Source organism: Canis lupus, chromosome 5, assembly GCF_048164855.1.
Source record: "Canis lupus baileyi chromosome 5, mCanLup2.hap1, whole genome shotgun sequence".
Taxonomy (NCBI): Eukaryota; Metazoa; Chordata; class Mammalia; order Carnivora; family Canidae; genus Canis; species Canis lupus.
Window position 1 is genome coordinate 58,663,280 of NC_132842.1, and position 60,565 is coordinate 58,723,844.

Genomic DNA, 60,565 nt, shown 5'->3' on the forward strand with positions numbered 1-60,565 from the left:
GCTACACTGGGCCTGGAAGCAGGGCCAGACACATAGCTTAACACATAGGTTAAGGCAAAAGAATGGTTTCAAGTTTGAAGTTCAAGTTTGTTCTTATTTTGTGCCCAAGTTCGTGAATCTGAGAAACCACCAAGGAGCCGACACCGATGCAAATACATGAGGGTTTATTAACAAGCTTGAGCTTGGGTCCAAGTATACCTGACACAGCAGAGCAGGGACTTGGACCCCGAGGTAGGTTATAGCTGAGTTTTTATGGGCTGGTCAAGGGGATTTTCAGAAGGGGTAGAGGAATTTTTTCATTCTGATATGGGGGAAAGGGTAGGGGAGTTTCTTAAGATCTGTTTTCCTTCCTTTCCTTTCCTTTCTGTCTCTGTCAAGGGCGTTTTGAGCTCTGTTTTTCTTTCTGATATGGGACTCTCTTTCAAGGCATTCTGCAGTTTTTCCTGTAAAGTTCAGCTCTTATTCACAGGGACCTGAGATGGCTGTACTTGTGCTAATGCTAAACTTGAGGTGGAATGGCCTTAATTTTCTCGGCCTCCACACTTTTTGCTGTGTGGTTCTGTCCAGGCCTTAGCATGATTAAGCACAGCTCACTTTTGGGGAACTAAATGCTATGAACGTGTACGTTGGCTTCTACTTTCTGAACTGTGTTGCAGAGCTCAAATCCTCTTAACCACTGAGCACAAAGAATATCCCCCCAGTGCAGACTCCAGCCTTGGCTTTGAGGTCACTGACTTCACCCTCTCCCTGCCCTCTCTACTGTGAGCTGCATGAGGCCTGGGGCTTGTCTGAATCCCTTAAGTTGCCCTTGCAGAGAGAGGATCAAGCAAGATCTGGCTGGCTCTGACTTTACTGATCTGTGACCTTGAGCCAGTCATGCAGTCTCTCTGGGCTTCAGACACTTTCTTTCCCTGTAAAATGATAATCTTGCCATGAGAACTTTGTCAAGCTGCTGGTGGGATATTGGATATTTCTTGCCTCTCCCCAACTCATGCTGTGATATCTGGGGGCATCTAGACCTTGTCTATCTACCTCATCCTCTGGTATCTTCCAGGCTTGACAAGTGCTCCTCCATCATCCTGGTAATGTCCTTCTTTTTTTTTTTTTTTTTCCTTAATAAACTTTTCCTCATTCTTCTAGAACCAGGCTAAGTGTTTCCTCCTCCAAGTAATTTTTCTTAACATCCCAGGCTAACTGGCTCTGTTCTGCATTCTTCTGAAGTAGCACCTGTGTTTACATTTGCTACTGTACTTAGAGAACCCGAAATCACAGTTTCCACCTTTAAGATGCTCATGGACAGATGCAACGTATTCTTTTCTATAATTGGGCTTTTTTGCCATGTCCCCTCAGCTAGCTAATATGAGTCTAGGCACATAATGGCTGACTGTTGAGAGTGAAGGCATATGGGGTGCAGGGGCCACCAAGACAGTACAATGACCCAAGGGATGTGGGTGCAGCACTGGCATTGTCTGCGGCATGGAAGGAAGCCTCCCTCCATGGGAGGAAGATCCTGTAAGGCCTCTCAAGGGGGATGTGAAAGCAATTGGACTCTATATCAAGCCTCTGAAGAGTGTTAAGCAAGACAGGGACTATGATTGGCCATATGTTTCAGAAGGATCCCACTGGCTACTGTATGGAGAATGTATAGAAGGAACAAAACTAGAGTCAAGTGAGTAGTTTTTGGTGTGACTCAAGAGAGGGCTTATGGTGCTGGTCATGTGGATGACAAAAGGCAGGCAGCTTCCACTTCCCATAATAAGGAGAAAGCTGGGGTTGAATCTCAGCTCGGCCTTCCTTGGCTATGGACTTTGAGTGCCAACTTCACAGCATCATTGTGAGGAATAAATGTCTTAGTAGTAGTAGGGAATACGGGAGGTGAGGGAAAGCCAGATCAAGGACGTCTCTTGGATTTCTGGCTTAAGAAAATAGGTAGATAAATTTTAAAAATGACTCAACTATGAGCATGTCCGGTCTTGGGATAGAGAGGAGCAGAACATATTTGGGATCTGTGTGTGGAATGTGTTTAGAACCTTATATATCTCAGCCCTGGCTCTGATGCCTAGTCCTCACTCCCATGGGCAGGGCAGAGTAGATCCAGCATAGGCAGCCAGAAAGGGTGGAACTGATTAGAAATAACAACAGGTTAATTATCTGAAAGGCTAGGTCCTGTCACAGGTGCTCTGTATGGGCTTAGGTAAGTCACTTCACTGCCTGGGAACTGAGCTAACACACATATGAGTGGGGGGAGACATGTCCCAGCCCTGGCTTCCCAGACACTGAGAGCTAGAACGCACAGACGATGATGTTGAAACATCTCTTTATTCAAGGTCCCACTCATGGGCCATCTCCTCCCCGTCACCTCTCCTGGTTCCCCAGCCAGCAGTAACCACTCTCCACTCGGGGCTCCTAAAACCTGCACACCCTGAGCACTTATAAGGCTCTGTCTGGCCCACACTTTTGCTCCTTGCTACATGTGCTGGTCTGCCCCCCCTCACAGCAAGCAGCCAGCACCAGCCCAGAGCTAGTCCAGAACCCACAGCTCCAGCTGCCAGGTTCCAAGTAAACAGGGGAACTGTATGATTTTCCTCCTAGTGAAAAGTCTGAGTGTGAAGCAGAACCAAGGGAAATCAAGACATACCTGTACAAAAGGGCTGCACAGCAGGGGAGCCACAGCTGGACACCATTAGTAAAGTATTTTTCAATCATTATTAAAATCCTTAGAGTTATCAGATGGAGAAGGGTGGAGGTACTTCTCCAGAGCAATTTCACATATGCAGAAAAGTGTTTGCAGATACTCTGTGAGCCAGTGGGAGAGGTTTCCAGAGGGTCCACTGATCAGAGAACAGGATGCTCTATGGGAGCTCAGGAGATGCTTTCCCACTCTGAGGAGGGCCACAGTCACCAGAAACTACCTCCTCCTGCTTCCTGCTAGGAGAAAGCTGACCGTGGCAGGGAAGTGTCTTCACGCAGACATCCCCCAAGCTATTCTTCTGAGGCTATGCATTTCTCTTGGGGCAGGCTGGGCATAAGAGTCATGAGGATCCAAAAGACCCTGGTCAGTCCAAAGAAACCGTGGCCCTCTCCACCAGCACTCTTTTTCCACCCGAGGCCACTGAGGCAGCCCATCATCCCCCACCCTGACCCAGATGGCCTCCTCTGTCCTCCTCAGGAACAGGGGGCCACAGAACTTCTTGCCTGATGGATCTGAAAGCTGGCATACAACTACTCCCCACCACTCCCACACACTGAATACCCACATGCAAACGGGCACACACATAAACATCTGCAGAGACACACACCACATACTTCCACATATGCACATAAATGCCAAACACAAGGTCACACTCAAATACAATCACCCCAAGTGCCCACGTATGCCTTCCATAAACACTAAAGACAGTCATGTTCATATACAGTTATACACACACAGACACACAGACACACATACACATTTCAAGTATTCTCTCCTTATTGACTTTATATGCACAGTTATGTATCAGATGCTGTGAGGCGCTGCTCAGATCCCCTGGGCCCTCTTTCCACTGAAAAGAGGTATTAATCCCCCAGGTGTTGATCATAACAGGGCTCCCCAAAAAAGCCATGAGTCTGTGTGGGTCTCTCCCTTTCTTTCAGCATCTTCAGTCTTCTGGACAAGGGAAACCAGCTCTTTTCTCCCTGCAGCCTCAGGGCTGACCCACAGCATCTATCCTATAGCCTGGGCCTGGAGCAGAAGGCCCTAGAGGATTCCTGAACAGGCTACCAAAGGGCTGACTCAGGGCTGGGAACAGGCTGAGGACCCTCCCAAATATCTGTAACTGGTGCTGAAGTCGGTAAAAGGGATCTACCCTTCATCTGTGCTTTGGAGTCCAGTCTGAAACTCCAGCTGGCTATGCAACCTTAGACAATACTTCCCTCTTCTGGCCTCAGATTTTCCATATATGTAGCAGGAAGCCTGCATTGGAGACACAGCTTCCTGTAATATCTACGAAGGGCTGGCGAGAGGGTAGCTCGGGTGGCTCAGCGGTTTAGCACCGCCTTCAGCCCAGGGTATGATCCTGGAGACCCAGGATTGAGTCCCACATTGGGCTCCCTGCATGGAGCCTGCTTCTCCCTCTGCCTGTGTCTCTCATGAATAAATAAAATCTTAAAAGGGCAGGGGGGAGGCTGGTGAGGTATGGTTTAGATGTGCTACTCAAAATGTGGTCCACTGGCAGCAGCACAGAATTGCAGGCCCCTCCCATGGTCTGCTGAATCAGATATTGCATTTTAACAAGATCCCTCTGTGATGCTGATGCACATCACAGAATGAGAAGCACTGTCCCAAATGAGCTCTGAAAACCTTTCAGTTTCTAGAGTTCAATAAGCATCAACTTTAACAGGATTGGAGTAGAGAACATGTGGCTTTTGGTTGAGAGGAATTATTGATTTTCCAGCAAAGCTTTGTCAATCCATGGTGATGAGATGTCTGATTTCCACAGCTAGAGTTGAGCCCTCCCTCCTGGGCCCTCCCTGGCTCCCTCTTCTCCATCTGATCTTTGCCATGTTTGCCTCCTCCTCTTAGCTCCTTTAAAAGGTAGCTAGTGTGAACCCTTTGCACTGTTGTCTTGGTCCCTTCCTTGAGACTCCTGCCCAGAGTAGAGACATGTAGCTGAAGTTGTTGCTATCACCTAGGAAGACTGGGTGATGGCCACACCTAGGGAGAGTGGGTTCACAAGCTGGAAGGACCTGGGTTCCTGAGGACTTTGTGGGCACAAATGTCATGCCAGCCCTGGGCTACCTATCTCCAGATTTTTTTTTTTTAAGTTTCTTTTTTATTTATTCATGAGAGACACAGAAACATAGGCAGAGGGAGAAGCAGACTCCTCACAGGGAGCCCGATGTGGGACTCGATCCTGGATCCCAGGATCATGCCTTGAGCTGAAGGCAGCCCAACTGCTGAGCCACCCAGGCATCCCTATCTCTAGATTTTTATGTCAAAGAAGTAAAGTTTATCTTATTTAAGCCAATTATTTGGGGTCTCTACTACTTAAGACAATCCCAATTTTTTTAGTTTTTTTAAGATTGTATTCATTTATTTGACAGAGAGAGACCACAAGCAGCAGGGGGAGCAGCAGAGGGAAAAGGAGGAGCAGGCTCCCCAGACAACCCCAATTTTAACTGATATACTGGCAGTTACTTTGAACTCCCTTCCACCTCTTCCTGCATGTAATCACTAACCCCCTTTTATCTGCCTCTGTGATATGGCCCAGATCTGTAATCTTTTGTCCAACATTACTACTTCCACTTGAACTTAAACAATCAGAATTTCAAAAAAAAAAAAAAAAAAAAACAATCAGAATTTCTTACCTGGATTACTCAGCCTTCTTTCTACCTAGTCTCCCTATCACATAAGGGTTGTCCCTTTCCATCTATCTTTCCTATCAGTAACCCAAATTAGCTGTCATATGAGAAAGTTAAATATATATATTTATATATATTATTATATTTATTTATTATTATATATATTATATATATTTATTTATATATTTTTTTATTTTTTTATTTACTTATGATAAGCACACAGTGAGAGAGAGAGAGGCAGAGACACAGGCAGAGGGAGAAGCAGGCTCCATGCACCAGGAGCCCGACGTGGGATTCGATTCCGGGTCTCCAGGATCGTGCCCTGGGCCAAAGGCAGGCGCCAAACCGCTGCACCACCCAGGGATCCCTATATTTAAATATATATATAAGAGAACAGTATAACAAATACACCCAAAATGACCATTGTTAATATTACTTGTAACTTTTTTGTGAAGCAAATATGACAAAGTTGTGTCATTCCCTCCATAAGGGCAAACACCTTCCTATACTCTCCTGTACTGAAATGTATCCTTGGTGTATGTTTTTTTCAGACTTTTACATACATTTACAAATGAATACATGAAATGATTTTGCTTATATTAAAATTTTACCTAAATGAGTCTGCAACTTGTTTTTTTTATGTTTTTGAGGCTTGAGCTCACTTACACGTAGCTCTATAGCACTCCATCACATGACTATAAGAGCACATCTATATAACTATTGATGAGCAACTTGGCTGTTTCTTGTGTTTTTCTTTTATGAACATTGCCTCACTAATATCCTATACATGTTTGAGGTCTCGAAGGCTATACCTGGAAGTAAAATTGCTGGATCTTAAGATAGTGATTGTTATGGGTCAAAATGCATTCTCCCAAAATATAAGTTTAAGTTCCAATCCCAGGTACCTGTGATTTGCAAGCTGGGTCTCTGCAGATGTATAAGATGAAACCGTCACTGTAGGCTCTGATCCAATACGATTCATGTCCTTGAGGAGGAGAACAAACTCAGAGATACACACAGGGAGATAATACAATGTGAAAACAAAAACAAAACAAAACAAAATACAATGTGAAAACAGAGGCAGAGATTGAGTGATGTGTCTATAAGCCAAGGACCTGCTTGCTGGCAAGGATTGCCAGCAACTGCGAGAAGCTGGAAGAAGGCAGGGAGCAGATTCCTATCCCAGAGACTCCAGAAGGAACGAACCCTGCTGACATCTGGATTTTGGGCTTCTAGCCTCCCGAACTGTAAAAGAATAAATTTCCATTGTTTTAACCATCCAGTTTGTAGCATTTTGTTAGAGCACCTGTAGGAAGCTAATCTAGTAGTGGAATGGAAAGTTGTGGCCTATGGGAGCACAGGCTGAGGTCAGGGAGAGAGCAGATGAATCTGAGACAGTCGCTTGGGGCTGGGCTGGGAAGGGCCTAGAATATGACCTCAGGCAATGAGATGCCACAGAAGACAAATTAAATTGGCAAGGGACACGGTTCTATTTGGGGTTTAGAGAAGTATCTGAGAAACATCCATTTTTTTTTAATTTTTTTTATTTTATTTATTTATGATAGGCACACAGTGAGAGAGAGAGAGAGGCAGAGACATAGGCAGAGGGAGAAGCAGGCTCCATGCACTGGGAGCCCGACGTGGGATTCGATCCCAGGTCTCCAGGATCGCGCCCTGGGCCAAAGGCAGGCGCTAAACCGCTGTGCCACCCAGGGATCCCCGAGAAACAGCCATTCTTGAGAGCTGACTTGTTTGAATCATTCTAGTTCTGATATCTCAAATTTATTCACTTTTTCCTTTAAAACTGTTTCATTCCATTCCACACACAACTGTAAGGATTTGACTGACAAACACAAGTTTGTCATTAAAAACCATGCATTGGGGATCCCTGGGTGGCGCAGCGGTTTAGCGCCTGCCTTTGGCCCAGGGCGCGATCCTGGAGACCCGGGATCGAATCCCACGTCGGGCTCCCGGTGCATGGGGCCTGCTTCTCCTTCTGCCTATGTGTGTGTGTCTCTCTCTATATATATATCATAAATAAATAAAAATTAAAAAAAAAAAACAAAAAACCATGCATTATCTTGCGCTACTACACCAGGCCGTTCTTAGACATAATCGGCTAATCTCAATCATCACAAATACCCCCACGAGATGGGCCTGTTATCCTCTACAAACCAGGGATAAAGAAAGATTCAGGAAGAAGGTGGGTGATTTGCACTTAGGGAAACAGCTTGCTAAAGTCTGAGGACTGGCCACCTTGGGCACTGGCTGTACGGCAGATGGCAAATTACTCTCACCTACATCGGTATATATTTTCCCAGCTCTCGAGTTGGCATAATAGCTGCTACCTCTACAGTCGGGTCTGTCGTGATTAAGCCAAAGCTTTTCAGGCGCTGCGAACCGCGATACAACGCAGGGTCACAGTTCTCCGGGACCACGTGGCCCTGGGGGAGCCGACTCCCGGGCGAGCCCACGCGGCTCAGAGGCGGCGGCCGCGCCGAGGCGCCCCCGCCGCCAGGGTGCGCTGTGACGACGTTCGCGCCGGCGGACGGCCGCTCTAGCCGCCCGGGTAAGTCGCTGTCCTTACCTCCCGCGGGAGCCCGCGCCTGCGTGTCTGCGCCCGCCGGCCTGCGCTCCGTCGTGCCGCTGCCCACTGCCTTCTCGCCGCCCAGCATGGCCCTGTTGCACTCCGGCCGCGTCCTGTCTGGGGTCGCCGCCGCCTTCCACCCAGGCCTCGCTGGTGCGGCTTCTGCGAGAGCCAGGTAAGCAGGGGAGACGGACACGGAGCTGGGGACGACGGGCCTGCCCATCCGGGCTGCCGGCGCCCCAGGGCATCTAACCCCCCAGCCCCCCAAGCACAGGCACCATACACACACTTTCTCTGACACCCCCTCGGCTTCAGTGGGGGCTGATAATTGAGCGTCGGCGCCTCAAAGTGACCCTCGGGGTCTTACATCCCCATCCCTCCCCTCCCTTGTCCCGGGACCGCAGGACAGCGTGCCAGCGCATTCCCCCGGGTTCCGAGTCTGCGGCCCTCTCCAGCACCCGGACTCCCATTCAGGGTTTGGGGGGTCACGAGACGCGGATTCGGCGCCGTGGGGGCGGGGGGCGGGGGGCGGGGGACGGGGGGGTGGGGTGAGGTGAGGTGGCGAGGGGAAGGCTCTCGCGGCTGCGGTGCCCGGCCGGCCTGGCGCCCATTGGCTGCGCCGCCGAGGCTGCCTTGCGCGGATTGGCTGCGGCGCGCAGGGCCGGGTGCCCTTGGTGCGCTGCCCTGGGGCGCGCGGCGGGGCTCACCTGTCGTGGCCTCCCGCGGGCTTGAGCGGGGTTGCAGGGCCGCGGCGTGCTTCTGGCCGTGGGCCGCGGGAAAGGAAGTACAGGGCAGGGAGGCTCCCGGGGCCCTGGCTTTCAGGCCCAGCTCTCGCTTCTGCATCCCCTGACCTTGGTGCGTGCATCCTCCCTCCTTCCCCCTCCCCCGTGTTACCACCAGAGTCCCCGGTGACCCCTGGACCATGTGGCCTTCACATGGAAAAGGTTCAAGGTGTAGTTCACCTCCTTTTTGTTTGACTATAGGGAAGTCACCGCTCTTCCTCTCCACCTCTCTGTGCTCTCATTTACTAAATATTTCGTCACAGTCTCACAGAGCCAGGTGCTAGGCCAAATGATAGAGGCAGTGGTGAACGAGTGACGGGTGTCACTCAAGACATTTACAAATATGTAACTTCACACTGTGCTAAGTGTTGCAATAAGAAAGTATGGAGTTTAAAACGAATTAGTAATTCCTTCCTAGTGAAGACCCAAGCCAGGCGATTAAGTGACTCAAGAAGGCAGTTTGAGACTGTATGCTTTAAGTACCACCTAAAGAGGAGCCTAGTCTCCAGCCCACCACGGGCCAGATACTGATTACAAGGAGCAAAGCCCTGGCCTGTTCTGTGTGCCTTGATTGTATGCCTGTCATCCTCAACCGGCAGAACAGTTTGTCCTTTACACAGCCTCACACTCTTGGCAGTACAGTTTTGCTTGGGCTTTCACACTTTGTCTATCCCTGATTTAGTTCCTCCTTGGCACTCTTTCAAGGTGTGCTCTCTAAGCCAGCCTACCTAGTGGACCAGAATTAGGGAGAAGAGAAAGGGGTGCCTAAAGTTATGGGCAAGAGAAAGTTTTGCAATATTGTAGTGGTCTTAAAAGTGATTATTGTTTTATAGATTTGGCTGGGTGGCCTAAAGCTTTACTTAAAGTGCTTGGTGCATATCCCTATGGGTGTGACCTTTTAGTCATTCTTTGAGTTTGAGTGGCTGACTCATTGTTCTTTTCAGTCTTTTCACAATGAGAATGTAAGTTCCATAACGACTTTGCTCACTGCTGTAAAGTCTTAAAGTAGTTGAGCATCTACAGCTGAGAAGATGCTGTTCAGATTTAAGCAATGATACATGATTGGGTGATAGAGCCAGCTGCCATATTTGGCCATGACAGGTAACCCTTCCGACAACAAGGAAATGAGAACCTTCACTGCTGCCACTGTAGAAGTGATCTTGACCAAAGTATATTTTTTTAAGATTTTATTCATTTGTGAAAGACACAGAAGGAGAGAGACAGAGACACAGGCAGAGGGAGAAGCAGGCTCCATTCAGGAAGCCCAATGTGGGACTCAATCCCAGGACCCTGGGATCACGCCCTGAACCAAGGGAGACACTCAACTGCTAAGCCACCCAAGCATCCTGATCTTTACCAAAATCTAAAGTTTATTTAAAGTAAACTCCACTAATTGAAATTTCTTTATTTTTTTAAACAGCCCATTTTTATACAATTCAATCTTGGCAGTCAGCATTCTGAAGAACTGAGGGTTAATCCTATAAAATACTTAATTGGTGTTGAGTCTTTTTTTTTTTTTAAGATTTTATTTATTCATGAGAGACATGGAGGGGGGAGGCAGAGACACAGGTAGAAAGAGAAGCAGGCCCCATGCAGGGAGCCCGATGTGGGACTCGATCCCGGGACTCCAGGATCAGGCTCTGGGCTGAAGGCAGCGCTAAACTGCTGAGCCACCCAGGCTGCCTGGTGTTGAGTCATTTTAATGGAACTCTTAAGTTCAAATGTTTCATTTAGCTGTATTATTTGTTGTAAGATTTTATTTATTCATGAGAGACAGAGAGAGAAGCAGGCTCCCTGCAGGGAGCCCAGTATGGGACTCGATCCCCAGACCCTGGGATCACACCCTGAACCAAAAGTAGACACTCAACCACTGAGCCACCCAGGCGCCCCCATTTAGCTGCACATTTTATTTTATTTTATTTTATTAAGATTTATTTATTTATGATAGACATAGAGAGGCAGAGACACAAGAGGAGGGAGAAGCAGGCTCCATGCTGGGAGCCCGACATGGGACTCCATCCCGGGACTCCAGGATCGCGCCCTGAGCCAAAGGCAGGCGCTAAACCGCTGAGCCACCCAGGGATCCCCATAGCTGCACGTTTTAAACAGAAAACACTCAACATTTAACCTTTTCTGGTTGACCGTGCTGTGAAAACATAGTGACATGAAATCAGGCTTAGTCCCAGGTCAGTAAAGAAAGGGAAATATGCTAATATATCTTGATTTATAATGATCTGTTCTTAATTATCCTGATTAGTTTTTAGGGAAATAAGTGAAGGCATATCATGAGACCCTTTAGAAAGGCAGTGTGCAATAGTGGTATAATAGCCAGTAGTTAGAAGATCAAAATTGTAGTATCATCTTTGCCATATTTAGCTCTGTGATCACGAGCAAATTAATTCACTTCTCTTCATATTTTAAAATAAGAATGTGAGGGAAAGCATTTTTTTTTAAACTATAAAGCACCAGACAAGTTCCCAGAAAAAAATGCAAGGAATTAGAAAGGCTTATCTGAATAGTTTGTATCTAACATCTTTTCGTTTGCTAGTCAACATTGCTCAATGACCGGGCTTTGCTCTTAAGTCCAAAGTACATTGGCAGGAATCCATTTGTAGGCCACAGGTTACCAGCATCATTTTTGTCCCATCTTGTGTTCATCTATTACTATTCCATTTATTCATTTATTTATTTATTGTAAGATTTTATTTAGGGACGCCTGGGTGGCTCAGCGGCTTCGCATCTGCCTTCGGCCCAGGGCATGATCCTGGAGTCCTGGGATCGAATCCCACATCGGGCTTCCTGCATGGAGCCTGCTTCTCCTCTGTCTGTGCCTCTGCCTCTCTCTGTGTGTCTCTCATAAATAAATAATTTTTTTAAAGATTTTATTTATTTATTCATGGCAGAGAGAGAGAGAGAGGCAAAGGGAGAAGCAGGCTCCATGCAGGGAACCCGACGTGGGACTCCATCCCGGGTCCCCAGGATCACACCCCAGCCTGAAGGCGGCGCTAAACCGCTGAGCCACCGGGGCTGCCCAATAAATAAAATATTAAAAAAAAAAAAAAAAAAAAGATTAGAAAAAAAAAGAATGGTGCCTTCCGTCCTTGGGACAGCAGTCTTGTCATTGTTTTTCGTTTTGTTTTTGTTTTGTTTTAAATATTTATTTACTTATTTATTCATGAGAGACATACAGAGGGAAGCAGAGACACACTCAGAGGGAAAAGCAGGCACCATGCAGGAAGCCCACTGTGAGACTCGATCCCCGGCCCCAGGATCACCCCTGAGCCAAAGGCAGACGCCCAACCACTAAACCACCCAGGCATTCCAAGTCTTGTCATTGTTGATTAAAGGCCTTAGAAACAGAGATATCTTTTTTTTTTTTTTTTAAGATTTTATTTATTCATGAAAGACTGAGAGAGGGAGGCAGAGACAGAGAAGTAGGTTCCCTGCAGAGCAGGAAGCCCGATATGGGACTTGATCCCAGGACACCGGGATCACATCCTGAGCCAAAGACAGATGCTTAACCAACTGAGCTAACCAGGTGCCCAGAGATATCTTTTTTAAAATGATAATTGCTTACTGGAAGTTTTCTATATGTCCTTGACATTCAGAGTATTCCTTTCACTCATCAGTGGCAAGTGGCTACATGTTTTCAGAGTCTGAATTGTGGGTAGGAAATAAAGGAAGCTTTCTTCAGGCCCAGTTCAGCAATCACTTCAAAGTATCTTTCTTACTTTTGCTTAGAGACTGGAAAAACTAAGCAGCCTACAACAATGAAAAAAGAGGGAGATTTTGAGTCCTGGCAATAGAGCTAGTAAGGGGGAAGAATGGTAATAATGTCTTATAAGATTGTAAAAAAACTAAGTAGAAGTAATTGAAAAGCAAGAAAGACCTGTATTTAGTCATAAAGTTATGACCATATGCTTCTTGAATTATCTACATATTTGCCTCACCAGACACCTTACTAGTGGCACTATAGTTATAAATGAAAACATACAAGTAATAACTTAGGAGTGTTGATACTAACATCAAGCGCTCACTCTGCTCCAGGCCCTGAGTGTTTTAGATTTAATAACTTCTTTCACTCCTAACTCTGGGAAACTCCTAACTCTGGGGAGGAGGGCGGGGGGTGGGGGTGAATGGGTGACGGGCACTGAGGGGGCACTTGACGGGATGAGCACTGGGTGTTATTCTGTATGTTGGCAAATTGAACACCAATAAAAAATAAATTTATTATAAAAAATTAAAAAATAACTCCTTTCATCCTTATAACATCTCTGTAGGAGAGGGACTCTTATGCCCTCATTTTTCAGATCAGGAAAGTTGAGACTTAGAAGTTAACTGGCTTGCCTGTGCTCCCTCCCCCAAGCTGGTATACAGCTGAGCTGTTATTTAAATCCATGCAGTGTGACATTATCTAAGGCAAGCTAATAAAAGAAATAAATGCCTGGGAAATCCAAAAATGGAATAATCTACCCTTCAATAACAGAATTAACTGTGTGTGACAATTACAGCTACTAATGCTGAGGTAGTTTTTAGCATGTCAGAAGAGCATAAATTTAACTCTAATGCTGTGCTGAGCTATCCAGTGTGCCTTATGGAGGAGTGAAGTGTACAAGTGCTGACTGGTCACTGACTAGTTCAACAAGGGAACCATTTTCGAGGAAAAAAATCTAAATAATTCGCTGAGCTTGTCAGCATGATAAGCAGAGAGAACTTTCACTGTGCTGTGCTAAAACGTTTGATTGCTTGAGATTGGATAAATGATTACTAAAAAAACTTGAGCTATTTCACCTGGGTAATTTGGACCCTTGCTTCCCAAGCTTCCACTTGTCACTGTAGAGTGCCCCCCACACACAACACACACGGTCTGTTTCACCTTTAGCCTTTATTCTTATGCCTCTGTTGGGAATGCCTTTTTCCTCCTGTCATCCTTAGCACTCACCTCATATGTCACCTCCTCTAGGAAGCCTCCTGAAGCTTTTCTTTCTTCCCCTCCCCCAGGTTAGTAGGTCCTGTCCTTAGGCTCTGAAAAATAATATTCTGTGCTCTGAGCCTGTCCTTATCACTGTACATCACCCCCCACACACTCTAGCCTGCATTGTTTAGGACTCCCTACGGGTCGTCCCACTGGGCTAATGTGGTAGGGAGGGGTGGTTTTACTCTACATTCCCAGCTTTTAGCAGATAGCACATTCTCAATAATTAATTTAGGAGATCATAAAGACTTTGTTTTCCATAATATTAAACTGTAAAAAGCTTTTTGCTTATTTGCCCTGAAGAAAAGGGGTAGAATAATCTTTTTTGCAGAACAGTAATTTACCTTGAGGTAAAAAACCTCAGTTGATACATTAACTGCTGCCAAGAAACTGTTTATTTTTTTTTTTATTTTTTATTTTTTTTAATATTTTTTTTTATTTATTTATGACAGACATGGAGAGAGAGAGAGGCAGAGACATAGGCAGAGGGAGAAACAAGCTCCATGCAGGGAGCCCGACATGGGACTCGATCCCGGGTCTCCAGGATCACACCCCGGGCTGAAGGCGGTGCTAAACCGCTGCACCACTGGGGCTGCCCAAGAAACTGTTTATTAGAAACAAAGATGGTGCTTCTTCCGTGCCCTCTTAGAAGTCTCAAAGTAGTTCTAGGTGAAACATAACCTGAAAGTTTTCTGTTTGCTATATTTAGGATTCAATCTGGGAAGGCTAATTCAAAAAAATTGTTAGATATTTGATCACTTGATTAAAATAATATTGTGAGTGGTTGAGAATTAATCATTGTTTACCTATGAAAATGGAAAAACAGGGATCCCTGGGTGGCGCAGTGGTTTGGCGCCTGCCTTTGGCCCAGGGTGGGATCCTGGAGACCCGGGATCGAGTCCCACGTCGGGCTCCCCGTGCATGGAGCCTGCTTCTCCCTCTGCCTGTGTCTCTGCCTCTCTCTCTCTCTCTCTCTGTGTGACTATCATAAATTAAAAAAAAAGAAAAGAAAAAGAAATGGAAAAACATTAAAATTAAACACAACATGACTTTAAAACCCTTTCATATGTGAGGAACTTTTGTTTTTGTTTTTTCTTTAGACGTAAGAGTCAACAAAGCATAGAGAAGTATTCTGTTAACAAAGAATCTCTACTATCTAGGCAGATTACACAGAAGGTAAAAAAATAACCTTTTGTGGGTTTTGTTTTGTTTTTAAAAACATTTATTTATTCATGAGAGACTCAGAGAGGCAGAGACACAGGCAGAGGGAGAAGCAGGCTCCATGCAGGGAGCTTGACATGGGACTCAATCCTGGGACTCGATCCTGGTACTCCAGGACCACTGAGCCACCCACGGATCCCCTAACCTTTTGTTTTAAAGGTAAAGTCATTAAGGGGCACCTGGGTCACTCAGATGGTTAAGCATATGCCTTCAGCTTAGATCGTGATCTTCAGATCCTGGGATAGAGCCCCCCAGCTCAATGGGGGCGAGGAGTCTGCTTCTTCACCTCCCTGTTTCTACCCCTGCTTGTGCTCATTCTCTCTCTCAAATGAATTTAAAAAATCTTTAAAGGTAAAGTCATTAATCACTAAACCAAGGAAGACGGCAAACATTTTTAAAATGTTAACACATTTCATAGTTTCTTTTCAGACTAAATTCTAATGAATCAAGACAAACTTCATTTTCCAAGTTTTGTCCTTGTATGGTCTTTCATATTTGCAACAAACTGATACTTTAATGCAGTATTGACCAATTTCTCAGTTTTAAGTTCTAAAACAGTAAATATTAGTAGTTATACTCTACATAAATAAAAGTTGTTTCAGGCCCTCAACAAGTTTTAAGAGTAAAAAGGGATCTAAAGACCAAAATGTTTGAGGACTGCTGCTTTAGGACTACATAACTTTTTTTCCTTGAAAAACAAAAACATAGACAAAATTGCATTTCTGTCACATTTGATCCAAGTATAGTCTCAGCCACTCATTAATAATAACTTTTAACTAAAGTAACTTCCATTTCAACAAACTGAGGGGAAGGCATTGATGTCAATCCTACACAGACATTTTAGAAGACTAGTGGACTCACATAGTTCAGCTTCTACACCCATATGTAGTATATCCCTTTAATACTTTCATATATATATATATAGTCAACAAAGAACATATTCACTAAAATGACCCAAAGCTCTGGACTTCTAGTTTCCAGAACTGTGAGAAAATAAAATTCTGTTGTTTAACCCAAAAAAATTTTAATAAAATGACCCAAAGCTATAGCCTCCTAGCACACATAAAAATAAGAAATAAAAATTATGCATGGTGATTACCAAGAAATCATCTAGGTAGCCAATGATTAACTTATAATTGATCCAAGATTTTGGGGACACCTGGGTGGTTCAATCGGTTGGGCATCTGCCTTCAGCTCAAGTCATGATTCCAGGGTCCTGAAATCAAGCGTCACATCAGGTTCCCTACTCAGTGAAGAGCCTGCTTCTCCCTCTCCCTCTGCCTGCCACTCCCCCAGCTTGTGCGGGCGTGCTATCTCTCTTTCTCTCTGTCAAATAAATACAATTTTTCTTAAAAAAAATTAATATCAGAGTCCAGTAGAGGGTTGTCCTGCAATGTGCCTGACCAGTACTTCCCAAAACAGTCAAAGTGATCAAAAACAAGGGGTGTCTGAAATTGCCACCACCAAAAGCAGCCTAAGGAGACATAACAAGTAAACACAATATGGTATCCTGGATAGAATCTTAGAACAGAAATAGGACATTAGGTAAAAACTAAAGAAATCTGAATGAATTGTGGATTTAATTTTAATAATGTGTCACTATCAGCTCATTAATTATAACAAATGTATTCTAATATAAAATGTTAGTAATAATAGGAAACTATTGAGGGGCAGGTGTTGGGAACTCTACTAGCTACTCAGTTTTCTGTAAATCTAAAAATGTTCTAAAAAATTTAACCTACTGGGGCTCCTGGGTGGCTCAGCCAGTTAAGCCTCCAACTGTTGATTTCAGCTCAGGTGTTGTTCTCAAGGTTGTGAATTAAGGGCCATCTTGGGCTCCATGCTGGGTGTGGAGTCTACTACAAAATGAATGAATGAATGAATGAATGAATAATTTACTAATAAAAGAGAAAAGGGGCATCTGAGTGGCTTAGTCAGCTAAGCATCTGCCTTCGGCTCAGGTTACAATCCCAAGGTCCTGGGATCAAGCCCTAAGTCTGGCTCCCTGCTCAGCAGGGAGTCAGCTTCTCATTCTCCTTCTGCCCCTCCCCATCACCTGTGTGCAGTCCCCCCACCAAAAAATAAATAAAATCTTTCCCCAAAAAATGTACTTTTTAAATTTTTTTAATTGAAGTATAACTAACATACAGTGTTATATTAGTTTCAGGTGCACAATATAATGATTCAGCAATTCTGTATGATAGGCAATCCTTACCAAGGTGTGTGTTTACTCTTGGGATGCCTGGGTGGCTCAGCAGTTGAGCATCTGCCTTTGGTTCAGGGCGTGATCCCAGGGTCTGGAATTGAGTCCCACATTGGGCTTCCCACAGGGAGCGTGCTTCTCCCTCTACATATGTGTCTTGTGTCTCTGTGTGTGTCTCTCATGAATAAATAAATAAAATCTTAAAAAAAAAAAAGTGTGTGTACTCTTACTCCCCTTCACCTGTTTCACTCATCATCCACCTCTTCCCATCTGCAAACCATCCATTCTCTGTATTTAAGAGTCTGGTTTTTTGTTTGTCTCTTTTTTTTCTTTGCTCATTTGTTTTGTTTCTTTAAATTCCATATGGGAGTGAAATCTTACAGCATTTGTCTTTCTCTGACTTATTTCACTTAGCATTATACCCTCTAGATCCATCCATGTTGTTGCAAATGGTAAGATTTCATTCTTTTTTATGGCTGAGTAATATTCCATCATATCACATCTTCTCTATCCATTCATCTATGGATAGATGACACTCGGGTTGCTTCCATATCTTGGCTATTGTAAATAATGTTGCAAACAACATATGGTGGCATATATCTTTTTGAATTATTTTTGTTGTTGCTTTCTTTGAGTAAATACCCAGTAGTGGAATTACTGGATATTATGGTTATTCTATTTTTAATCTTTTTTTAACTTTTTTTTTTTTTTTTTTTTTTTTTTAAGTAATCTCAACACCCAGCATAGGACTCAGACTCACAACCCTGAGGTCAAGAGTTGCATGCTCTACTGACTAAGCCAGCCAGGTGCCCTCTATTTTTAATTTGTTGAAAAACTGCCATACTCTTTCCAATAGTGGCTGCTATACCTTGCATTCCCACCTGCAGTGCATGAGGGTTCCTTTTTTTTTCCACATCCTAGCCAATGCTTGTTTTTGGGTCTTTGATTTTAGCTATTCTGGCAAATGTGAGGTAAAAATATGTCAGAATAATAATTAGCTGAACACAAATTTACATTTTTCATAATTTTAAACATTGTATAGGAATAATATTAGCTTATAGTATCAGTTAACCAATATAAGTTTAGGAAAAACAAAGCCACACAGAATAAAATGTATGCTTACATCATACTTACCATGAATAAATAAAAGACCTAGCTATTTTGATTAAATCCGTTAAACTAGTCTCAAAGGTTTATATCACTGATGTGAACTTGAATTTTTTTTTTAAACATTTCTGAGTTTAAGAAAAAAAACTTTAGGGCAGCCCGGGTGGCTCAGCGGTTTAGCACCACCTTTAGCCCGGGGTGTGGTCCTGGAGACCCAGGGTTGAGTCCCACATCAGGCTCCCTGCATGGAATGGAGCCGCCTTCTCCCTCTGCCTGTGTCTGTGCCTCTCTCTGTGTGTCTCTCATGAATAAGATTAAAAAAAAAAATCTCTTTTTTTTTTTAAAGAAAAAAACTTTAGCACATTTAAAGTACTAGAAATTCAATCTCTATAATACAACCAGAACAGAGCACCTTTTTTTTTAAATGGAGCCCAACACAGGGCTTGAACTCAGGACCCTGAGAATAAAAGTCGGATGTTTACGATTTTTATGATCCCAATTTATCAGTACCCTACAGAGCTGGAAAACATTTCACATCAGACACTCAGAGGTAAACAAAACCTTTCTGAATTACACAGATTCTACAGCTCTTCGGGTCTATAACTTCAGTCACAGGCCTAGAATAAACAAAAACCTCACAGCTATGATATTAAAAAGAGCTGCAAAAGTCTTTTTTTAAAAGATGTTAAGTAATCTCTGCTCCCAACTTGGGGCTTGAACCCACAACCCCAAAATCAGGAGTCGTGTGCTCTGCTGATGAGCCAGCCAAACACCCCAGAGCTGCAAAGTTCTTGATTTAAGCTTCAAATTAACAAAGTCGGGACATCTGGATGGCTCAGCAGTTGGGCATCTGCCTTTGGCTCGGGTCATGATCCCAGGGTCCTGGGATCGAGTCTCACATCATGCTCCCTGCATGGAGCCTACTCCCTCTGCCTATGTCTCTGCCTCTCTCTGTGTCTTTCATGAATAAATAAAATCTTAAAAACAAACAAACAAAAGTCAAACCAGATTATGTGTAATTTCTCACCCAACAGAGAATAGATCTCTACTACCCATTTTCAGAGTTTACTGAATGGTCAGACCATAAAACCAGATTCACAATCATTGCTGCCAATGAAAACTAGCCAATTGGCCATTGGTAAACTGGAAACAAAGCCCCCAGTCAGTAGCAGGAGGGGAACCAGAGAAAGTTATTTATTTAAAGTTCTTTTGCCTCGGACTGCTCCCTGGAGACTGAAGGTATGGAAGTGAGTGCCGTGCCTCCAGCCGGAAGGGCTTCTGAAGCCAGCAGGACACAGCAAGTAAACCCTAACACTCGAGTGATGAATAGTCAGGGCTATCCTTCAGCATTCGTGTTGTCTGGACCCCGACCAATATCATCCATAACTTGGCTATTTATGTCTTTTTAATATATACAGTGAAAGGGACACCCTTTGACACCCCTGACCAAGGAAAGGTTTGGCTTTCCTTGATGGACTACAAGCTCCAATTTACCTCTTCCCTCAAATTTCTCAGCATCTCTCCTATTGTACTCTATCTCCTGGCCTACTTCTACACCAAGTATGATGCTGTTCACTTCCTCATCAACACAGCCTCATTGCTCAGCCTACTGCTGCTTAAACTACCCCAGTTCCATGAGGCTTATCTCTCTGGCATCAACAAATACTGAGGGATGGGCCTGGGCATAATACTGGACCAAAGGGCTGTGACATCCTTTCCTTTTCCATATTGCCTTCTTGAAAGTTGAGAACTCGACAACCCTTCGTAACCTTTCTCTTCCAAAGGAAGAGAAGAGAATGGAAAATGGGGCCCGGTCCTAAGAGTGGTTTTTTTGAATCAGGAAAAGCAGGAAAGATACGAGCCAATAATTGTCCCCCACAGCAGGAAGCCGTGTTTAGGCAGCTGTATATTTTACTTGTAATAAAGATAATTTTGGGAAGCACCTGGGTGGCTTAGTTAAGCATCCAACTCTTGATTTTGGCTCAAGTCATGATCTCAGGGTCCTGAGATCAAGCCCGATGTTGGGCTCAGTGGTGGGCATGGAGCCTACTTAAGATTCTCTCCCTCCACCACCACCGCCGCCTTCTTTCTCTAAAAAGAACGAAGATAATTTTTTCAAAAAAAAAAAAAATATGTTGAGGCACCTGGGTAGCCCAGTGGTTGAGCATCTGCCTTTGGTTCAGGTCATGATCCCAGGGTCCTAGAATCAAGTCCTGCATCAGGGGAGACTCCCCACAGAGAGATTGCTTCTCTCTCTGCCTATGTCTCTGCCTCTCTCTGTGTCTCTCATGAATAGATAAATAAAATCTTTCAAAAAATAAAGTCTGTTGCCTCTTGAAATTACCTCAGGGCACCAAGAAAGATGAGGTATACTTCCCTAGCAACAAAGTTCACCTGGCCCAGGTGGATGACCCCCTAAGTCTGCAAAGGGATAATTTTTTTTAAGGGATAATTTTTTAAGGTAAAATCATGACTCGTATACATGTAGAATAACATCTAGTATTTTAACTTAGTAGTAAGCATTTTAACTTAGTAACAACAGGATGTTATAACTAGTTCCTGTTCGTTTTTAATTCCTAAATACCTCAAAATTCTGTCTTCCTCTATACCCCCTCCTGTCCTGTCCTGGTTTAGGCCCTCATCTCTATCTCTTTTGCCAAGTAATGAACCAGTGATCCTTCTGCATCTGCTCTTACCACTCTGCATTTAGTACCCTACTTTGCAACCAGATGGGCTCTAAAACTGCAAGGCTACTCGTGTCATTCCACTTAATCAACCTGCCCCCTCCCCTAAAAAAAACTTTAATGACTCTACATGTTCTCACTATATCCAAGATGGGACACAAGAACCTATGTTTTTAACAACCTCTCCAAATGCTACCCTTTAATAAGTTTGAGAACAGGGTACAACCCAAATACCTTTGGGGAGCGAGAGGGTGTCATATAATATTCTTACAGTTGTCCTTCTTTTGGTCATCTCTTACCACCCTCAGTTTCTCACAGCCACATTATGTGAAATAGTCTTTGGGAATTTGAGTCAGGTTTGGACTGCTTTGAAAGTCTATACATGCACCCTGTCCTCCCAGGGTGATTGGGGTATTTCCCTCCTGCTCCTCGTTGCACTTGCAAATATTTGGTCTCCCATACTCCTCTGTAAAGTGCTTTTTTGAAATGGATTTTTGAAGGATCTGAGCTGTCTCTGGCCCTGGAAGTCTAGCTACTGTATCTCACATCTTTTATTTCCCATTTCAGTTCCTGGTGGACCCATGTGGAAATGGGGCCTCCAGACCCCATCCTGGGAGTCACAGAAGCCTTTAAGAGAGACACTAACAGCAAAAAGATGAATCTGGGAGTTGGCGCCTATCGGGATGATAATGGAAAGCCTTATGTGCTCCCTAGTGTCCGGAAGGTGAGTTTGCCATCTGTCCCTGCCTTCTTGGGAGAGATAAACTGAAGCTCCTGAAGAGTAGCAGAAAGAGTGCAGGGCTAGGAGTCCGGAGACCTGGGTTCTAGTCCTGGCATTAACTTCTCGAATCACTCAGGTCATCTGGGCTATGGTCTCCTTAGCCCCAAAAGTGACATATTGTAACTATGTGGTCTTTTTCAAGATTGAATTTATGTGGTTATCTGTAAGCAGATACATCGTCATGTTTAATCCTGAGGGTGCACAAAAGGACTGACAATTTAAACATTGCTTCTTGGTGGTAAGAATAGCCCTTTGTGGAGGAGGGTTACTGCCATTATTTTCCATTTCTCTCGTGTTGATTGCCTTAATAAGCTCTCCTACACAGGCATGCTCTGTCCTCTCTTCCTATTGAGCTATAGAGTAATACGCTTTATTTTTGTTGTATTTTTTTCAGTAGTCTTTCTGTTGGTTATCACTGTAACTTTAAATAATTAATCCCCTTAGAACAGTTTCCTTTCCATCTACACCACCTCTGTTGATAATATGAATGCTTCTTTGTCATTTCCAAAAGTGAGGTGGCAATGCATCATTCTCCATACAGCAGAACTGGGCACAGTGAGTGAAAGTTACAAAAGAATACTTCCGGGTGGGATGCCTGGGTGGCTCAGCCCTGCCTTCAGCTCAGGGCATGATCCTGGAGTCCCGATATCAAGTCCTGTGTCAGGCTCCCTGCATGGAGCCTGCTTCTCCCTCTGCCTGTGTCTCTGCCCCTCTCTCTCTCTCTCTCTCTGTGTATCTCTCATGAATAAATAAAATCTTAAAAAAAAATACTTCTGGGTGAAGGTAAGGCACTCCATAATCTGAACTTCACCACCCTGCAGCAGGTTGGCTCAGGCCCTCATGGCTCAGGCCACTGAAGTAATAGAAAATGAGCTGAATAAACCCCTGAAAGAAGAAATTTTAAGTGTATAGATTAAGGGTCATCTGTAGAACTCTCTGAATAGAAAAAAGGACTCAAGAAACAAGAAACAATCATGATGAGAAAACCCATTACAAATTGCTGGCTCCCTTGGGATCCCTGGGTGGCGCAGCGGTTTGGCGCCTGCCTTTGGCCCGGGGCACGATCCTGGAGACCCGGGATCGAATCCCACGTCGGGCTCCCGGTGCATGGAGCCTGCTTCTCCCTCTGCCTGTGTCTCTGCCTCTCTCTCTCTCTGTGACTATCATAAATAAATAAAAATTAAAAAAAAAAAATTAAAAAAAAATTGCTGGCTCCCGTGTCTCAAGTCATGCAGGAATTGTTCTGGTCTCAGTATCAAGTACTCGACAAGTATTAGCTATTTTATAAGCTGGAATACCACCACACACTGCTCTATGTTCCTTCATCAGGTCTTCACCCAACCGTAAGAGTCATAGCAACAGTTTGTTCTCCGATTCAACAGGTGAAGAAACTGAAGCTCAGGAAGGTTACTGATTTGCTCAGGGTCACATAGCTAATAAGGGACAGCACACCTGTCTCCAAAGCATTAAGAGATGTGGCTGTTACTAGTAACTCTTTGACATTCTTAGACTAGCATATATCTTGAAATACTTCTTTTCTATGTATTTAGTTTGATTTTACTATATCTTTAAAGCATTGCTCATAAACTTTGTTCTTGAGCATTCCAAGAATGCCATTTTATATTTCATATTAACCAAGAGAACATTGCGTACTCATCCATATAAAACCTAGTTGTAAAAGAAAAAATATTACTTTAAAAATTACAAATATTGGGATCCCTGGGTGGCGCAGCGGTTTGGCGCCTGCCTTTGGCCCAGGGCGCGATCCTGGAGACCCGGGATCGAATCCCACATCGGGCTCCCGGTGCATGGAGCCTGCTTCTCCCTCTGCCTGTGTCTCTGCCTCTGTCTCTCTCTCTGTAACTATCATAAATAAATAAAAATTTAAAAAAATAAAAAATAAAAATAAAAAATAAAAATTACAAATATTTCTATTCTACAATATAAAATAGTAAGTATTCTACTTTGTATATATATATATATCTTTTTTTTTGGTATGTGTTTTCAAGTTTTTATTTAAATTCCATTTAGTTAGCATACAATGTCATATTAGTTTCAGGTGTACTACTTATCCTTTTTTCTTGGACAGTATTTCCAGATAAAAACAAGGCTTTACTTCCTTTATATTTAATATATAAATTGAATTTATAAAACATTAAATATTAATCAGAGTAATTGTATGTAAGGAGAAGAAACTAAGAGGAAACCTTTCTCACCTCTAGGCAGAGGCCCAGATTGCTGCAAAAAATTTGGACAAAGAATACCTGCCCATTGCTGGACTTGCTGAATTTTGTAAGGCATCTGCAGAACTAGCCCTGGGTGAGAACAATGAAGTGTTGAAAAGTAGCCGGGTAAGCAGAGCAGACTCTGGCATCATGTAGTCTGTTTTTAAATTTTAAATTTAACAGTTTAACAAATTTGAAATAATTTAAATAAATAAATAAAGATATCACTTTGCAATGATTGTTTTGAGGTGACCACACTACTGCTAATATCTCTTCTTTAGGAAGTAAGATGGCACTTATTAAATCAAAGATTTCATATAACCAATTCCAAAAATATAGCAGTAATCCTGAAATGGAAGAATAATTTGACTGAAGAGTTGACATTGCTCTGTGTGTGCTTATACTCATTTTACACTGAATATGTTTTAGAAATGCCAGACTATGCCCAATTTTAGGCCAATAATTAGCTGCTACCCTAAAGTTCTCAGCTTGCAGCTTAGATGGAAGAAGCACACAGGCAGGGCTCTGGGGGACAAGACCAGTCTGGTACTGCTCTGCTGCCCTTTCACAGCCAGTTTGGACATTGAGAGCAGACCATGGTTCCTTCTTGCTGCCTCCCTCTTCTCTGGTCCAGAGAGCATCATGCAGCAATGAGGGGGGAAACACAAGTGTCTCCTAGCATCTCCTCCTATCTCCCTGGGGACCCTCTTATTGTAGAAGAAAGATGTCCCTAAAGGTCACTGAACATAGACTTCTTATAAACAGATTACATAATTTTTGCTTAATCTGTATCTATCTAGCTAAAATAACATCAGCTTGTTCCAGAAGTTGCTGTGCCTTTGTGAATTATTAGTATTATCAGATCCACAGTTAGATTTGTTTTAAGAGTTTATTTTTTAAATAATCTCTTCAGTGTGGGGCTCAAACTCACAACCCTTAAATCAAGAGTCCCATGCTCCACCAGCGAGCCAATCAGTTGTCCCCACAATTAGGTTTTTATTTCTGTCACGGCAAAGTTTGTAGAGACAAATTTTGTTTGGTAAAGAGTTTGTTAGGTTCTTCCATTTCTTCTCCTGCCCCTGGAATATTTTAATATAGTGACTGTTCTTAGTGTCTTCTTTTCTCTGTGTAAATCAGCCTTTTCTCATGGGTGATGATTCGTCATATAATACAGTATGATACTGACAATAAGCCATGAGGAGTTAGCTTCTCCATCAGCAAGGGTGTTGGCAACTAAAGAGAGGTTTGTTTGAGGACTCACAGGGAGAGTCGGTCTATCTCTTAGGAAATGGGGAAATGAAACAATAGTGCCATTCTCGCTCATTTCCAAATACAATTTGGAACATTGTCTTCAGATTCTGAAGAAGGAAGGGGACTGACTGTACAGAACAGTGCCTCCGTGGGCCTGGCCTTGGTTCTGTTCATTGTGGGCCTGTAGAGAGTGCCCCATGTTACTGACCATGCTGTCTCTCCTTCAGTATGTCACCGTGCAGACCATTTCTGGAACAGGGGCATTGAGGATTGGAGCCAGTTTTCTGGTGAGTCTGGAAATTCCTTTAGGAGAAAGATGTAAGACAGTCCAGAAGTTGAGGATGATGGGGTTTCCTATTGCATGTGTGTTTGCTGCCTTCTTTCCACAAAGTTGGAAAAATGGATAAATGGAGTCTGATAAATGGAGTCAGGCTAAGAAGAGTGAAAGTTCTTAGAAGAAATTAAAAGGAAGATAGAATAATAATAAATATAATTTGTTATACACATCTGTTACTACCAGCTTTTATTTTACTCTTCATTTAATCTTTGTGAAGGAGGTGAACCTCCCACCATTTGACAAATGAAGAAAGTGAGGGCCAGACAGGTAGGTCCTTGGCTACACAGTGAATTTACTTGTCAGAGCCTGGATTCCAACTCACAGTGCTGCTGCTGAGTCATTACTATCTCTCACTCAGAGATAAGCTGAGTTTCAGTAAAGAAAATGTCTTCTTAAAAAAAAAAAAAAAAAAAAAAAAAAAAGAAAATGTCTTCTTGGGATCCCTGGGTAGCTCAGCGGTTTAGCGCCTGCCTTCAGCCCAGGGCGTGATCCTGGAGTCCCGGGATTGAGTCCCACATCGGGCTCCATGCATGGAGCTTGCTTCTCCCTCTGTGTCTCTGCCTCTCTCTCTCTCTCTCTGTGTCTCTTATGAAAAAATAAAATCTTAAAAAAGAAAAGAAAATGTCTTCTTCAATAAAATACATCAACTCTTTCTTTTTCCTCCTCTTCACTTTTCCATTCTGTCTCATCCCACTTTTTAGCAAAGATTTTTTAAGTTCAGCCAAGATGTCTTTCTGCCCAAACCATCCTGGGGAAACCATACACCAATCTTCAGGGACGCTGGCATGCAGCTACATGGTTATCGATACTATGACCCCAAGACGTGCGGCTTTGATTTCACAGGCGCTATAGAGGACATTTCGGTAAGTGTGACTTTCAGGGCAAGAGGGGTAAAGGAACTGGAACAAACCTCCTTGCAGAGATTTGATGTTTCACAGCTGAGTCTCAATAGCTGACTTAAAATACTGAGGATCAACTAGTTCCCAGATCTCAGATTATCTGTTATTGATCAAAAATAGTGACCCTGTGACACTTTAGGTAAATTATCTCCTTCAGAGCTGCAAAGTTATCTGTTGGCTGTCTCTTTAGAAAATGCCACAGCAAAGTGTTCTTCTCCTGCATGCCTGTGCCCACAATCCCACGGGAGTAGACCCCCGCCCTGAGCAGTGGAAGGAAATAGCAACAGTGGTGAAGGTAAGGAAACTTCTCTCTTTGGTAACTGGCCTTATGAGATGCTTAACTGGGCAAAGTCTGAACGGTGAGAATTAGTTACTCTTGAGCCCACATTGTTGTCAGGAAAAAACTTACTTGCATAATTAGCAGTTCCTTTTTTTTTTAAGATTTTTATTTATTTATTTGAGGAAGAGAGGGAGTGTACATGTAAGTGGGGGGAGGGGGCAGAAGGAGGGAAAGAATCTCAACCAGACTCTGCTGAGCACAGAGCCCAATACAGGGCTCCATCCCACAACCCCAAGATCACAACCTGAGTGAAATCAAGAGTCAGCCACTTAATCGACTGAGCCACCAAGGCGCCCTGCATAATTCGCAGTTCTTAATTGATGATACGTGAACAGCTTGAAAGTAATTTTTGTTCCTCAGCCTGGATGTAGGGAATTCTGATCAATTCTGTGGTTGGTTAGCCTGTACAGTGGGCATCCACTGGTCCCAGGATGTCTGTTATTAGCACCTACGTTTGCCCTGGTCAGGGTTACTTATTTGTCCTTTATATACTTTGTCATGTCTCCTATCCTTGCCTGTTTTCTCAGCATGACCATTATCATTCAAAGGATCAGCTGTCAGAGAAGGCACTAGTCAGTTTTAAGGGAGGAGGGGCACTTGGTGGCTCAGTTTGTAGAGCATGGAACTTATGATCTTAGGGTTAGGAGTTCAAGTGCCACATTGGAGGGAGAGTTTACTTTAAAAATTCCAGAGAAGGAAAATATTCCTGTTGCCTTGTGTCCCCATTTTCACTTCTTTTGGTTTCCCTTTCTTAATATTCTGTCAAACCTGGAGTACAAACAGAATTAAACAGAGGAAAATAAAGAGAGAGCATTCAGAGAGCACTCTGAAGATGAGATGGTTCCCATGAGTCCTGGGTGTAAGATGAGGCTGCCAAAGTTACATTAGGCTGATGCTGGTCCTGTGTTGACTGGGCCAGAGTAATTACCCAAATTCCTATGAGCCTGAAAATAGCTTCCCAATTGATCAAGCAGCTTTCTGGGAAGATTGCAATTAAGAGTATCTTCTCTTAATGTCTTCGTGAGGGGCCATATCCACCAAAGTAAAAATATATATGATGATGTCTTAACTCAGGGAAAATTAAACATCTCCAAATTGCCACTGGGGTGAAAAAATTGTGTTAACTATGTGAGGGACACATGGTCCCAATAAGCATGTGGACATCTTGAGAGGGACTCCCTAAAGCTTTGCTCTTCTCTTTTCTTTCCCAGAAAAATAATCTCTTTGCATTCTTTGACATGGCCTACCAAGGCTTTGCCAGTGGTGATGGTAACAAGGATGCCTGGGCTGTACGCCACTTCATCGAACAAGGCATTAATGTTTGTCTCTGCCAATCCTATGCCAAGAACATGGGCTTATACGGTAAGCTAAGGGACCCACCCAGTGCATGAGATGTGTGTCCTGATGAGATTGAAGAAGTGCTGGAAGAGGATGCCACAGAGATACCAGTTTGGGGGCTGGGATGTCTGTGTGTCTGTCCACACGCACATTTGTATGTGTGTTACACAGAGAAAAAAGATGACATGGATTTTACTGATCTTAGTCACATCTTCTTTCGTGTCTCTGAATTCTTCCAGCAGAGAAAACTAATGACTGCTTCTCTAAACAAAAAGTGACTGCTCCACGAGCCAAGAAGATGGATATAATTAAAAAAAATAAAAATAAAAAAAAGAAGATGGATATAATAAAAAGAGACTTTTGAGTACTCAAACTTCCTGTTGTCTCTAGATTTACCATACTGGTTGTTGAAACCTTTTTATTTATAACATATTTTTATGGCACTTCTGATGGAAGCATAAAACCTAGCAAATTGAATCGTGATTTGCTTTAGCATGTTAGATTGGAAAACTAGAAGAGAAGATCTATTTGTGTCTTTTCAGGTGAGCGTGTAGGAGCCTTCACTGTGGTCTGCAAGGATGCTGATGAAGCTAAAAGGGTGGAGTCACAGTTGAAGATCTTGATCCGTCCCATGTATTCCAACCCTCCAATCAATGGGGCCCGAATTGCCTCAACCATCCTGACCAGCCCTGACCTGCGAAAACAATGGTAAAAGCACATTGCCACTCCCCAGCCATCTGCCTTTCCTGCCACTGATCTTTCAGATCTTATTTATAATCAGCAAGTAGTGCCATAAAATATCACACAGCTTCTACATGTGGAAGGGGAAGAGAGGAGAGAGGAGTGTGCGTTTTGTTAGCCCTTTCAAATAAATACATTGGAGACACGTAATTCAGAAACAGCAGGGTTTTTTATTCCATCATCTCCACGTTAGGTAGAATCTGCCCTCTCCTCAACTGAAGTTCAAATTGAAGTGCCTTACATGGAAAACTTTTTTAAGGACATCATATCTTGGGACGCCTGGATGGCTCAGTGGTTGAGTGTCTGCCTTTGGCTCAGGATGTGATCCTGAAGTCCTGGGGTCGAGTCCCGCATCGGGCTTCCTGCATGGAAGCTTCCTGCTTCTCCCTCTGCCTGTGTCTCTGCCTCTATATCTCTCTGTCTCTCATGAATAAATAAATAAAACAAAATAAAAAAGAACATGATATCTTGGGGTTTTATTAGGCTTACTGTCTGAATCTCTTGGCATCTGTGCTTGCTCTTAGCTACTCAGTCTCTTGTAGTCCACATAAAACAGATATTTTGTATCATGACCCTGAACACACATTACCTATAAAACATACACGTAACTGAAACGCTTGTCAAAAATTCAACAGTTGGGCTTCATGTATTATATTCTAATGTTTTCTAAATGCCAGTTGCATCCAACTACCTTGAATATATGAGATATGAATGGGTGGTGCCACATAATTTAGAAAACCTTACATTTGATCAGAGGTTGGCAAACTGTTCTTGGGTCATATCTAGTCTGTTCTCTATTACAAAGTTTTGTTGGCACACAGCTACACCCATTTTTGATGAATTATGTATGGCTGCTTATGTGCCATAGAGCAGAGTTTAGTAATTGTGACAGAGAGCAAATAGCCCACAAGACCTAACACATTTATAATTTAGCCTTTTTTTTTTAATTTTTATTTTTATTTATTTATGATAGTCACACAGAGAGAGAGAGAGAGGCAGAGACACAGGCAGAGGGAGAAGCAGGCTCCATGCACTTGGAGCCCGACGCGGGATTCGATCCCGGGTCTCCAGGATAGCGCCCTGGGCCAAAGGGAGGCACCAAACCGCTGCGCCACCCAGGGATCCCTATAATTTAGCCTTTTATAAAAAATTTGCTAAGGGGATGCCTGGGTGGCTCAGTGGTTGAGTGCCTTCAGCTCAGGTCGAGATACTAGGGTCCTGGGATTGAGTCCCGCATTGGGCTCCCCAAAAGGAGCCTGCTTCTCCCTCTACCTAGGTCTCTGCTTCTCTCTCATGAATAAATTAATAAAATCTTTTTTAAAAAAGGGGGTACCTGGGTGGCTCAGTGCATGATCCCGAGGTCCTGAGATCAAGTACCCCATCAGGCTCCTGCAGGGAGCCTGCTTCTCCCACTGCCTGTGTCTCTGCCTCTCTCTGTCTCTCATGAATAAACAAAATCTTAAAAAAAAAAAAAAGGGTCATTCATTCCTTTTTTTTTAAGATTTATTCGTTTATTTGGGAGAGAGAGAAAGCAGAGGGTGGGTGGCGTAGGAACAGAGAGAATCCGAAGCAGGCTCCATGCTGAACACAGAGCCCAATACAGGGCTCAATCCTACAACCCCGAGATCATGACATAAGCCAAAATGAAGAGTTGGATATTTGACCAACTGAGCCACCCAGGTACCCCTCATCTTTCTTTTTTTTTTTTTTTTTCCCATCTTTCTTAGTAATTCAGTTATATTAGTCATTTTAGCTGCCTGATCAAAATAGTGTTCTGATAGAGCACAGTGCTGTAAAATAGCTTTTTATTTCCTGAACCAGTGACAGCATTTGACTTAGGCTAGGACAAAGAATTAAAGCATACTAGGGGAATCCTCAAGGAAGGTAAAATTGCTGTGAACTGCGGCTTATCTGTCAGTGCTTGTCCAAAATTGAGCTGCATCCCAGGGTTTTTTGGTTTTGTTTTTTTTCTTTGCAGGTTGCAGGAAGTAAAAGGCATGGCCGACCGCATCATTAGCATGCGTACTCAGCTGGTCTCCAACCTCAAGAAGGAGGGCTCCTCCCACAATTGGCAGCACATCACTGACCAGATTGGCATGTTTTGTTTCACAGGACTAAAGCCTGAACAGGTTAGTGGGCTCTGTTTTCTCCTCAGCTAAACAATTGATCAGTCCTGGCAAATTAGAATTCCTCATAGATCACCCACCTGTTCAGATTACACTTAAAACAGGCATTTTGCAGCCCTCTTAGGTAAAAGAAGAGTGTAGCATTCATTTTCTTTATTTTTATTTTTTGTTTTTTAAAGATTTTATTTATTCATGAGAGACACAGACAGAGACATAGGCAGAGGGAGAAGAAGGCTCATCACAGGGAGCCCAATGTAGGACTCGATCCCAGGACCCCAGGATAATGCCCTGAGCCAAAGGCAGATGCTCAAACACTAAGCGACCCAGGTGTCCCTCATTTTCTTTTGTTTATTAGTCATTCACCTCTCTGTATCTCCCATGACACTGCGAACCACTGTTGAGCAGAGTGTGTTTTGGTCATTTTTGTGACCCTTGCTGCTCCTCTGAAGTGATATCAGAGCAAGCAAGAGCCTGAATATTGATAGACAAAGCTGTTCCATAGCTGGATTCTGGAACTATTGTTTCTAGAAATGCTGGACGGAAGGGTTTTTTTTTTTTACCTATACACACCTCAGAATTGCTCATCCTACTTTAAAATAGTTTTTTCTGGGATGCCTGGGTGGCTCAGTGGTTGAGCATCTGCCTTCGGCTCAGGGTGTGATCCTGGAGTTCTGGGATCGGGTCCCACATCAGGCTCCTTGCATGGAGCCTGCTTCTTCCTCTGCCTGTGTCTCTGCCTCTCTCTCTATGTCTCATGAATAAATAAAAAATCTTTGAAAAAAAATAAAATAGTTTTTTCTTCCTTCTCTCAACACTAGCCCACCAAATTCTGGGAACAGGGTTTAAGCAAGAAAATCATTTCTGTTATTTTCCTGTTTTACTGCACCAGGCTAGGCAAATCCCCCTGCCTCAAATGTGCTCTTGTACTGTCTCCCTGCAGGTGGAGAGGCTGACCAAGGAGTTCTCCATCTACATGACAAAGGATGGCCGCATCTCTGTGGCAGGGGTCACATCTGGCAATGTGGGCTACCTTGCCCATGCCATTCACCAGGTTACCAAGTAATTTCCCTGGTGAGAGGGAACAGAGACAACCTTCCTGCCTACGGCCTCTGCTGTTGTGAGATTCACATGGAGAGAGGAGGAGGGTGGATGGTGGCAATCAGGTCTTTTCTTTCAACCACAGTAGTTAACACTCAACCACTGAATGTGTTTTGCAGAAAAGAAGGTGTAGTGAAATAGGGCAGAGGCACCTGTGGTGGGTGTCTGAAACTCTGGGGCTCAAAACCAAACTCCTGCCCCTCCTTTAACTCCAGCTGTTCCAAAAGAGTTTACATGTACAAGAAAGACATAGCCCAAAAAATTCTGTCAATCATACCATTGCAATATTTCAGAAGCTTTAACTGCAGTCCCTTACCAGCGGTATTGGGGCACCTCTGTAGATCTAGTATGAGAATAGCACCTACAAGGTGTTGTGGGCAGAGCCCATTCTAACATCAGCAGGCAGCCTCGTGTTTGTCATCCTGTGACTGAGCAAGCTTATCAACAGACCTCATTACAGAAATCATGTTTCATAAAAACCAGCAGGTCTGCTGCCACTGCAGTGAGGAAAATAAAAGATGCTATTTCCTGTCTTATTTGGGGGAGTGGAAATAAGGTTCTTTTTTTTTTTTTTTTTTTTCCAGTACTTTTGGGCATTTTAAGTTCTGTTCTTTTCCTTAGGCACAGAGATCTATAACTAGCCTAGATTTTCATCCTGTTCTACTGCTTGATTGGCCACCTGCCCTATCCTATAGAGTTTACTTACTTGAAGAACTAAGAATATAATTTACTGCTCATCCCATACCCTCACCTTTCTCATCAAAGAATAGCAGAGAGTAGGTAATGGCTCTTAGATCAGCATCCTCTTCAATGATTGATTGTCTCCTGGCCGGAATGTTGCCTCTGCCTGGTTGGACCTCTTCGTTCAGTACTGTTGTGCGGTCTCGCATTTCACATCATGAGTGGGCAATGCAGGGCAGAACCAGGAAAGCAGATATCTGGGCTTTGGTTTTAACCTTTGTGTGCTGCCAGCTGGACTCAGGCTTCACCTTTTGGAAAGATAACCACCATCTGCTCCAATCATGTAGACTTCTTGCAGCCTGGTTTCTCTGAAAATAAACTTACTGTAGATCCCACCACTGTCTACTCTGTTACGTTTTTCTTTTAATGGGGGAGTGGGTAGGAGTGGCCAATTGTCCCAGAAATCTGCAGTCTATTCAGCTGCCCGTAAGCCAGTAGGTGTGTGACTATTCCGAATGTAAACCAAAGCCATGGCTTTCTGTTTTTCTTGCCATTCAGCTTGTCCAGTCCAACGATGTTGAAAATGTGGGTATGATCCTTTGCACTGTGGGGTCAAATGAAATACTGTGAAGAAACCTGTAGATAGAGCAGCAGTGAAGAAATGGAGGGGCAGTGGCGACTTTAGGTGTCTACAAGAGCCAAGTAGGTAATACAAGCAAACAGTGAATGTATGAATGTAAAGTAGAAAGTGATGTGAAATAGATAGGAGATCATGCCTGGTGCATAGCCTTCATCCCTTGGTGTTGCAGGGCAGTAGGGAAGTGACAGCACTGAAAGAAAATGTTCAGGACTGCAGGTCTTAAGGTCTTTAAATAAAATGGAAGTCCTGGTTTTTCAAGGGGTTCTATTGATGCTTAAAACTTAAAAGTTAGCAACTAATTCAGTTGTTTTAAAATGGTTTACCAAAAAAAAAATAAAAAAAAAATAAAAAAATAAAATGGTTTACCAGAAAGATGCAAACAGTAGTTTGCCAGTGTGAAGCCTTTAGCATGAAGTCATGTGTTCTGTCAGCATTTAGCAGTGGCATCTGCTTAGCATCAGTCCTGCCCAAGGTTATTCTGTCCCCTTCTGCTGAGTGCTAGGAACCATTCAAGAAGGGACGGCTCCTGGCCAGACACACAGTGGAACAGGAGCCAGGCCCAGAGCCCATCCCCCATCTGTGGTGTTGTGACAGTTGGAGGGGGAGGGGGAAGTGAGCTCTTGTTTCTCCTCCCTCCCTGAGGGACACAGTGCACAGGGTAGGGCGGGGGTGTTCCTATTGCTAATGGAAATACCAAGGTGGTAAAAGGAAGTAGACAGACTGGATTACTGGGTGTCTTTGGAAATATCTTAAAAAGAAAAGCAGTAGTCCATAAAAGGACTGATTAGGTTGGGAGAAACTGCTTTAAGTCTCCTTGTCTGGGGCCAGTAGGTTGAAAGTTGGCTGCCAAGACTTCAACCAAAAAGGAACTTAGCCACCCTGCTGACTTGTTATTTTTAAACGCATGTATTACCAGCTTGCCCTGGACTAAGTCCCATTCCTCACTGAAAACAGACCTGATAGGTGTGAACCTGATGCTTCTCCCCACTGTTCAGACTGTTTGTTTTACCCCTTCCATGTTTCTTGGGCTCTAAGATGTTAACATTCTTGCACATGATGGAGGAGGTGGTTCAGAATAGTCATCATGCCTTTGTTCTGTTATAATTTAAAGTATAATAGTTCCCAACCTGGATTGATTTTTTAAATACTGGTTCCCTGTTCTTACCTTTGGGCATGCGGACTCAGTATGTCTGAAATAAGGCTTAGGAATCTGTTTTTTAAAATAAAACATTCTAGGTGGTTCATATATAGCTGCCCCATGGACAGCCATTGGGCACTAGTAGACCTAGACTGCTTCAGGCTTGCATTTAAATAACCAAAGCCCAGCTTATTCATCCTCCTAGAAAAAAATTTTTAACTTTTTTCCTTCTAGGCTTAGGAATTTTTTTTTTAAGAAATTACTAGTTTATTTTTAAATAGATAAATTTATATCTAGCAACCTGAAAGACCCACTTTTTCAAAATGACAGTCTTATTTAAAATGTTGAGATTAGGGCAGCCCTGGTGGCTCAGCGGTTTAGTGCTACCTTCAGCCCAGGGTGTGATCCTGGAGACACGGGATCGAGTCCCATGTCGAGCTCCCTGCATGGAGCCTGTTTCTCCCTCTGCCCGTGTCTCTGCCTCTCTCTTTTTTTAAAGATTTTATTTATTTATTCATGAGAGACACACAGAGAGGCAGAGACACGGGCAGAGGAATAAGCAGGCTCCCAACAGGGAGCCTGATGTGGGACTCATTCCCCAGACCAGGGAATCATGCCCTGAGCCAAAGGCAGGTGCTCAACCACTGCGCCACTCAGGTGTGCCAAGTGTCCAACCTTTGATTTCAGCTCAGGTCATGATTGAGCCCCACATCAGGCTCCACACTCAGTAGGGAATCTGCTTCTCTCCCTCTCCCTCTGCCCCTCTCCCCGTCTCTCTCTCTCTCTCTCTAATTTTATTATAAAATGCATAAAGCTCAATAAAGTTACTTATGTTTAAAAAACTTCCTAATAGCTTATATATCCTTCAACAAGTGATTACACAAACTGGTATATACCTACCATGGAATACTACTCCGTAATAAAATACATGTTAATACACAACAATTTGGACATGTCTCTGGGGAATTCTGCCGAGTACAGAAAGCCAATCCTGACTACAGACTGTTAGATTCCATTTATATAACTTTTTTTGTTTTTGTTTTTATTTATTTGAGAGAGAGAGCAGGAGCAGAGGAGAGAGGGGCAGAAGGAGAGGGAGAAGCAGACATCCTGCGGAGTAGGGAGTCCAATGCAGGACTCAATCGCAAGACCCTGGGATTATGACCTGAGCCAGACAGATGCTTAACCAACTGAGCCTCTTACATAACATTTTTGAAACAACAAATGTTTAGAAATAGAGAACAGATTAGTGGTTGCTGGCGTTATGGAAGGGGTGGCTTTGCTGGAGAAGATGAGTATGGTTATAAAGCAACAGGAGGGATCCTTATGGCAAGGGAAACTTTCAGTATCTTGAATGTGGTGCAGATGTATATAAACCCTACACGTGTGCTTAAACTATAGAATGGGGGCACCCTAGTGGCCCAGCGGTTTAGTGCCGCCTTCAACCCGGGGTGTGATCCTGGAGACCTGAATCGAGTCCCACATCGGGCTCCCTGCATGGAGCCTGCTTCTCCCTCTGCCTGTGTCTCTGCCTCTCTCTCTCTCTCTCTCTCTCTCTCATGAATGAATGAATGAATGAATAAATAAATAAATAAATAAATAAATAAATAAATAAATAAATAAAATCTTTTAAAAAACTGTATAGAACGAAATACCTAAACAAGAGGAAATCTGAATATGATTGGTGGATTGTGTCAATGTCAATATCCTGGCTGTGTCGGAGAAGGACAAACATTATATGTTCTCATTCATTTGGGGAATATAAATAATAGTGAAAGGGAATATAAGGGAAGGGAGAAGAAATGTGTGGGAAATATCAGAAAGGGAGACAGAATGTAAAGACTGCTAACTCTGGGAAACGAACTAGGGGTGGTGGAAGGGGAGGAGGGCGGGGGTGGGAGTGAATGGGTGATGGGCACTGGGGGTTATTCTGTATGTTAGTAAATTGAACACCAATAAAAAATAAATTAAAAAAACATCCTGGCTGTTGTACTGTAGTTTTGCAAAATGTCACCACTGAGGAAAACAGTAAAGAGTACACAGGAGCGGGATGCCTGGAAGGCTCAGTGGTTGAGCGTCTGCCTTTGGCTCAGGGTGAGATCCCCAAATCCAGGACTGAGTTCCACTTTGGCTCCCTGAGGGGAGCCTGTTTCTCCCTCAAGTACATAGGAGCTCTTGTATTATTTCTTATACCTGCATATGAATCTACAGTGATCTCAATAAAAATTTCAGTTTAAAAAAAAAAGACGGGGGGCAGCCCCGGTGGCTTAGCGATTTAACACCGCTTTCAGCCCGGGGTGTGATCCTGGAGACCTCGGATCGAGTCCCACGTCAGGCTCCCTGCATGGAGCCTGCTTCTCTCTGTCTCCGTGTCTCTCATGAGTAAATAAATAAAATCTTAAAAAAAAAAAAAAAGATGGGTTTCTATGACATTCCCTGTGTTCCCTCATTAGTGAGGACCTTTGACACATGGACAGGTAGGTATAGTGGAGAGCATCTTCTCATATAACACAGACCTAGTACATTGGAAAGATTTTGTGACAACTTGCAAGTGTCACAGAGCCAAGAACAGAAGCCAGGGCTCTGGACACCCATTCCTTCATGCAACTATTTATTTACATGAGTAACTAGATGCCTCAGAAACTTAGAATCTAGGCCCTGGGCAACACTCAGACCAGTCTTCTCATAGTAGAGAACACACAGCACAGAAGGTCCTTCCCTGTCCTCAGTGAAAGAAACTACAGGGTCTCTGGTTGCGAGCCTGAAGGCAAGGAGGGAGACCGACAAGGATTAAGGAGGCCAATTAGGTTTGCCCACTTCATGAGACTGCTCAGACACCAAAGCTTCTAATGCTCTTCCTAGGAGGAAAGTGAAGTGTTTGGCTTGACCAAGATACCAGGATTAAAACTAACAGTAGGGGACCCTGGGTGGCGCAGCGGTTTAGCGCCTGCCTTTGGCCCGGGGCGCGATCCTGGAGACTCGGGATCGAATCCCACGTCGGGCTCCCAATGCATGGAGCCTGCTTCTCCCTCTGCCTATGTCTCTGCCTCTCTCTCTCTCTCTCTCTCTCTCTCTGTGTGTGACTATCATAAATAAATAAAAATTTACAAAAAAAAAAAACTAACAGTGTAAGTATAGTGATCTGTATAGTGATCTGGGCGCGGAGAGGGGCTCAGGTCAATGCTGTGGGGTTGAGGATTGCAGGAGCTGGTGCCGTCCAAGACTAAAGCCGCAGAAAACTACAACTCCCGGCGTCTCCCGCGGCCGCCGCAGTCCCGGCGGTCATGTGACGGCTGCTCACGTGTCCCTGCCGCCGGCTCGGGTGTGAAGCGCTGTAGGTAGGTGGCAGGAGGACTGTGGAGGGTGGAAGCGTTCAGTGTCGGGGCCCCCGCTGCGGTGGGGTCCTGCCCACTCCCTGCAGGGCTCCGAAGCCAGGCGTCCTCGGCCTCCCGCCCGCCCTCGGCCAGCTTGGCCCCGCCGCAGCCCCGACCGACTGACTCCGCCTAGTGCTAGGCCCGGATCGCGTCCCAGAGCGCCTTCCTAGCTTACCTCACCGCAGCCCCGTCGCCTTGCTTCGGGCCTGGGCATCCTACCCTCCGGGTACGCCCTGACCCACCTCCCTATGCAGCCCACCCCGCGTATCTCTGGGATCCAGCCCCCCGGCTGTACAGGGAACCCGCTCCGATTGGGATCTCCGGGGGCCCACGGCAATGGTTACAGCTCTGGCCTGAGCCTGTGCACATCAGGCTTCTAGTTCTGGTTCTGCCAACTACCTGCTGTGACATTAGTCTAGCCCTTTTCCTTCACTGGGCCTGTTCCCCTGACCTATCTGGTGCTCCCATTCTGTGAGTTAGCGTCAGAGCTGCTCGGTTCCCTTCACTCTGCTGACCAGCCCAGAAACAGCTCAAACTCTTCCTCCTGCTGACAGCAGGTTTTAGGTGAAGTTTTGAGAAAGAATAAATTGGTGCCATAGAGGGAAGTGAGGAAAATCAGATCCCAGATCTTTGGGGAGAAAGACCTGTAAGGAGCAACACACCCTCCACCGTAGGCCATCAGGTGGAAAAAGCAGGTAAGCTGGGGGTTGTGGAGCTGAGGATGTTTTGAGGAAGAAGAGCTGAGAGCTCTTGGACCAGTGCTGAGACTTCTGTGTCTGAGATGTAAGCGGGGTGAAAGCGGAGGTCTCACAGCTCTGGGAGTGCTGACTTTGCAAGGCTCTCCTTGGAGCCAGATGGAAAGCTGGGAGCCCAAATCTCTACCTCCACTACTCACAGCTTTGATTTTTTTGGCTGAGTTACTGGTTGGGTAACAGGTTGCATAGGAGGAAGCCCTGTGGCATCAGATTGATATTTCTGGACTTGGAGGCAGCAGAGAGGTATTTCCTCTGGAACTGGGTCCCCTGGTTGCATCCTTGGTGACAGTTGTCTGAGAGCGCCCCCACTCTTCCTTTTCCCTCTCACGAGTGTACGATTCCTACCTTTGTTCAGCCATCACCAGAAGGAGAAATAGGAAGCATCTGACTACCTACCTAAGCTTCTCATTAGCCATTCTAAATGTATTGAGGGCATCAAAGGGATGTCTCTCTGATGGGCGGTGGTTAGATCAGTGCTGCAAGAGAAGAGTGAGAATTAGCCTTGAATTTTGAAGGACTTCGAAAGCTATGCAGAATTTAGAGTCTGGACCAGAAAGAGGTATGTTGGACTGTAATTCACTGAAATAACCACAGTTGGGACGCATAGGTGGCTCGGTGGTTGAGCTTCTGCCTTAGACTCAGGTCATGGTCCCAGGGTCCTGGGATCGAGTCCCGTGTCGGGCTCCCTGCAGGGAGCCTGCTTCTCCCTCTGCCTGTGTCTCTGCCCCTCTCTCTCTCTCTCTCTCTCTCTCTCTCTCTCTCTTTCTCTCTCTCATGAATAAATTAATAAAATATTTTTTAAAAATACCTACAGTTCTAGCTGAGGGCTGCTCTTGTGCAACCTTGTGAAGTGGAAACAGGCTGGGAAGCCAGATAAATTTAGATCCAAATCCTGCTCTTCCTCTTGCTAATATGTGACCCTAGGTCAGCTATACAATCTCAATGAACCTTAGGACCACTGTGGTATGGGACACCTCGGTGCCTCAGTGATTGTCTGTCTTTGGCTCAGGGCATGATGCTGGGATCAAGTCCCACATTGGGCTCCCCGGGAAGCCTGCTTCTCCCTCTGCCTATGTCTCTGCCCCTCTCCATGTCTCTCATGAATAAATAAATAAGATGTTTTTAAAAAGGAAAGAAAAAGGACCACTGTGGTAAGGACTGAATGAGATAAGATATGTCTACGATACTCCTGCTTCTCTGTAGTGCTATAGTGTTAGTACCCCTCTCTTTAATGTTTATGTCTTATTGACCATATGGGTCTGTAAGCCTGAAGCAAGCAGGATTTGCAGAGGATGTATTTCTGTCTCTGCCACCCTTCACTGTGGTACCCACTGCAGTGTTCTGCACAGAGGGACACCTGGGTTTGAATCTCAGCCATCTGACCTTGGGAATGTTGTTTCAGCTTTCTGTGCCCATCTCAGGATAACGGTAGTACCTGTCTCCCATCTAGGTTGAAAAGAGCTGGAGCTCACAGGCCTCCTAGGATAATAGTCCCAAACAGGCTGGTGCTGGTCTCCAGCTGAAGGCGTTCCCTCAGCTACCCAGGAGATGTGGTTGTGAGGCCAAATCCACAGACCCTGCGAGAAGAGGGCTCCCAGGGCCATGGCCCAGGTCAGCATCAACAGTGACCTTGGCGAGTGGGGCTCGAGCACGGACTCTGGGGAGCGGGCCCGTCTGCTGCAGAGTCCCTGTGTGGACACAGCCCCCAAGAGCGAAGGGGAGGCCTCTCCTGAGGGCCTGAGTAGAGGCACCACTTCCACAGTGGGGGCCATCTTTATCGTCGTCAATGCCTGCTTAGGTGCAGGGCTGCTCAACTTCCCCGCGGCCTTCAGCTCTGCAGGGGGTGTGGCAGCTGGTGTCACGCTGCAGATGGTGAGTATGCTGGCCCTTAGGGTGGAAATGCAGGTCAGGTGCTAGGCCAGGGCTCTGTACCTCAGAAGGGAGGTGCTGCATCCAAGATGGTCAGTGACACAGGTGACCACTCTCCCCACCCTCATACTTGGCAGACATTACTAATCTATTCCAGTGTTCTTTCCTCTGAGCCCAGATGAGGCTTCAGAAGGCCTCCCAGCAATCAGAGAAGCTTAGACACCAACTACATAATTAATTTTGTAGTTTACATCTAGAAAGTGGTCCCTTATGTGTTAGAACTACATGCTAAAATATTTACTGGTGAAATAATTCAATAGCCTGTATTTCCTTCCAAATAATCCAGAGTGGGAGGGGAAATAGCAGAAACAAGATAGGCCATGAATTGATTATTTTTGAAGCTGAGTGATGGGTGCATGGGAGTTCATGATACAATTCTGTCAAATCTTGGGTGTGTTCGAAATTTTCTACAAAACTTCTGTTTTGAAAGAAAACCTCAACTCGGCAGCATCCAGCAATCTGGTACAGTTGCCTACAGGATGCGACTCCTTTACCAAACTGGCTTTGGGCATTGGCCTGGTAAATACTGAACAAGACCCGGCTGCCCTTTGCAGCCGGGCCTTTCCCACACTCTCTGGCTCTGTGTTGCCTGCAGGGCATGCTGGTCTTCATCATCAGCGGCCTCGTCATCCTGGCCTACTGCTCCCAGGCCAGCAATGAGAGGACCTACCAGGAGGTGGTATGGGCCGTGTGTGGCAAGCTGACAGGAGTACTTTGTGAGGTGACCATTGCCATCTACACCTTCGGTACCTGCATCGCCTTCCTCATCATCATTGGGGACCAACAAGACAAGAGTGAGGCTCCCCATCAATACCTCCCCCTCGACCCTGGGGATCCCTGGGGGGAGGGAACGGGCATGAACAGCTGCCCAAGGCCTAGCCTGGATCCAGCATTCTTCTACAAATCCTGCCTTCTGGCTGCTGAGCCCATTAGACTGATGGAGGCCCTGAGGCTCACCAGAGCAGGAGGGTCACAGCCTATAGGAGCCTGGAGTGATATTCCCTCTTTCTTCCCTGTGCAGTTATAGCTGTGATGGCAAAGGAGCCGGAGGGGGGCGGCGGCAGCCCCTGGTACACAGACCGAAAGTTCACCATCAGCCTCACTGCCATCCTCTTCATCCTGCCCCTTTCCATCCCCAGAGAGATTGGCTTCCAGAAATATGCCAGGTTCGGAGACCCCACCACAACCTGGGCCGGATGGAAGCTCTAATCACAGGCAGCTAGAGACTCAGGTGCTACTGGAGAAGTCCTCTCCTTCGGGGGCAGCAAGAGTGGGCAAGGCAGGGTGGACCAGGGCTTATGAGGCTTCCAGCCTAAGATTTACTTTTGTGTCAGCAACAAGCAAGACAGTGACCCTTTGCATCAGTGAGAGACTCAGCTCCAGATGTCCTTGTCAAAGGAAGAACAGATGATAATCAGGAGTGTGAGGGCAGCTTCCTGGCCAGGGCTGTGGTTTTCCCAGGGAGAGTGGGATATTTGATCATTTGGAATCGTTGAGCCTGGCCACATGCTCCATGCAGTTTGGTATGAAGGGAAAGGACTGGCTTCCTGGCTCAGAGTCAGAAAAGCTGTGTAATTCTGAGCTGTTTCCTGTGATCCATAATTGACAGGGTCATACTCAGCTGTCTCCTAAGGTCCCCTTTAATGTTGACATTCCAGTATTTGAATCTTCAACTCTTTTACCTCCAACGGCTCCTGGTTCTCAAGGGCCCTGCTTGCAGCTGTCACCAAGTGTGGGCTGCACTAATCAAAGTAACAGATGTGCTTTGAAGCCCAGACGTCTGAGCTATGGAGCTGAACCAGTGCATTTCCTAATGGTCTGAAATGTTAGTCTCTTCCCCTCTTGAGGTCTTAGCTCCTTCCAAGCTGTGACCAGTTTCTCTAAAACTTATTTCTTTTTTTTAAGTTTATTTATTTCTACATACAGCATGGGGCTCAAACTCATGACCCCAGGATCAAGAGTCACATGCTCTTCTGACTGAGCCAGCCAGGCACCCCTCTAAAACCTATTTCTTGTGCATTTTTTTAAATCGTTGTTTGGGAATAAATAAATAAATAATAAATAAATAAATAAATAAATAAATGTTGTTTGGAATAGTCACCCAATTCATTCTGACACTATGGTCACTAGAGCTGAGGGTGGATACTCCTGGGGTGGAGTCAGAGAACATCTGGCACTGGAGAAGAGGAAGCTCAACCCATTCTTTCTGGCAGCTTCTTGAGCGTCGTGGGCACCTGGTACGTCACTGCCATCATTATCATCAAATATATCTGGCCAGATAAAGAGATGACCCCAGGGGACATCCTGACTAGGTGGGTAAGAACCCCTGGGGAACCCACCTCTTGGGCCCGTGGAGGTGCTGGCCACCATCAAAAGGCCACACAAGTGCTCTTCTCAGGCCTCGTTAGCTCACCAGAGCTTGACCCATTGGTCATTGTAGGAAGGAGGTAAGAGGTCCAGACCCAGGGAGACTTTGCCACCAATATCCAAAAGATGAGCCATCATGAGACTAGGCCCCTGCTTATGGAGCCTACCGTGGTGAACTTGGACATTTTTACAACTTGTGCTTATCTGTAATTTCTCTATCTTCTATACAGTATAAATCTGTTTTGTCATATAAAAAAAAAATCCTGTTTTTGAAGAGAAAAGGAAGCAAAAGCCCCAGTGCAGGATCCAGAAATTCCAGATTTTGGTCCCAGGAGGGTCTTCCAGAGAGAGCTTCACTTTAATGACCTGTGAAATGGAGATGCTCCCTCTCCCTGTTTCCAGACTTAGGGGGGTTGAACATGTGGAATAGTGGTTGGGGAGTGGGCATGGTGGGCTGAGTGAAGAATACGGGAACAAGCCACGGGTTGGTGGCTCTGGGGGGTTCACAGGCAGCAGATTCTTATGTGTTTGTCCACAGGCCAGCTTCCTGGGTAGCCGTATTCAATGCTATGCCCACCATCTGCTTCGGATTTCAGGTGCCAGTTGCAAGTTTCCTGTCGTCCTCTTAGCTCACTGCCCCCTCCCTGGGCTGGAATCCACATTACAGGGAGGATGGGGACATCCTGGGAAGAAAGAGTCAGGGCCCTGGGACATGTCCCTTTTCCCCGTGGCCTTTGTCCCCAAAGTACCTCCCTCTGGAAACTGAGGAAGGGGTCACTTCACCCCATAACCATGACCTTCACCCTAACAGTGCCATGTGAGCAGTGTGCCCGTCTTTAACAGCATGCAGCGGCCCAAGGTGAAGACCTGGGGTGGAGTGGTGACAGCCGCCATGGTCATAGCCCTCGCTGTCTACATGGGCACAGGTGAGTGCTCCCCTCTGAGGGCTGGGCTTGGAGTGCTCCTGGTTTCCCTTCTTGGCTCCAAGTCCCCTGGCCCAGCTCTTCTGGGGACAGCCCTGCACTCCCAGCATATCAGACACTTCCATAGGCATTGGCTTGACCCTGGGCTGCCTTGGGCCTCCTCTGTGGGCCCAAATGAGAGAGACATATTCATCCATTCACTCAGCAGCTTCAGTCAGTGCCTAGTAAGTGCCAGGAACTATTCCCAGCATGGAGGATGCCGTGAAGATTGACAGACATGGTTCTGCTCTCATGGAATTGACAATCTAGCTAAAGAGAGTCCTACAAGAGTAAATCAGGGATCAGTAAAGCATTCCAGGCAGTGGTGAGTGCCACCATGACAGTCAAACAGGGGAGATGTGAGTGGGACTGGAAAGGTGGTGACAGCTGCCATGGTTCGCAGGAAAGAAGTGGTTCACAGAAGGCTCCTCTCTGAAGGGGTGACATCTGGGGAGGCCCCAGTGGTGAGAAAGAGCCAGAATCTGAAGGGCTAGGAGAAGAGCATTCCAGACAGGCAGAAAATGCCAAGCCCCTGAGGCAGAGACAGAAAGGTCTGGAGTGGAGTGAGTTGGGAGCAAGTGGCAGGCAGTGAGGCCAGACAGGGGACTGATAGGTCCGATTGGGCCTGAGGACCGGGGGAACTAGAGAGGAAGCGTTTCAAGCAGGAGCATGTCTCAGCAAAAAATGGCTATGGGCGCCATGCGGGGAATGATTTAGATGACAGAGCAGGACAGAAGACCTTCCGCAGGTGTAATGGGGCCAGCACTGTCCTACCTCTGGAGACAAAGCCAGGAGCCAAAGAGGCAAATAGACAGAGTCCCTGTCCTTCTGGGGCTCATGTTCTGGCTGGGGAGACACAGTGAACAAGTGTTAAAAAAGAAAAAATGCAGAGAGAGAGGCGTGCTCTGAGAAAAGTAGAGCTGGGTGATGTGAGTGAGTGCCCAGTGTCAGGAGCATCGTGGACACACAGGGTGGATACCTTCTCTGAGGAAGGGCTGTCTGGGCTGAGACCTGAACGCTGAGGGGATGTAGGTGTGAAGGGCTGGGCGGACAATATGAGTGTTGACACTCTGACACGGGAACGGGAACGAGAACGTGCTGGGCTAGCTCAAGATGACAAAGGTGGTGGTGCGGATGGGCTGTGAGGCCTCGGGTCCCAGCCTCCAGAGCTGCCCCAGGACGCTCCCCATCTGGTGTGCCACCCAGGAGTGAATGGCCGCCCCCCCTTCCCCTACCAGGGTTGCTCCTGCCCAGCCCTCTTGTCCCTGTCCTCAGGCATCTGTGGCTTCCTGACCTTTGGGGCTGCTGTGGATCCCGATGTGCTCCTGTCCTACCCCTCAGAGGACATGGCTGTGGCTGTTGCCCGCGCCTTCATCATCCTCAGCGTGCTCACCTCCTACCCCATCCTGCACTTCTGCGGGCGGTGAGCTCCCTCCTTACCCCATAGGGTGCTTCCTCTTCTCAGGGCTCACAAAAGCCCTTTGGACATGGTCCTTTGACCTTCTGTGAGTCCTTTCCTGAACACCTAGTCTTGTGGGTTCCCAGACCCTTCCTTTTCAGGAGAATCAGTGTCAGTTCCCAGGGGGCCAGGCCAGGCACTGAGCGTGTCACGTCCACCATCCCATCCAGTCTCCGTGGCAACCACCGGAAGAATCCTGTCAGGCCCACTTCACAGAACAGGAAACAGGCTTGGGAGCTTAGGGCCAGACCCCCAGTCCACCCACTCAGAGGCCTGGCTCCCTGAGCTGGAGGTAGGGGCCTCTGATCCACTGTCTTTGGGGGCAGGGCTGTAGTCGAAGGCCTATGGCTGCGCTACCAGGGGATGCCGGTGGAGGAGGACGTGGGGCGGGAGCGGCGGCGGCGTGTGCTGCAGACGCTGGTCTGGTTCCTGCTCACCCTGCTGCTGGCCCTCTTCATCCCTGACATCGGCAAGGTCATCTCGGTCATTGGAGGCCTGGCCGCCTGCTTCATCTTTGTCTTCCCAGGTGGGCACTCCCGGTACCCCCACAGCATTGGCCCCCAGGCTCTCCCAGCCTCAGTACCTCCCTTGCTTTCCTGCCTGAAGAACTACCACTAGTGCTTATTAATCACCCGACTTAGGCTCTGTGCTGACCCCTGCCCCTCCTGAAAAGAAGCTACAGGTGTTATCTCCACTTTGCTGGTGAGATGGGAGGAAGTTAACATACTCAAGTATTGAGTAACAGCTTTTCTGATGCAGGTCTGTCTGGGTGTGCAGCCTGCACTCATCACCTTTCATGCACATACTTGTTGCTGCCTGACTGTGAGGGGTTGAGCTGGTTCAGCCCATTATAGGCAAGACGGCCATGGGGTCTGGTGCAGAAGTCGGGAGACCTGTGTTTCAGACACGATTCTGCCGCCAGATCTCCAAGGAAGTGGTCTCGTGTGCCCAGCCACGAGTTCCGCCTATACCCAGCTTATTCCTCTCCAAGAGGCCAGCTTGAAAGCTGCTGCCACTTTGCCTGGACCAGGGGGACCACTTCTTAGAAGTAACTGGAAGGGCCCCGGGTATGGTGGGGGCTACTGCTATATTATCTTCCACGGCTGCCCTGTTAGCTCTGAGGTTCCTGTGCAGCCTAGGAGGTGCCTGTCAGATGCTGGCCTCTTCTGGAGGAGCAGATGCAAGGCCTCCAGCTGTGTGTGGATTGAGGACAGAGATGGAATATCTGGACGAGTACACAGAGGCCTTTGTCCATTCATTGCCACCACCTCTTGGTAAAGGGGGTGGGTGGGCCTGAGTGAAGGAGCCCACCTGAGTTCTTGGGGCCACCTCCTCTCTTCCAGGGCTGTGCCTCATTCAAGCCAAACTCTCTGAGATGGAAGAAGTAAAGCCAGCCAGGTAAAGCCGGGCACATCTATGGTTCTGTCAGGGAGGTGCTGGACAAGGGATGGTCCAGTAGGGGCAGGGAGGCTTAAAACAGGGAAGGATCAAGAGACTTGTATACTTAAACCTAAGAGTTTTCTAAATACAGTTTTAAAAGACCAGGTGGCACATGCTGCTTCCAACTGTTCAAATTGCTACTAAAGAACTTTAGAGAAAAGAGTGGAAGTCCTTCTTGCCCCCACAGCCGACTCCGCACTGTATCCTTTCTCCTGAGAGAGCTTTGTGTACATAAACGAGGCGTATGTATACACAAGCATGTGAGGTTGTGTGTCTAGTTTGGTTTTTCCAAGAATGGCTTCAGGCCAAAGTTTTCTACCACTTGCTTTCTTTCACTTAACCATGTGTCTTGGAGTTCACTCTGTGTCCGCACAAGATCCGTCCACTTCTTCCCTTTTTTGAGGGCTGCAGAGGATTCTGTTTGGTGAATGTATGAATACTCTTAGACATGTACATCTTGGCACACCTGGTTTGAGGATCTTGGTAGGATCAATTCTTTGAAGGAAATTTCTGGATCATGGGAAATGCTCATTTTTACCTTTGCACATGGGTTCAAATTTCCCTCCAGAAAGGCAGTACCAGTCAGAGTTCTAGCAGCAGAGTGCTCACTTCTCCACATCCCTGCCAGTACTGTATAGAACAGGCTTTTAAATTACTGTTAGTCTGATAGATGAAAAACATGACATTGTTTTAATATCCACATTTCCTTGAATAGTACAGAGGTTGAAAACAGGTTGCTGCAAGCTTTTTTAAAAATTGTGCTAGTAATATTCATTATAGAAAACCTTAATAATACAAGTCTGAGGAAGAAAATTAAAGTCACCCTAAAAAAAAAATAAAGTCACCCTAATCTCGATGCCCTGTTGTACCCTCTTAATTCCCTGTTGCTGTTTTTGATACATAGATTTACAGATGTCTGCTTTCTTTTGTAAATGAAGTGGATCATACTCCATGTGAACTGCTTTGTCCTGAACCTATTTCCATCAGAAGACATGTGTTCTAATCCTGGTTCTGTCCTTGGCTTACTATGACCAGTCAATAAATCCCATTAGGTCTTGGTCTTCTGGCCCATGGTCTAGGGATTACACACCTGGCCTCACATACCTTTATATGAAAAGTCACTTAGAAGTAGGAAGTGCTTAAAAAAAAAGAAGTAGGAAGTGCTCTACCCACAGGAGAAGTGGTATAATTACAATAATTAATTGTAAAGAAGTGGGATAAGTAATTACAGTAATTAACTGATATATATATGTATATATTGATATATATTGATATATATAGAAGTCTGCAAAGTCAAGGGTAGGTTGACTGACTAGGTCCCTCTCTCCCTCTGCCCTACAGCTGGTGGGCGCTGGTCAGTTATGGTATCCTCTTGGTGACCCTGGGAGCCTTCATCTTCGGCCAGACCACAACCAACGCCATCTTTGTGGATCTCTTGGCGTAACAGCTGCCTCCCAGGCAACACATGGCCTTTGCCACTGAACCCAGGAGCCCATCTCTCAGAGCTGTGGGACCACTCTGAGTCCAGCATCATTCCCCTTTCCTGATGGGATGACATCTGGACATCCTTTTCCAGGGACAGTTTTGGAGTGAAATCAGGCCTCTTACCTCTGGACAGCTCAAACCCAGCTCCCCTCCTGCTCTCTGGTCCCAGCAATGTGAGGATGCAGGGAGGAGGTCTTGTATCACAGAAGAACCTTCCCTGTCTGCCAGCTCTCAGCTTCTCCATGCCTGAAAAACATGGGTGAAGAGGGTCAGAACATCTCAGAAAAGAGAACCTGGCTTGACTTTCCTTTGGAGAAAGAGTGTGGGCAAAGGGCCACCGCCATCCTCCTCAGAGCAGCCTGTCCTGAGCAGGAACCATGCGTATTACTCTGAGACTCAGTGCCTGCTCCAGTTTGTCAGCCGCTTGGCCAACAGTGGCTTCTCTGGGATGGCAGCTTCCAAAGGTAGCACAAAAGTCATACAGATGCACAGAGGTAGATAGAGTCATGCCTCGTCCACCTCAGCCTGGGGCCTCTTTCCCCAAACCTGAGAGTCCAGGCATTCTTGTCGTCTTCTATCCCCAGACATCATCAAGTCTAATGTTTACAAACGGTGCCAGCCCGGCTCTGAAGCAGAGGCCAGGGGCCATACCGTGCCACCACGGTGCTGTGAGTACTCCTCAGTTAGCTTTTCCCTTGGCAGGAAGTCTACTTTGCTCTCTCAGATTCCAGATGTGCCCCGTGCTTCAGAGACACAGGGAGGGTGATAAGTCTGAGAACCTTTCAAACCCATGTAGGCTGGGCTGGTCAGTGTCAAGGTGAGCCTCTCTGATAACTTCTCTTTCAGTGACTGCTTCTCTTCTTTTTTTTTTTTTTTTTTTTTCTTTTTTTTTTGACTGCTTCTCTTCTGCTGGCCTTCTGCTCACCTCTCCTTGTCAACCCTAGCAGGATAGCCCACAGAGAAGAACAGCTGAGTTGTCACTGACTGGGCAACATTTTCGTGTAGTCATGACAGTCTGGAAGTTTCCCTTCCAGTCCAGATCTTGTCTGTTCCCTCCCTCTGTCGTTTCTTCACTCCCTACTCCATTTTTCTGGTGCAGGCTTTCCTGCTCACATAAGACTGAGGGTAGGGGGTATGCAAGACCTTCTCTTGCCAGCTTTCTCAGCATCACAGGTCCACCAGGCTTGGCCTCAGCGGTCTGTCAATCACACTGAGGTCACACATGGATTGTGCCCCAGGTGGGGAGAAGAGGGACATTTCTTTCTAGGTCTGCAGTCCCACTTTTCCCTTTTTGGCTGCTCACTTTGACCAATCCCAGGCATTGAATCAGGCTTCCTCCACCTGGAACTCCCAACATATCCTTGGCCCCTTCTGCTCAAAACCTCTGTTCCAGGGGTGAGCAGGACCCCCACCCAGCACCCACCACTCAGGGCTGTGAGATCGCAGAAGCAGAGGCTGGCTGGCTGGCTGGTGGCCAGATAGACTTTTGCTCAGTTCCCAGACTGGATGACCTGCCTTTCCTCAGATCCACCCACAGCCCCTGGGGCCAGACCAGTGCTGCTGTGTTCTCTTAGCCTGTACTCAGCATCAGGCCCTTCCAGTGCCCATCCCTTCCAAGCTTAGGATGGTCCAGTCAGCAGGGCTGAACAGCTTCCTAATGTTGGATTTCAGCCGAGGGATGGAGGATGTGAGGGGAGTCATCACACAAAACAGACCAGTCAGGAAAAGGAGTGGAATCTGGCCACTTGGCCTAACCTCGGGAGCCCCCTGCTCTGCCCTCCCCTCCAGGGTATTTTACTGTTTCTTTTCTACTTGTACGCATTCATACCGGAGAGGGTGGTTAATAAAAAGAGGCTGTGCTGCTGAGCTGTGTGGCCTATGTCTGGTGCTGGGGACAGAATCCAAGCCACTGACAGCAGGAAAATAGGCTGCGGGGGTAGGGGTTGGGGTGGGGACTTTTGGCCTTATCGACTCTGACCCCTGTCTCAGGCATGAGTATTGCTATGTTCCCTTCACCAAGATGGGAGCATACAAGTGGTTCTAGATGCCTCCTCTTTCTTGCACATCCTACCAGCCCTTACCTGCCAACCTGACAGTTTGCCCTGGTCTCCCACAGCCACTGCCTTGTTTCAAGTCCTCCTGTCTTCCCCACACCATAGGCCTTCAGACTGGCCTCCATGCTGCAGGGCTCACTGACTTCACATTCTGCGATGAGCTTCAGACTCCTGCCTGAACAACCACCCTCATCCCTTCAGAGGCATGTGTTAAGCAGGCCCTGGTTGTCCTGGTTGTGAAGCCAGGCACTTTCCAGGGCTGCAAGATACTCAGCTGTATGCAGCTCCATTCTCAAACTGCTGTGTAAGACTGATACTAAGCAAGTGGTCACATAAGTACACACTTACAAATTGTGATAGGTGCCAAGAAGAGAATATACAGAATGTGGTGTTTGGGGGCCTGAAGTTTGGGGAGTGAGAGAAAGCTTCCTGGAGAAAGTGACATTTGAGCTGGCCTCTGGATGATGAGTAGGGATAAACTAAATGAAGAGAGATAGGGAAACCTTTCCAGACCATGGAAGCTGCATGTGCAAAAGCCCTGTGGGGAGGAATTTGGAATTCGGCACTTGATATTTGAAGAACTGAAAAGTGGCCATTGTCTGTGGGATTATCACGTGAGTGTAGGAGAGTCTTGCCTGGAGGGTCAAGTTTAACCAGCTTATCTCCCACCATGCTCCCTTTCCCTCCTGGTGGGAGTGGAGACTCTCCAGGGGGAAAATACTAATGAAGTGGCCCAGTACTTCTGAAGGGTTAGAGGGGTGAGACAGTTTCAGGCCATGTCTCACACGGGACTCTGGACACCAGAACTTGAGGTTTGGTTTCACTTTCTCTGAGTGAACAGAGAGAAGAAGAGGTTACGTCTATGCTAAAAGCAAACAATCATCCATTCATTCATGATACTCAAGACATTCCCAGTCTTGTTCACCTTACTTATAAGCACTTGATCATATATCCTCCATTACACTAAGCTCCATGGGAGCAAGGGCATATTTCTTGTTTTAAAAAAAAAAAAAAATTAGGGGCACCTGGGTGGTTCAGTTGCTGAAATGTTCAACTCTTGATTTCAGTTCAGGTCATGATCCCGGGCTGTGAGATGGAGCGGCACATCGGTTGGTGGGCTCTTTGCTCAGCATGGAGTCCGCTTAAGATTCTTTCTCCATCTGCCCCTCCCCACCCCCTCTCTCTCAAGAAAAAAAAAAATTCAACTGAGTAAATCTGAAGATCTAATAAGGCTTTTATTAGGCAATTCATGAACTGGGCAGTATCCTATCCAAGTATAGAGAGGCTCCAAGGAGTTGTGCAAAATGGAAGGTTTTTATGGGAAGAGGAGTGGGACAAGCTGGTTATTAGCGAAAGAAAAGAACAGACTGCTTCAGGCAAAGTCACCTTCCCTTAAAGGGAAGGAGGGCAGGGAGCTTAGGTGGATTACTTCATCTTCCCTGGGGGATTGAGAGGCCCAGATGACAGATTGCCTCCTTGGTGCTGACCAGAAAATTCCTAACTGATCAGTTAAGACAGTTCTGGGGGAGGCTGAAACTGCATCTAAGTCTCATTTTGCTGCCTAGGGGCAAAGGACTCAACCTTGGGCCTTTGGTTTTTTTGAACACTTGTATCCATCTGGTATCTTAGCCCAGAGCCTTGAGCCTGGCACTTTAGTAAGCAAGTGTCCTATAGTTGTGGAGCAAATGATTGAATAGCAACAAATATTTGTGCATTCTTACCTTGTGCCAGCACTTCACCTGCATCCTCCTCATTTGATCTTTACAATAGCTCTGAAGACAAGGCTAAGAGAGATTATCACATAGTTTGCTCAGGGACATGCAGGTAGCAAAATTGGACTCAGCACTCATCATGCATAGATAAACAAGTGAGCAAAAGGCCCTCTCTAGTGGTTTCTGACCCCTGAAGGCAAGCTCTGGAACCTATGGTCCCCTTCCTTGCTGGTGCCGATGCCAGATCTGGGAACCCTTGGATCGTACTCCCAGCCAATCCATGTCAAGTGGTGGGATGCCTGCTGACTAGTGGCTCGGGGTAAATTGCTTCACCCCTCTGGGCTTCTGTTTTCCCAGTTCTAAAATCAGAATGATAATCACTGACCTTATTTACCTCCCGGGGAAAAAGGAGCCAATGTAGAGACAGTACATGAAAAACGACAGAAGTGCTTTGTAGCCAGAAATCCACATTCACAGAATAAATAGGAGAACTCAGTGTCTCCTCAAGAAGGCAAACTGGCATTTCCCTATCACTTCCTGGGAGTCAGAGTACTCCTCAACCTTTAAGGTACAGATAAAAATTTTTATCTCCTTAGGATACATATTCCAATTCAGCAAGTGTGGATTCAGGGAGCCTGCCTGAAGTCTGTATTGATGTGTTTTTTTTTTTTTTTTTTTAAGGTTATTTATTATAGAGAATGAGGTGGGGAAGAGGCAGAAGGGGAGGAAGAGAGAGAACTCTAAGCAGACTAGACTCCTTGCTAAGCGCAGAGCCCCATTCAGGTCTCAGTCTCCTGACCCTGAGATCATGACCTAAGCCAAAACCAAGAGTCAGATGCTCACCAGACCGAGCCCCACAGGAGCCCTGAGAAGTCTGTATTGTTGATGCTCTAGTGTTGCCCATGCTCTGGTCCTTGGACCACACTTTCAGTAGCAGGGGACTGGTAGAGCAAAGCCTTTAGCCTCAGGACAGACCTGGGGTGGGTCTTAGCAATGCTTGTTACACTGTGGAAACTCATGAAATAAAAAAAAAAAAAGAAAAAGAAAGAGAAAGAAAGAAAGAAAAAGGAAGGAAGGAAGGAAGGAAGGAAGGAAGGAAGGAAGGAAGGAAGGAAGGAAGGAAGAAAGAAAGAAAAGAAAGAAAAGAAAGAAAAGAAAGAAAGAAACTCATGAAATTAGTTCACTTATTTCAACCCTGTTTTTCTCAACTCTAAAGTGAGAATGATAGTGATGGTGCTCACCTTGTAGATGTAAATATTGTAAATTCAAGGACAGATGGCATAATAACATGTGAAGTGCCTGGAAGCTGGCAGGGGTTATGTGGATCATTTCCCTGTATGGAAGGAGTGTATGACTGCAGTTTCTTATTTTGGTCAATAGGGGTCATCTCTGTGTAATGTCTTCTTCGGAAAGCTGAGATTCCTGAACTCTGAGTCACTGGGGGTCCTGGTGATTTGGCTGCTGCCTGCTACCCATGAGTGATGCCCCTATATTGGGGTTAGGACCACCTCTAGATTCTGTCCTCCAGTTTAGTGGGGGAAGCAGGCCAAATAATCACAAAATCCAATTGTGTAGATTCATGTGCTAGATATAGATTAGAAGTTCCAAATCCAGATTTAGTAATAATTCACTGCTATGATACAATGAAAAACAAAATTCAGTAGGCATGGAAGAAGGCCAGAGACACTGTCTTGTGAAGGAACACTTTGTGTTTCCTTGGAGGGAATAGGCACAAGACTCATTCAGTCATTCTTCCATTAAACATGAAATTGATATGTTTCCAGTCCAGCATATAAGAAGCTTGGGAGTGGCCACTCCATCCTAACAAGTAAAAAGCTACACACACTGAAAAGTTTACTTAAATCTGTAAGATATCAGATTACAGGTCACACCACTTCCCCCAAAACTGGAGACAATGACAGACACGTACAGGGCAGGAACTCACCAGCAGAAACCTGCACAGGAACCAGCACGAGCTTAGGGAAACCAGAAATATAACAGATAAATTGCAGGAGGCTCAGTGTGCACAAATCGGAGAGATAAAAACACAGGGGACCCAGTCATGGGAGTGAACTCACTTTTGTGCATTTTACCTTCTGGAGTTCTACAGGTTCTCATAGTTAACACCAGATAATCCTCTTAAGTTTCTAGGAGGGGAGAGTAGAAGAAACCATTTTTGAAATGTGCAAAGTGGTGTGTTCTTTCACAAGATCTGCCCTCAGGACGCCTGGGTGGCTCAGCAGTTGAACATCTCCCTTTGGGTCAGGTGATCCCGGGGTCCCAGGATTGAGTCCCATCTAGGGCTCCTCGCAAGGAGCCTGCTTCTCCCTCTGCCTGTGTCTCTGCCTCTCTCTGTGCGTCTCTCATGAATAAATAAATACAATCTTTAAAGAAAAATCCTGAAAGGGCTGGGGGTGGTTTGGGTAGGGAGGTGGGGAGAATACCTACAGAAAAGCAAAGATAAGAATTACATCTGACTTCTCCTCAGACACCATATAAGCATGAAAAGAATGGAGTGAAATATTTTAAATATTGAAAGAATTCTGTATCCTATGAAATTATCCTTCAGAAATGAAGGAGAGGGTGCTGGGTGACTCAGTTAAGTGTCCTACTCTTGGTCTCAGTTCAGGTCTTGATCTCAGGGTTGTTAGTTCAAGCTCTCCATTGGGCTCTATGCTAGATGTGGAGCCTACTTTAAAAAAAAATGAAAAAAAATAAAAAAATAAAAAAAATGAAAGAGAACTAAAGACTTTCATGGACAAACAAAAATTGAAGGAATTTGTTGCCAGTAGACTTGCCTTGAAAGAAGTGTTAAAAGAAGCTCTTTAGGGGCACTTGGGTGGCTCAGTGGTTGAGCGTCTGCCTTTGGATCAGGGCATGATCCTGAGATCCTGGGATCCAGTCCCACATTGGGCTCCCCGCAGGGAGCCTGCTTCTCCCTCTGCCTGTGTCTCTGCTTCTCTCTGTGTGTCTCTCATGAATAAAATTTAAAAAGAATAGCAGTGCCTAGGTAGCTCAATGGTTAAGTGCCTGCCTTCAACTCAGGTCATGATCCTAGGGTCCTGGGATGGAGCCCCACATTGGGCTCCCTACTAGCAGGGATCTGCATCTCCCTCTCCCTCTGCTCCTTCCTCCACCCCACTCACGCTCGCTCTCTCTCAAGTAAATAAATAAAATTTTAAAAGTTAGAAAGAAAATGAAAGAGATATTACAATTATGAAACAAGAAAAGAATGCTTTAAAGAATAAGCAAAATAGGGGCACCTGGGTGGCCCAGTTCATAAAGTGTCCAACTCTTGTTTGCAGCTGGGCTATGGTCTCTCAGTCATAAGATCAAGCCCCAGGTCAGGCTCTGTGCTCAGCAGTCTACTTGGGATTCTCTGTCTCCCTCCCCTCAGGCCCTTTCCCTACCCACACCAGCTCTTGCTAAATAATGAATGAATGAATAAATAAATAAATAAGTAATTTTTAAAGAAGGAGCAAAATTAAAGTTAGCAACTAAAAATTAAAAGTGTGATAGCCTAATTTTTAAAAATCCAAGAAGAGGGACACCACGGGTAGTTCAGTGGTTGAGTGTCTGCCTTTGGCTCAGGTCATGACCCCGTGGTCCTGGGATTGAGTCCTGCATCAGGCTCTCTGCAGGGAGCTGCTCCTCCCTCTGTCTGTGTCTCTGCCTCTCCCTGTGTGTCTCTCATGAATAAATAAGTAAAATCTTTAAAAAAAAAATCCAAATTAGAGAGGCATCTGGCTGGCTCAGTAGGTAAAGAATGCTACTCTTGATCTCAGGGTTATAAGTTCATGATGTTCAAGCCCCACATTGGGTGTAAATAATACTTAAGTAAAATTTAAAAATAAAATTGGGGGATCCCTGGGTGGCTCAGTGGTTTAGTGCCTGCCTTCGGCCCAGGGTATGATCCTGGAGTCCTGGGATCAGGTCCCACATTGGGCTCCCTGCGTGGATCCTACTTCTCCCTCTGCCTGTGTCTCTGCCTCTCTCTCTGTGTCTCTCATGAATAAATAAAATCTTTTAAAAAATAATAAATAAAATTAAATAGGGGCACCTGGGTGGCTCATTCGTTTGAGCAAGTGCCTCTTGGTTTTGACTCAGGTCATGATCCATGTTGAGCTTGGAGTTTGCTTGGGATTCTCTCTGCCTCTGCCCCTATCCCCACTCCCACTCTCTCGCTCTGAAATAAATAAATAAATCTTTTTTAAAAAATTAAGAAAGGAGGAAAGGACTTCAAGGTACAGGTATAAGAAAACTAAATCTTTAGTCAATAGTTACTGCTTTTAATTTTTAAATAAAGAAATAGCAGTATAAATACATTGTTTTAAAATAGTGACACAAGGGGGAGTGCCCAGCTGGCTCAATTGATGGAATATTCAACTCTTGATCTCGGAGTTGTAAGTTCAAGCCCCACATTGGGTATAGAAATTACTTTAAAATAAAATACAATAAAATACTTAGATAAGGGGCATCTGGCTGACTCTGTCAATAAAGCATGTGACTCTTAATCTCAGGGCCATGAGTTTGAGCCCCATGGAAGGAACAGAGATTATAGCAAATAAATTAATTAATTAAATGTTTTTAAAAATAAAATACTGCGATAAATGCCATGAAAAACAGCTTAAAAGAGATGATTACGGGGAATAGGACTTGACAGGGGTGGGAAGAATTGGGACCAAGGACTACTGGCATTTGATATAAACTTTTTTTTTAAGATTTTATTTATTTATTCATGAGAGAGAGGCAGAGGCACAGGCAGAGGGAGAAGCAGGCTCCATGCAGGGAGCCCAATGCAGGACTGGATTCCCGGGACTCCAAGGATCACGACTGGAGCCGAAGGCAGATGCCCAACCACTGATCCACACAGGCATCCTGATTTTTTTTTTTTTTTTTTTAAGTAGGCTACCCACCCAGCGTGGAGCTGGAATTGATGACTCAGAGACCAAGACTCACATGATCTACCGACTGAGCCAGCCAAGAGCCCCAGCATTCTATGATTTTTTTTTTTTAAAACAAAATAAGGAGCAAGAGGTCTCTTACCAGGAATGGTGACAACTCAGAGGAGAGGAGTGCCCCTGAGCAGTGTTTCTGCCTCTGCTTCTTGTGCTCACGCTGGGGCCTCAGGGTTCAGAAATGCCTCACCGTTTTGTTTACTTACTTATTTTTTTTTTTTTTTTACAATTTCATTTGACCTCTGACAAAGGATTACTATATACAGGGAACTATTACAGGTCACCAAACTTTGGTTTTCAAACAAGAATTAACACTTTAGGAGCAGTTACCGGCCACTCTAGCTCAGATTCCTGCCAAGAAGTTTGGGAGCCATGCAGACTTGCAAAGTTCCTGCTGCGCATGCCCACGTGGAGATAGAAGGAAAGCTACAAAAAGCGGGAATAGGTGGGATGAGAGGACTCAAAAGCCTTTGCCGCTGTCTGAATGAGCCAAATAATAATAATAAAAAAAAAAGTAATCTCTAGCCCCTAGATCAGAATGGAGCTCACTGGCTTGTCAAAGCCGGCTGGTACTTGGGAACTCTCTTCCTGGAACTCAACTTCCTGGGTTGCAGCAGTGCCTTCAGCTCCCCATGTTATGGCATGCAGGTGTTCCCGGGGTCAGCTCCGAGAGGCCAGAAGGCACAAGCTCAAGTCTCATGTCCTCTACTGTAAATTCTCATTATATTGGGTGTCAAAGTAATTGGACCCTGTTCCCAGAAGTGTAGCATATTTTGTTTTTATCCTTAACCCTGGGAAGCCCTTGGGCTGACTCTTTTCTGTGGGCCCCAAAGGCTTCTGGCATGCTTCAGGGCATTGCCTCAACATCCTCCACCTCTACTCACCCTGCTGGGGGGCACATGGCTACCAGGGGTGTGATGCTGCCAACAGGAGCAACCTCTTGTGAACATACCAGTTCCACATGGCCACACTGTAAGTGGTTGGTCAGATGGGGTATAAGAGGGTGAAGAGCCATGCCCTGTGGTCTGGAGATAATTATTATAGGTATCACTTCTCTCCACCTTTACAACTAGTCCAATCCACCATCACCCATTGCCTGGACTATTATAATACACTTCTAATTTGGTGATTTTTTAAAAAAATATATTTAATTTATTTATTTGAGAGAGAGTGAGAGCATAAGTAGGGCAGAGAGGTGGCAGAGGAAGAGGGAGAAGCAGGCTTCCCACTGAGCAGGGAGCCAGACATGCAGCTCAATCCCAGGACCCCAGGATCATGACCTGAGCCAAAGGCAGATGCTTAATTGACTGAGCCACCCAGGTTCCCCCTAATTTGGTGATTCTGAAGCCACTGCCTTGGTCCCTCTGGCCAAACTTAGTAGTTTCTTTCTTTCTTTCCTTCTTTCTTTCTTTCTTTCTTTCTTTCTTTCTTTCTTTCTTTCTTTCTTTCTTCTTTCTTTCTTCTCTTTCTTTCTTTCTTTCTTTCTTTCTTTCTTTCTTTCTTTCTTTCCTTCCTTCCTTCTTGATTTTATTTATTCATGAGAGACACAGAGACAGAGGCAGAGACACAGGCAGAGGGAGAACCAGGCTCCCTGCAAGGAGCCTGATGGGGGACTGGATCCTGGATCCCGGGATCATGCCCTGAGCCAAAGGCAGAAGCTCAACCGCTGAGCCACCCAAGCGTCCCTCCTTTTCTTTTCTTTTTTGCTTTTCTTTTCTTTTCTTTTAAGATTATGTGCATATCAAGACTGAGAGAAAGAAAACGAGCATGTGTACAGGAGCAGGAAGGGCAAGGGAGAGGAAGAGAGAGTCTGAAACTGACTCCACACCAGTGCAAGGTGGATGTTGCGTTCAATCCCATGACCTATGAAGTCATGACCTGACTGGCCAAAACCAAGAGTCGGACATTCAACTAATTGTGCCATTCAGGCATCCCCATTGTTTTTTTTTTTTTTAAGATTTTATTTATTTATTCATAGAGATGCAGAGAGAGAGAGGCAGAGTCACAGGCAGAGGGAGAAGCAGGCTCCACGCAGAGAGCCAGACGTGGGACTAGATTCAGGGTCTCCAGGATCACGCCCTTGGCTGCAGGCGGCGCTAAACCGCTGAGCCACCAGGGCTGCCCCAGGCATCCCCTTTGTAGTCTTTTTTTTAGCAAGCATGTTTAGCCCATGTGATTGATTAACTACCCCCCCCCTTTTTTTTGTATTATCTATAGATCATGTATTGTTTCCTACATGGACTTGGAACCAGACCCTCTGACACAACACCCACCCCCCCTTGCAGAACCTCTGAGAACCAAGATAACATCTGTAGCTGGCACCATGGAGTGCACATGCAATCAAGAAGTGTGACAGACCACTGTGCTCCCCTTTTACTGATTAACTGCCCTAAAATTCCTTTAAAAATCTCTGGGCCAGGCAGAAACGTCAAAGTTGGTGTATTTTTTTGTTTTGTTTTGTTTTGTTTTTAATGAGAGTCACACAGAGAGAGAGAGAGAGAGAGAGGCAGAGACACAGGCAGAGGGAGAAGCAGGCTCCATGCACCGGGAGCCCGACGACGTGGGACTCGATCCCAGGTCTCCAGGATCGCGCCCTGGGCCAAAGGCAGGCGCTAAACCACTGCGCCACCCAGGGATCCCTCAAAGTTGGTTTTTGTTTTTTTTTTGTTTCTTTGTTTGTTTTTTAATTTTTTATTGGTGTTCAATTTACTAACATACAGAATAACCCCCAGTGCCCGTCACCCATTCACTCCCACCCCCCGCCCTCCTCCCCTTCCACCACCCCTAGTTCGTTTCCCAGAGTTAGCAGTCTTTACGTTCTGTCTCCCTTTCTGATATTTCCCACACATTTCTTCTCCCTTTCCTTATATTCCCTTTCACTATTATTTATATTCCCCAAATGAATGAGAACATATAATGTTTGTCCTTATCCGACTGACTTACTTCACTCAGCATAATACCAAAGTTGGTTTTTGGACAAGAGTTTGTCTTGCCCAGGTGGGCAGCCTCCTGAATAAAGCTCATATTCCTTTCCAATCAAAACTTGTCTCTTAAACAAAGCAAAACAAAACAAAACAAATCAAAACAAAACAGAAACCTTGTCTCTCTTGAGTACTAGCTTTTCCAACAGCTGGCATCTGAACTTGGATTTTCTGAAACAAATTTTTGCTGCCACCCTTCCTTTTGTATAGTCTCTTGTCCTTGCAATAGTCTTAAAACACATATCACCCTCAGCTCAAAATCTTCGATGGCTTCTCTTCTTACTAGGAGGAAACCCAGGGTCCTCATCCTGGCTAACAGGGCCCCACAGCCCTGGCTCCTCTGTGATCTCCCAATCGATCCCTCTCGTCCCCCTCCTCCACGGCCACTACCACCACCACTACCACCATCTCCACCACCAGAGCTCTGCCTCAGCCTCACCTGCAGACTCATGATATATGGGGAAAGGAGAGAAAATGAGTGGGAAATACCAGAGAGGAAGACAGAACATGAGAGACTCCTAACTCTGGGAAACGAACAAGTAGTAGTGGAAGGGGAGGTGGGTGGAGGGTTGGAGTGACTGGGTGACAGGCACTG

At 45.5% G+C, this 60,565-nt stretch overlaps 2 protein-coding genes and 2 long non-coding RNA genes across 13 annotated transcripts; 2 read left to right on the top strand and 2 right to left on the bottom strand.

The window, feature by feature from the left end:
* Positions 1 to 5,511: 5,511 nt before the first annotated feature.
* On the bottom strand, positions 5,512 to 8,438 carry LOC140633799 (uncharacterized). 2 transcript variants are annotated; one of them, XR_012031402.1, is made up of 3 exons: positions 7,928 to 8,438; positions 6,246 to 6,585; positions 5,512 to 5,707 (listed from the first exon to the last, which is right to left on the bottom strand). It is a non-coding gene; the product is annotated as an uncharacterized lncRNA (long non-coding RNA). The 2 variants fall into 2 exon arrangements; XR_012031403.1 differs by lacking the exon at positions 7,928 to 8,438 and adding an exon at positions 7,638 to 7,859.
* On the top strand, positions 7,863 to 33,111 carry GOT2 (glutamic-oxaloacetic transaminase 2). The gene is made up of 10 exons (XM_072826850.1): positions 7,863 to 8,102; positions 21,467 to 21,623; positions 23,903 to 24,031; positions 25,384 to 25,443; positions 26,195 to 26,356; positions 26,583 to 26,687; positions 27,944 to 28,094; positions 28,613 to 28,778; positions 30,790 to 30,940; positions 31,878 to 33,111. Exons 1-10 carry the CDS (start codon positions 8,014 to 8,016, stop codon positions 31,998 to 32,000), a joined length of 1,293 nt encoding a protein of 430 aa, XP_072682951.1. The 5' UTR covers positions 7,863 to 8,013; the 3' UTR covers positions 32,001 to 33,111.
* Positions 32,593 to 34,081, bottom strand: LOC140633800 (uncharacterized). Its single transcript, XR_012031404.1, has 2 exons — positions 33,723 to 34,081; positions 32,593 to 33,320 (listed from the first exon to the last, which is right to left on the bottom strand). It is a non-coding gene; the product is annotated as an uncharacterized lncRNA (long non-coding RNA).
* Positions 34,082 to 37,770: 3,689 nt separating this feature from the next.
* Positions 37,771 to 50,131, top strand: SLC38A7 (solute carrier family 38 member 7). 9 transcript variants are annotated; one of them, XM_072826859.1, is made up of 12 exons: positions 37,773 to 37,832; positions 38,423 to 38,563; positions 40,074 to 40,495; positions 41,148 to 41,346; positions 41,574 to 41,718; positions 42,766 to 42,864; positions 43,458 to 43,515; positions 43,731 to 43,845; positions 45,157 to 45,304; positions 45,667 to 45,866; positions 46,684 to 46,738; positions 48,122 to 50,131. In XM_072826859.1, exons 3-12 carry the CDS (start codon positions 40,226 to 40,228, stop codon positions 48,222 to 48,224), a joined length of 1,392 nt encoding a protein of 463 aa, XP_072682960.1. In that variant the 5' UTR covers positions 37,773 to 37,832; positions 38,423 to 38,563; positions 40,074 to 40,225; the 3' UTR covers positions 48,225 to 50,131. The 9 variants fall into 9 exon arrangements, with proteins under 9 accessions (XP_072682964.1, XP_072682960.1, XP_072682962.1 ...); XM_072826861.1 differs by having other exon boundaries at positions 37,774 to 37,832; positions 38,426 to 38,563; XM_072826860.1 differs by having other exon boundaries at positions 37,807 to 38,094.
* The last annotated feature ends 10,434 nt before the right edge of the window (positions 50,132 to 60,565 follow it).

What these genes read in the sequence shown, in the direction of transcription:
- GOT2 (XM_072826850.1), top strand. Translation starts at nt 8,014, where the DNA reads ATGGCCCTGTTGCACTCCGGCCGCGTCCTGTCTGGGGTCGCCGCCGCC. An exon ending in CCTGACCTGCGAAAACAATG is followed by an intron (nt 28,779 to 30,789) that starts GTAAAAGCACAT and finishes TTTTCTTTGCAG; the next exon opens with GTTGCAGGAAGTAAAAGGCA. An exon ending in CAGGACTAAAGCCTGAACAG is followed by an intron (nt 30,941 to 31,877) that starts GTTAGTGGGCTC and finishes GTCTCCCTGCAG; the next exon opens with GTGGAGAGGCTGACCAAGGA.
- SLC38A7 (XM_072826863.1), top strand. Translation starts at nt 40,226, where the DNA reads ATGGCCCAGGTCAGCATCAACAGTGACCTTGGCGAGTGGGGCTCGAGC. An exon ending in CCAGGGGACATCCTGACTAG is followed by an intron (nt 42,865 to 43,457) that starts GTGGGTAAGAAC and finishes GTTTGTCCACAG; the next exon opens with GCCAGCTTCCTGGGTAGCCG. An exon ending in GAAGAAGTAAAGCCAGCCAG is followed by an intron (nt 46,739 to 48,121) that starts GTAAAGCCGGGC and finishes TCTGCCCTACAG; the next exon opens with CTGGTGGGCGCTGGTCAGTT.